This window comes from Rhinopithecus roxellana, chromosome 12 (assembly GCF_007565055.1).
Source record: "Rhinopithecus roxellana isolate Shanxi Qingling chromosome 12, ASM756505v1, whole genome shotgun sequence".
Lineage (NCBI taxonomy): Eukaryota > Metazoa > Chordata > Mammalia > Primates > Cercopithecidae > Rhinopithecus > Rhinopithecus roxellana.
Window position 1 is genome coordinate 117,242,110 of NC_044560.1, and position 60,948 is coordinate 117,303,057.

The window sequence follows — 60,948 nt, forward strand, 5'->3', positions numbered from 1 at the left end:
TTCCTGTGACAAAACTCACACAGGGGAGACCTAACCCGGGAGAAAGATGGTCCTCTGCTGCCCACTGCACCAGAGATCATGCAGAGATAAGAAAGTGGCACAGGAGGACATACAAGGGTAATTTTGACCCATTTCCAGATCTTGCTCCCTCTTGGAAAAGTCCACTCACACGCTGAAGCAGGGCACAGATCTTCAGGGCACAGATCTGGCCCTAACCAAACTCCATGCAGACCACAGCCCCCTCACCTCCCTGTGGATCACAGGCTGATCTCAGCTCTCAACATGGAGGAAACTGCCTTGACATTCAATGCTGGAGACAGATGAGAATCACCTGTGTCATTGTAGGTATTGTTGAGGGTGGATGCCATACTGTGAAAATAGCAATCTCTGATAAAACAGCATAAAAGATGTATTTGCAAAACGTCTGAGAACCCTAATGTGAAGCCAAGTTTGAGCTCCACTCAGAGGGCACCAGCCCAGCACAGCCCCACCTTCTGGCTCTGCTCTGTGCTTAGAGACTTGTTCCCACCAGGATCCAGTGAACAGCGAAGGAGCAAAAAGAATCACACAGAACAGGCAACATGGACCAGAGGTGGGGGTGAAGGTGGAGCTGTCATGACAAACGGGGGACTGTGGGAGACCACAAAGTTTTCCATAGTAAAAGTGATGTCAGAACAAAGACTTGGGAAAGAAACGCTGCTTGTCACTTACAGCTGAGTGCCCAGAGAGTCCTAGGCAGAGGAACAGCACAGGTGAAGGCCCTGAGGTGGGAGAAACCTCAGCCCCAGAAAAAGGAAAGAGGCCTGCATGGCTGGAGCAGAGAAAGCGAGGAGGACGCAGGCAGGAGATAAGGTCAGAGGGGTCCTGGGAGCATAGATCCATAGGGATGAGGTCTTGAAACATTTTTCCCCCACACCTCAAAAGAATTTTGGAAATGATGTATTTTCTCACTCCTTTTATGTATACATGCAAATTTCTCTTTACAGTATAAATTACAACACTTACAAATAATGTAATTTATCTCCCATACTTAAAATACATGCTGTCAAGTTTGGCTAAACTTCCAGAAGTACACTGTCACCCTCATCTGAAACACATAGGACTGTAAGGGAATTTGTCTGGGGGTTTAGGAAGTCACTTATGGACATGTGAAGGTGGAGATGCCTGTTTGATGTCCCTACAGAGAGCTCAGTAGACAACTGGACACAGGATTTTAGAGCTCAGGGGAGAGGCCTGCAGGGGACATGGGTAGGTGGGTTAAAGCTGTGAGATGAGATAAGGAAAAGCAGTGGTGTGGACAGTGTGGACAGAGACAAGAGTAAGTTCAAGATGATTTGAGTCTAATCCCCTGTTTTATCCACTCTGGTATTTGTGATTTTTACATTTTTGGAGGACAGGAATCTATTTAAAATTCAAATTATAGCTGAGCATGACCCTCTCCTACAGGAAAAACCACACACTATTTGGCAAAGTATTTCAGGGGTCAGTGTCACTCTGAGCTTTTCTGGTCTTATTCATCATCTGAACATTACGGGTTGAGTCACTGTTGTTCTGAGCAGAAAATACTTCAAGTGATCCTGAGAAGCTCTGAGTTGAGTTGGAAAGAGGTGCAGCTGATTCCCATGTGATGGCCTGGAAGCACCAATAGGCTGTGTTAGTCTTCCTTCTCTAGAAAATTCCAGGATGGGCTGGGCATGGTGGCTCACCCCTGTAATCCCAGCACTTTGAAAGGCTGAAGTGGCTAGATCACTTGAGGCCAGGAGTTTGAAATCAACCTGGGAAGCATGGTGAAACCCTGTCTCTACCAAAAGCACAAAAAAATTAGCCATGTTTTGTGGTGTGCATCTGTGGGTCTCAGCTATTTGGGAGGCTGAGTGGGGTGGATCACTGCACCTGGGAGGTGGATGTTGCAATGAGGCAAGATAGTATCACTGCACTCAAGCATGGGTGACAGAGTGACACTCTTGTCTCGAAAAAAGGAGAAAAAAAAATTCCAGGACCATGTTATACACCTGAGCAAATGAAATGTCTCTTTCCATGTCTAAAGTTCTGATGGCAAGAATCTAAACATGTAATTATTTTCCTAGAAAAATGATGGTAATACGTTGAAACTAAACACAATTGTGAACACATAGCTACAGGGTTTAAAACAGTGAAAGAGAGGCAGCGGTACAAATCAGATCTGAGCAAACGTTTTCTTCATGAACACATGGGCTCTGCTGGAAAAAGTTCCAAGTCAATCCAGCCCATCCTTCAACATCTGCAAAGAATATTATGGACCAGAGGAACTTGAGGGGAACATTTACTTAGAAGCTCACAGCTCACTCTTTAATCAGATGACATAAAGAAAGAAAATGGAATAATAGGTTACCTGAACTAAACTTTGATGTTAGCATAAAGAAAAAGTTCCTTGATATCTTTATCAAGTACATATTAAAACAACCTAAAATCATTTATCAGGTACTAGAAAATGTTTCCAGTATATGATACAGACTAGAAAGCATGCAGTCCTCAATGCAAACGGAACACAATAAATTTCAGAGAAAAACTATTATAATAGGTTAAAAAAAAAAAAAAAAATATATATATATATATATATATATATATATATATATAAATAAATGTGGGGTCAAAGTAGAAAATTTTGAGCACATGTTATATTTGGAAAACAATGATGTGAGCTCTTAAGATTCTACCAAAGCTTATTTGAGAAGCAGTTTTTCAGGCCGGGCGCAGTGGCTCAAGCCTGTAATCCCAGCACTTTGGGAGGCCGAGACGGGTGGATCACGAGGTCAGGAGATCGAGACCATCCTGGGTAACACGGTGAAACCCCGTCTCTACTAAAAATACAAAAAAACTAGCCGGGCGAGGTGGCGGGCGCCTGTAGTCCCAGCTACTCGGGAGGCTGAGGCAGGAGAATGGCGGGAACCCGGGAGGCGGAGCTTGCAGTGAGCTGAGATCCGGCCACTGCACTCCAGCCTGGGCGACAGAGCGAGACTCCGTCTCAAAAAAAAAAAAAAAAAAAAAAAAAGAGAAGCAGTTTTTCATTTTAGATGGAATCTCACTCTGTTGCCCAGTTGGAGTGCGGTTGCATGCTCTTGGCTCACTGCAACCTCCCCCTCCCGAATTCAAGCCATTCTCCTGCCTCAGCTTCCAGAGTAGCGGGATTACACTCACTCACCAACAAACCAAGCTAATTTCTATATTTTAGTCGAGACGAGGATTCACCATGTTAGCCAGGCTGTTCTCAAATACCTGACCTCAGGTGACCCGCCCGCCATGGCCTCCCAAAGTGCTGGGATTACAGGCGTGAGCCACAGCACCTGGCCTATATTTCTTTTTTTTTTTTTTTTTTTTTTTTTTTTTGAGACGGAGTCTTGCTCTGCCGCCCAGGCTGGAGTGCAGTGGCCGGCTCTCAGCTCACTGCAAGCTCCGCCTCCCGGGTTCACGCCATTCTCCTGTCTCAGCCTCCCGAGTAGCTGGGACTACAGGCGCCCGCCTCGTCGCCCGGCTAGTTTTTTGTATTTTTTAGTAGAGACGGGGTTTCACCGTATTAGCCAGGATTGTCTCGATCTCCTGACCTCGTGATCCGCCCGTCTCGGCCTCCCAAAGTGCTGGGATTACAGGCTTGAGCCACCGCGCCCGGCCTTATTTCTTTTTTTTAATTAAGAAACAAGCCGGGCGTGGTGGCTCATGCCTGCAATCCCAACACTTTGGGAGGCCGATGCGGCTGGATCGCTTCGGCCCTGGAGTTCGAGACCATCTTGGGCAACATGGTGAAAACCCATTTCTACCAGGAACACAAAATTTTGCCTGGTGCAGTGGCATGCGACTGCGGTCCCAGCAACTTTGAAGGCTGAGGTGGAAGGATCCCTTGAACCCAGGAGGTTGAAGCTGCAGTGAGCTCTGATCCTGTCACTGCTCTCCTTCCTGGGCAACAGAATGAGACCCATCTTTAATAGAAGTGAAGAAAAAGGAAATACATGCGTCCTGGGTCTGGGGACAGGGGGAATCTAAGGCCAAATAACACGAACCTAGGAGGTCCTGACGATGTGTACCTGTGGTGTTGAGGCTGCAGTTTGGTTTCACACATTTTACAGACACACGAGACAGCAATCAGTACATATAACACATACATTGGTCCGTCTGGAAAGGTGTAATAACTGGAATTGGCGAGTTTCTGGGTCACAGGTAGACAACAAATGATCACATTCCTTGAGTCTTTGATCAGCAGCCTTTCACTAAATACACAATTTATATTTCAGAGGGGGAGGAGGAACAGTCACTTAGGCCTCAGCTGACTCAGTGACTGGCATTTTTACATAAACAATAGGACAGGGGAAGCAATCAGATAGACATTTGTCGCAGGTGTGCAGAGGGATGGGTTCTGTCCCATACCTGTGGATATAAGGTATCAGTTTATATTGCCAGAGTGAAATTCAACAGAACTATTTTAGGGTGGAGATCTTGAGGCTCCCAGTTTGTGAGGGGCATATGTAGCTTTAAAAAAAAATCTTTGTAACTATCTTGTTTAGGAATAAAACAGAAGGCAGGTTTGTCTGACGCAGTTCTCAGGCTGACTTTTCTCTTTGGCTTAGTAATTTTGAATTTCCTTTCACAAGCTTGTGACAGCCATAACGCTGTGACTTGCTGATACTGTTTTATATACTCTTATATGAAAGGTTTCACATATTTATTACTGAACCCAGCCAACCAAGGTGTTCATAACAGATCCAGGGAGAAAAAATACATTCTCAATAAAACATGTCCAACTTTCTAGGGGTGATATTTTCAGCTTGATATGGTAACGTGATAGTGATCTTCAGACAGCATAAATACGTGTGCCATCTCACATGCAATTCCTTATACACACAGCTTGGCTCTTCTAAAATGTCTCATTTTACAGTAGTACCTGATTTTACTACCAGTTTTCATCTGAATCCATTGGGGAATAAGAGGATTTTGCTTTTGTTTCTTAGCCATGAATCATGTAATCCTGAAAGTCTTGTGAGAAGACATGCCAAGAAGTGGAGTCAAGCACACACCATAATGGTGGAGAGAAGAAAGGGGCCAAACCTTTTTTTTTCTTAGTTTCACTGTTGTTGCTCAGTCTAGAGTCCAATGGCACCATCTCAGTTCACTGCAACCTCAGCCTCCCAGGTTCAAATGATTCTCCTGTCTCAGACCCCGAGTAGCTGGGATAACAGGTGACAGCCACCATGCCCAGCTAATTGTTGTATTTTCAGTAGAGACAGGGATTCACCATGTTATCCAGGCTGGTCTCAAACTCCTAACTACTGTTTCTGCTGCTAGCTGTCAGTCCTTTTCATTGCAACATGAACATTTATTTTTGTCTGTAAAACTAATGTGGATGGTCTGCCTGCTGCTCCATGCATCACTTTCTACATTGTCTTCTCCCGACTTAAAATGAGTTATCTATTTACAAACTAGTGATTTATTTTGAGCATCATCCCCATACTTTTCACAAAGCATCAATGATTTCATTGTCAGTCTACCTGAACCTCACTGTATTCATTTTTTGAGACACTATCTCTCTCAGTTACCCACACTGGAGTACAGTAGCATGATCATCACTCCCTGTAACTTCAACCTCCCAGACTCAAGCCATCCTCCCACTGCAGACTCCACAGAAGCTGAACCAGCAGGCATGTGCCAACATGCTCAGCTAATCTTTGTATTTTTGTAGAGAAGGGGGTTCATCATTATTCCCAGGCTGTTCTTGAATACCAGGGCTCACATGACCCAACTATCTCGGCCTCTGAAAGTGCTGGGATTACAGGCCTGAACAACTGCATCTGGTCTCATCATAAATTTGATGTTTCTTCTTGTTTCAATTTTGCAGAATTTATGTTGCTTTAAGTTTCTTTTCAAACTCATGTCTTACCCTTCTGAGTGCCTCAAACTAGACCCTGTTCAGACGTTATAACAGATTTGTATCAGTTTATATTGGTGCAAAAAATGTGACATTCATGCACAATTTTCTTATGTTTTTCCCACAATTTTCTTATGTTTTTTCCCCTGAACTTCATGGAGACCCCTTGTACTAGCAAACTGTATTCAAGAGGATATAAAAAGGATTGTAGATATTCAAGTGCCACTTATTTCTGAGATGCAAGGATGGTTCAACATATTTAAGGAAATCAATGTGATATACCACTTGAACAGAACGAAAGATGAAAACCACATCATCTCAATAGATGGAGAAAAAGCAATTCACAAAATCCAACATCCAGTCATCATGGAAATCCTAAACAAAATAGATACAGAAGGAAATTTACTTCAACAATACAAAGACCATCCATGAAATGACCGCAGTGGAAATAACCAATCAAGGGAAAAGGAATACTTTTCCTGTAGGATCTCAGATGATGCAAGAATGCTCTCACCCCTTCTATTCAGTAAATACTGGTTGTCCTAGCCAGAGCAATGAAATAGTAAAAGAAATCAAACAAATCCAAAACAGAAAGAAAGAAGCAAAGTTCTATTTGTTTGTAGAAGACATGATCTTCTGTGAAGAAAATCACAAAGTTTCAAGCAAAATACAACTGGAACTAATACATTCAGTGTATTTGCAGAATAAAATAACAGCACCAAAAATTAGGTGAATTTCCATACATTAACAATAAACAATTTAAAAAAAATCAAAACACTTCCATTTGCTAGAGAATTTAAAGTCAGAAATACTTAGGAATAAACATAAAATTTGAGAAGTTTGTACCTTAAAATCTACAAACATTGATCAGAATGATTAAAAACATGTATAGATATACAACCCTTATTGATTGGAAAAATTAATATTCCTGAATGGTTATATAACTGAATGTTATTTAGATTCAACACAATATCCATTAAAATCCCTATAACTTTTTGTTAAAGAAACCAAAAACAGGCCAGGAACGGTGGCTCACGCTTGTAATCTCAGCAATTTGGGAGGTGGAGGCGGGTGGATCATCAGGTTAGATGATCAAGACCATCCTAGCTAACACGGTGAAACCCAGTCTCTAGTAAAAATAAAAAAAATTACCCAGGTATGGTGGCACACAACTTTAGTCCTAGCTACTCTGGAGACTGAGGCAGGAGAATCACTTGAACCTGGGAGGTGGAAGTTCCAGTGAGCTGAGATCATGCCAATGCACTCCAGCCAGGGTGACAGAGCAAGACTCCATCAAAAAAAAAAAAAAAGGAAAAGAAAAGACAGGCTGAAAAAAGTGGTGCACGTCTCTTGGCCAGGCTGTTCTCAAACGCCTGACCTCCAGTGAGTTACCTGTCTTGGCCTCTCAAAGTGCTGGGATTACAGGCAAAAGGTTTCTCTTCAGCATGAGTTTGCTGATGAACCACAATATATGAACGATGTCTGAAAAATCTGCCACATTTATTACACTTGTAAGATCTGTCTTCATTACAGATTCTCCAAAGATTTGCAATGATTATAGCATTACTGAAAACTTTGTGACAATCATTACATTGGTCAAGTTTCCCTATACCATGGATTACTTGATGGTGAATAAGTGGTGACTGCCCACTAAAGGCTCTGCCACATTCATTGCACTTGTAAGGTTTCTCTCCAGTGTGAATTCTAGTGTGTTTTGCCAGGTGTGAATCACTCCCAAAAGTCTTGTCCCAAACCTTACATTTCTATGGTTTCTTTCCAGTATGAATTCTCCTATGTCTTTCAAGCTGTGATTTGCAACTGAAAACTTTGTCACATTCTTCACATTTGTAAAATTTCTCTGCAATATGAAGTCTATGATGACTTGCAAGGTGTGATTGTTGATTAAAATCCATGCCACATTCATTACACTTGTAAGGTTTCTCTCCAGTATGCAGTCTATGACGGTGTAGAAGAAATGACATCTGATTGAAGGTCTTGTCACACTCATTACACTTGTAAAATTTCTTTCCAGTATGAACTCTCTGATGTTGTGCAAGATGTCCTTGTTGATTAAAACCCTTGCCACATTCATTACACTTGTAAGGTTTCTCTCCAGTATGAATTGCCTTATGAATTACAAGGCCTGAATTTCTAGTGAAGGTCTTGCCACACTCATTACACTTGTAAGGTTTCTCTCCAGTATGAATTGCCTTATGAATTACAAGGCCTGAATTTCTAGTGAAGGTCTTGCCACACTCATTACACTTGTAAGGTTTCTCTCCAGTATGATATCTACGATGGCTTACAAGGGATGATATCCGATGGAAGGTCTTGCCACACTCATTACACTTGTAAGGTTTCTCTCCAGTATGAACTCTCTGATGTTGTGCCAGGTGTGAATCACTCCAGAAAGCCTTGTCACAAACCTTACAATAGTATGGTTTCTCTCCAGTATGAATCCTCCTATGTCTTTCCAGGTGTGATTTGCGACTGAAAACTTTCTCACATTCTTCACATTTGTAACATTTATGAGGTTTCTCTCCAGTATGACGTTTATGGTGACATGCAAGGTTTGCTTTTATACTGAAAACCTTGCCACATTCATTACATGTGTAAGGTTTCTCTCCAGTGTGAACTCTCTGATGTTGTGCCAGGTGTGAATCCCTTTGGAAAGCCTTGTCACAAACCTTACATTTATATGGTTTCTCTCCAGTATGAATCTTCCTATGTCTTTCGAGGTGTGATTTGCGACTGAAATCTTTGTCACATTCTTCACATTTGTAAGGTTTCTCTCCAGTATGAACTCTACGATGTCCTGCAAGGGTTGATCGTTGATTAAAAAACTTGCCACATTCATTACACTTGTAAGGTTTCTCTCCAGTGTGAATTATACTATGTATTGCCAAGTATGAATTACACGCAAAAGCCTTGTCACAAACCTTACATTTGTATGGTTTCTCTCCAGTATGAATTCTCCTATGTCTTTCAAGGTGTGATTTGCGACTGAAAACTTTATTGCATTCTTCACATTTGTAAGGTTTCTCTCCAGTATGAAGTCTATGATGGTAGGCAAGGGTTGAGCGTTGATTGAAAAACTTGCCACATTCAATACACTTGTAAGGTTTCTCTCCAGTGTGAATTGTAGTATGTATTGCCAGGTATGAATTACACACGAAAGCCTTGTCACAAACCTTACATTTATATGGTTTTTCTCCAGTATGCATCTTCCTATGTCTTTCAAGATATGATTTGTGACTGAAAAGTTTGTCACATTCTTCACATTTGTAAGATTTATCTCCAGTATGAATTCTCCTATGTCTTTCAAGGTGTGATTTGCGACTGAAAACTTTGTCACATTCTTCACATTCATAAGGTTTCTCTCCAGTATGAAGTGCTTTGTGAATGAAGAGGGATGAATTGTGACTGAAGGTCTTGCTGCACTCATTACACTTGTAAGGTTTCTCACCAATGTGACATCTACTATGGCATGCAAGGTATCGCTTCTGATTAAAGAGCTTGCCACATACATCACATTTATATTGTTTCTCTCCTAAATGGATGATCTGATGTTTTTTAAAGGGTGAGCTACAATTGAAGGCTTTGCTGCTCTCAACATATTGGAAAGATTTTTCTCTCATGTTTACATTCCGTTTTTTTCTGAGTAATGAAGAATGAAGGGAATTATTCCCATACTTATTAGAAATGTGGGTTCTGGGCCTAAAAGAAATTCTTTGGGATGTTGAAACTGAGGAAGCATTGTTGATAGACTTCTCCACTTGATTATCAATTTTCCCTTTGGGCTGAAATATACACAGTTCAGGCAGATGCGAATGAAAGCTTGATCCAAGCTGATCTTTAATAGGCTTGTTTCCAGCAAGCATTTGATCACATCGGTCTGTACTACCTGTCAACTTTTTCATTTCTGTCATGGGTGCTTCATGGTCATTTGTTTCATCTTCTGGCCACTGAAAAACAAAGTCATGAATATCTGTTGCAATTTCCTGGAAGCAACATTCTCCAATGTGATGACTTGCTTGTCTTTGCAATGTCCCTTTGTGGATCACTTCTGTATTGCGTTGCCCTGTTGATGACAATGTCTTCATCACGCATCTGGAAGAGATATCTGCAAAATATAAACACCAATAGGTTTCCAATTAAGCACAGATGGTATATAGTACTGAAATATGTAACTATGACACAAAAAACAATACTTATTTTAAACTTCCCGAACTTGAGCTTCAAAGTTTAGGAACACAAAAGGAGTAAGATTCTTTAATAAATAAAGGGTGATTCCATGTACTTCAAATCATTTCTGTGGAAGCCATTTCCAATATTATTGACAAAACACTGACAGGCCACAAACATGCATAAGCCTAAAGTAAGGAGTGTTTTTCCACTGACACTCTAAAGTGTATCACACTGTGCAAAAAGGGTATCAGTGTCACATCAAAAAAGAAAAATATATATTCTTGATATTTACAGCATATTTAGTATATACAAATAACTGCTAAAAAACCAGACAATATACTATATTGGTAAATAATTCACAACCAGTTGTTGTAAGGATAGTCAAGATCAATGGAAATTCTATGTTGTCAAACAATCATGGCATTGACAAAATAACAAAAGATTACAAAAATTAGCCAGGTATGGTGGCCCACACCTGTATTCCCAGCTTCTCCAGAGGCTGAGGTACAAGAATCGTGTTAAGCCAAGATGCAAAGGTTGCAGTGAACCAACATCACACACTGCACTCCAGCCTGGGTGTCAAAGTGAGACTCCATCCCAAAAAGCAAAAAAAGGCAGGGGGTGGTGCCTCACACCTGTAATCCCAGTACTTTGGGAGGCCTAGGCAGGCGGATCACCTCAAGTCAGGAGTTCGACCAGCCTGGCCAACATGACAAAACCCCGTCTCTACTAAAAATACAAAAACTAGCTGGTCATAGTCCCAGGTGCCTGTAATCCTAGGTACTTGGGAGGCTGAGACAGGATAATCACTTGAACTCAAGAGACAAAGATTGTGGTAAGCTGAGATCATGCCACTGCACTCTATCCTGGGCAACAGAGTAAGACTCTGTCTCAAAAAAAAAATAAAATGTTAATACCATATTTTTCTGAATAACTGTTACAAAATTAACTATATCCATGAGTAACAGGCATGTTGTGACTTTTTTTTCAGTTTTTAGTATTTTTATTTTTTTGAGATGGAGTCTCACTGTCACCCAGGCTGTAGATCTTGGCTTACTGCAACCTCTGCCTCCTGGATTCAAGTGAGTCTCTTGCCTCAGCCTCCTGAGCACCTGGGATTACAGGCACTTGCCACCATGCCCCTCACCTAATTTTTTTTTTTTTTTTTTTTTTGAGGCAGAGTCTTGCTCTGTCACCCAGACTGGAGTGCAGTGGCGTGATCTTGGCTCACTGCAAGCTCCGCCCCCCAGGTTCATGCCATTCTCCCACCTCAGCCTCCCAAGCAGCCAGGACTACAGGTGCCTGCCACCATACCTGGCTAATTTTTTGTATTTTTAATAGAGATGGGGTTTCACCATGTAAGTGAGGATGGTCTCGATCTCTTGACCCTGTGATCCACCCACCCTGGCATCCCAAAGTGTTGGGATTACAGGTGTGAGCTACCATGCCCAGCCCACTAATTTTTGTATTTTTAGTAGAGATGGGGTTTCACCATGTTGGCCAGGCTGGTCTCAAACTCCTGACCTCAGGTGATCCACATGTCTTGGCTTCCCAAAGTCCTGGGATTAGAGGCATGAGCCACTGCACCTAGCGCCAGTTGGTGACATTAACAAGTAGAGTGTGCCAGTTATATTGCATGCCACATACTGAAAAGTCACTTGTAAAATCATAAAAATCAATTAATCAAATATTGCAACCCATTATAAAACAAGCAAGAAAATAATAAGTAGATTTATAAGGCTGAAGAATTCTAAACAATTCCCTCTTAAGAAAAAAGCCAAAACTTGTACTTACCAGCAGTACACAACGTAAGACCTGAAATACATGTTAAGATCACTACCTTCTGATATATGAGGTCAAGAAAATACACAGCATTATAAAGAATAAGAATTGACTAACGACCAGGTGCTGTGACACATACCAGTAATCCCAGAACTTTGGCAGGCTGAGGCGGGTGAATCATGAGGTCAGGAGTTAAGACCAGCCTGGACAACAAGGTGAAAGCCCATCTCTACTAAAAATACGAAAAAATTAGCTGGGCATGGTGGCAGGTGCCTGTAATCCCAGCTACTTGGGAGTCTGAGGCAGGAATCGTTTGAACCCGGGAGGTGGAGGTTGCAGTGAGCCAAGATCATGCCACTGTACTCCAGCCTGGATGACAGGATGATATTCCTTCACAAAAAAATAAAATAAGATAAATACTTTTCAAATAAGCTTCGGTAGATTTGGTATTCTCTAATAGGATGTTCCTGCAGATGCGGACCTTGAGAGAACTGAGTCATGGGTGTTGACTACTTGTGAATAGGACTAGTGCATTTATAAAGAGATATTAAAGAGCTCATTGCCTGTTCCTCTTTCCACCGTATTAAAACACAGGAGGGCCGGGCGCGGTGGCTCAAGCCTGTAATCCCAGCACTTTGGGAGGCCGAGACGGGCGGATCACGAGGTCAGGAGATCGAGACCATCCTGGCTAATATGGTGAAACCCCGTCTCTACTAAATAATACAAAAAAAAACTAGCCGGGCAACGAGGCGGGCGCCTGTAGTCCCAGCTACTCGGGAGGCTGAGACAGGAGAATGGCTTGAACCTGGGAGGCAGAGCTTGCAGTGAGCTGAGAGCCGGCCACTGCACTCCAGCCTGGGTGGCAGAGCAAGACTCCATCTCAAAAAAAAAAAAAAAAAACACAGGAGGAAGATGGCCGGGCTAAACCATGAAGAAGGCTCTCACTAGGAACCAATTTGGCTGGCATCTTGCTCTTGGGTTTCCCACTTTCCAAATTCATGAGAAATAAATGTCTGTGTCTGAAGCCTCCCAGTTTAAGCTATTTCCCTTTTTGTTTGTTTTTCAGATCGAGTCATGCTCTATCACCCAGGCTGGAGTGTAGTGGCACGATTCTGCTACCTCAAGTGATTCTTCCTCTTTAGTCTAGAGTTTCCCTTTGTCACCCAGGTGACACTGAGGTGTGATCTCAGCTCATTGTAACCTGCATCTCCCAGGTTCAAGTGATTCTCCTGCCTCAGCTGCCCAAGTAGCTGGGATTACAGGTGCACACCACTATGCACAGCTGATTTTTGTAGTTTTAATAGAGATGGGGTTTCACCATGTTGGCCAGGCTTGATTTGAACTCCTGACCTCAAGTGATCAACCTATCTTGGCCTCCCAAATTGCTGGGATTACAGGTGTGAGCCACTGTGTCTGGCCCATTTTTGGCATTTAGTACATTCAAGGTTTCACCATGCTGGCCAGACTGTTCTCAAACTCCTGACCTCAAGGAATCTACTGTTTCTGACAGGACAGTGAAATGACAGAGACAGGAAGAGGGACATCTCATCATCGACATCACTGAAGGTGACAAATCTTATTAAACAAAGGTAATTAAGAGTACTGTAAAACTTGCAATACTTGAAGCCATCTACTAGCACTAACATGTTTTAAAAACGTTGAGACAGGCCGGGTGCCATGACTCATGCCAGTGATCCCAGCATTTTGGGAGGCTAAGGCTGGAGATCACAAGGTCAGATCTAGACCATCCTGGCTAACAAGGTAAAACCCTGTCTCTACTAAAAAAACACAAAAAAATTATCCCAGGATGTTGGCATTCGCCTATAGTCCCAGCTACTTGGGAGGCTGAGGCAGGAGAATCGCTTGAACCTGGGAAGTGGAGGTTGCAGTGAGCCTAGATGATACCACCGCACTTTAGCCTGGGTGACAGACTAAGACTCCACCTCAAAGATTAAAAAAAAAAAAAAAAAAAAAAGAAGGCCGGGCGCGGTGGCTCAAGCCTGTAATCCCAGCACTTTGGGAGGCCGAGACGGGCGGATCACGAGGTCAGGAGATTGAGACCATCCTGGCTAACACGGTGAAACCCCGTCTCTACTAAAAATACAAAAAAACTAGCCGGGTGAGGTGGCGGGCGCCTGTAGTCCCAGCTACTCCAGAGGCTGAGACAGGAGAATGGCGTGAACCCGGGAGGCGGAGCTTGCAGTGAGCCGAGATCCGGCCACTGCACTCCAGCCCCGGCGACAGAGCGAGACTCCGTCTCAAACAAACAAACAAACAAACAAAAAAAGAAATGAAAGAAGGCCAAAGAGTAACTCCAACCCACAAACATATATAAAGTTCTCCAGTAAAGGTAAATTAAAAAAAAAAAAAAAAGGCAGGACAAGCATGGTGGTTCACACCTGTAATCCCAGCATTTTGGGAGGACAAGTCAAGTGGATCACCTGAGGTCAGTTCAAGACAAGCCTGGTGAACAAGCAGAAACCCTGTCTCTACTAAAAGTACAAAATTAGCTGGGTGTGGTGGCACATGCCTGTAATTCCAGCTACTCAGGAGGCTGAGGCAGGAGAATGGGTTGAACCCAGGAGTCAGAGGTTGTGGTGAGCCAAGATCACAGCACTGCACTTCAGCCTGAGTGACAAGAGCAAAACTCTGTCTCATAAATATGTAATTGATTAATAAAAGGACAGATACAGAAACTGGCATAAGTGTCCCTTTTCTTCATAACTAAACTTTTTGCATATCCTTTAAAATAAAAAGGTATGAAAAAATACTGTACATATATGTTAACGGATATGCAACATACACAGAAATAACTGACAAAAATTTTTAAAAAAAGGCCTGGCATGGTGGTTCATGTCTGTAATCCCAGCACTTTGGGAAGCAGAGGCGGGTGGATCACAAGGTCAGGAGATTGAGACCATCCTGGCTAACACAGTGAAACTCCATCTCTACTAAAAATACAAAAACTTAGCCGGGCGTGGTGGCGGGCACCTGTAGTCCCAGCTACTTGGGAGGCTGAGGCAGAAGAATGGCATGAACCTGGGAGGTGGAGCTTGTAGTGAGCCAAGATCGCACCACAGCACTCCAGTCTGGGCAACAGAGCGAGACTCCATCTCAAAAAAAATAATAAAACTAAATAATAATAATAATAATAAAAAGTTCTACTAGAGAAGTAGTTTTTGCAGGGTATAGATTTATTTATTTATTTGTTTATTTTGAGGTGGAGTCTCACTCTGAATCCCACGATGGAGTATAATGGTGCAATCGTGGCTCACTGCAACCTCCGCCTCACGGGTTCAAGAAACTATCCTGCCTCAAGCAACTCTCCTGTCTCCGCCTCCTGAGTAGTTGGGATTACAACCACCCACCACTGTACCTGGCTAATTTTTGTAATTTTGGTAGAGATGAAGTTTTGACATATTAGCCAGGATGGTTTTGAACTCCTGACCTTAGGTGATCTGCCCACTTCGTCCTCCCAAAGTGCTGGGAAAATAGGCGTGAGCCACTGTACATGTCCAGGTTATGGAAATTTTAAGTTTCATCATTATGCTATATTTTAAGATGTTTAAGATACCTGCAACAACAACCTCTGCCCAAATATCTATACAACACACTTCACTTCTGCATACTGAAAGGGATGGACACTAACGTGGTTGTTATATTCACCCTGGAATCATGCTTCAGCCACTTACATGTTTACTAAGAACTAAAAGACAAAACTATGTAAAATAATAATGATTGGGCATGACGGCTCATGCCTGTAATCCCAGCACTTTGGGAAGCTGAGGCAGGTGGATCACTCGAGATGAGGAGTTTGAGACCAGCCTGGCCAACACGGTGAAACCCCATCTCTACTAAAAACACAAAAATTAGCTGGGCATGGTGATAAGCGCCTGCAGTTCCAGCTACTCAGGAAGCTGGGCCACAAGAAACATTTGAGCCCAGAAGGTGGAGGCTGCATTTAGACAGGATTCCACCACTGCACTGTAGCTTGGGTGACAAAGTAAGATTCTGTCATCAAAAAAAAAAAAAGAGGCCAGGTGCGGTGGCTCACGCCTGTAATCCCAGCACTTTGGGAGGCCCAGGTGGAAGGATCACCAGGTCAGCAGACTGAGAGCACACGGCTAACATGATGAAACCCCGTCTCTACTAAAAATACAAAAACTTAGCCAGGTCTATTGGCGGGCGCCTGTAATCCCAGTTACTCAGGAGGCTGGGGCAGGAGAATGGCGTGAACCTGGGAGGAGGAGCTTGCAGTGAGCAGAGATCGGGCCACTGCACTCCAGCCTGGAAGATGGAGCGAGACTCCTTCTAAGAAAGAAAGAGAGGAAAGGGAAGAAAAGGGACGGGAAGGGAAGGGAAGAAAAGGGACGGGCAGGGCAGGGCAGGGCAGGGCAACAGCAGAAGGGCAAGTGAGGGCAAAGAAAGATGTCCTTTCAGAGATGTAAGGATTTAAACTTTCCTTTTCCCACAGAATTTTTCCATTTGCAGAGCGTTTCCCCACACACTATTGGAAGGTGGAGCTTCCACTCTGCCCATCTGAGCTCTTACCTGCCTTTACACCTGTAATACATTCCCACCCAGCTGGAATTTCTTGCTATTTTCACTTCACTCTCCATGGTCCAGGGCTCTTTCCCTTGCTCTGATGTGGAGAATCCTGTTTAACAGGCTTAACAGGTCAGAGATTCCTGCTTATAAAAAGAAATGACCATGATGTGCTGGAGCTTTTCTGGAGTCCCAGCCCTATGTTTCTGTAGGAAAGAAGACACTGCAGATGATCTAGGAAAAGGTTTTACAAATTCCTCCTCTGACTCCTTCTGAATGCTTGGGGAGTATTGTAATATGTAATATGTGGACATGGAGCTCTCCTCCAAAAACTACTGAATCAAAAGCACAGGAGAAGCAGACAGGAAACTGGAGATGTTTAAAGTCTACTGTAAGGTTTTATTTTTGTTTTTGTTTCTTTAAGAGAGTCTTGCTCTGTTGCCCAGGCTGGAGTGCAGTGGTGTGTTCTCTGCTCACTGCAACCTTGACCTCCTGGCTTCAAGTGATTTTCTTTCCTCAGCCTTTCTAGGAGCTGGGATGACATGCATGTGCCACGATGACTGGCTAATTTTTGTATTTTTAATAGAGACGGGGTTTCTCCATCTTGGCCAGGCTGGTCTCGAACTCCTGACCTGTAGTGATCCACGTGCCTCAGCCTCCCAAAGTGCCAGCCTTCCCTAAGCTTTTATGCCTACTTTAGTCCTGGAAACCTCACTGAGGTATCATGAAGAATGCAGAAGATCTAAACAAATGGGACAGTGAAAGTCCAGATGCTACATCATGAAGCTTTTCATTCCAAAATCAATACGGCTTCCATTTTAGTCAAGCAAGGATGTGACTCCCAAGAGGCAACAAGAGAAAATGCAAAGACACACAAGGGCACATCCCCACTTCTGGAGGGAAGTTATCCTCACCCAGGGAGACCAGGTTCCTATAATTCTCCAACATCACATCTCTGTACAGAGTCCTCTGAGCAGGGTCCAGGCATTTCCACTCCTCCTGAGAGAATTCTATGGCCACATCCCTGAATGTCAGTAGACCCTGAAATGAAAACACATTTTAAGGAAATGGCTATGGGAGGAGTTCTTATCTTTACAGAAAATGAGAAGAGAAGGGAAAGCATGGATTTAGTTGTAGTGAAGGTTCTGACAAATTCAAGTAAGGGATTTTTCACCACATGATGTCTTTATTACACTTTGAGAAGACGTCAAGACACACTCTCAGTATGAATTTCTTATGTTTGTGAAAAACACAAGAAATAAATAAAAAATCAACATAGGGTTCCTTTTAGAGAAATGTTTGAAACTTTTATTGACACACCAAGTAACATTCATTATGTAGATGAGAGAGCACGACTGATGTCTTCGAAGATGACAACATCCACAGTAAAATTTAGGGCGGGTGCAATGACACATGCCTGTAATCCCAGCACAAAACTGACAATAGGGCTCCCCAGTGAGGTTGGAAAGAGGGTGGAGGATGTCATAGGGAAAGGAGATGCTGTATGGACAAGGACCTAAGCTGCAGCTTTGCTTGGGGTGTTACCAAAAAACAAATATATACATCATGTGATGTTTAAATATAACAATATATATTTAATAATAATTGGTGGGGCTGGGCATGGTGGCTCATGCCTGTAACCCCAGCACTCTGTGAGGCTGAAGCAGGCGGATCACCTGAGGTCAGGAGTTCAAGACCAGCATGGCCAAAATGGTGAAACACTGTCTCTCCTAAACATACAAAAAAATTACCCAGGGCCGGGCGCGGTGGCTCAAGCCTGTAATCCCAGCACTTTGGGAGGCCGAGGCGGGCGGATCACGAGGTCAGGAGATCGAGACCATCCTGGCTAACACGGTGAAACCCCGTCTCTACTAAAATAAATACAAAAAACTAGCCGGGCGAGGTGGCGGGCGCCTGTAGTCCCAGCTACTCGGGAGGCTGAGGCAGGAGAATGGCGTAAACCCGGGAGGCGGAGTTTGTAGTGAGCTGAGATCTGGCCACTGCACTCCAGCCTGGGTGACAGAGCGAGACTCCTTCTCAAAAAAAAAAAAAAAAAAAAAAAAAAAAAAAAAAAAAAAAAAAATTACCCAGGGGTGATGGCACTTGACTATAATCCCAGCTACTCGGGAGGCCAAAACAGAAGAATCGCTTGAACATGGGAGGCAGAGGTTGCAGTGATCCAAGTTCGTGCCACTGCACTCCAGCCTGGGAAACTAATAATTTGCCTCAAAAAAAAAAAAAAAAAAAAAAAAAGGAGGGGCGAGGTGGCTCATGCCTGTAATTTCAACACTGTGGGAGGGTGAAGTGGGTAGATCATGAGGTTAGGAAATTGAGACCATCGTGGCTAACAAGGTGAAACCACATCTCTACTGAAAATACCAAAAAATTATCCTGGCAAGGTGGAACTTGCCTGTATTCCCAGCTACTCAGGAGGCTGAGGCAGGAGAATTGCTTGAACCAGGAAAGCAGAGGTTGCAGTGAGCTGAGATCACAACACTGCACTCCAGTAAGACACCGTCTCAAAAAAAAAAAAAAAAAAAAAAAATTAACCAGGCATGGTGGTACCCACATGTGGTACCAAGCTACCTCAGAGGCAGAGGTTGGGGGATGGCTTGAGCTTGAGGGTAGAGGTTGCAGCGAGCTAAGATCATGTCACTGCACTCCAGCCTGGACAACAGAGTGAGACCTTATCTCAAAAGAAAATAAAATAGACGAAAACATACTTACTCAAAGTATGAAAATCTACTTTGTGTATATATGTCCAAAAAATAATAAAACCTACAAAGACTCACAAGAAATTAGATGTTAATAAAAAGGGTTGTCATTTTCCCCAGATTTTCAAAATATATATGTGTCAGTTTATATGTATTATATATATATATATAGATAGATGTGTGTGTATGTGTATATATATATTTATACATGTAAAGGTTTTAAAAATATAAAAAGTAGCAATATTTGGCCAAGCAAAAAAAATTAGCCAGGTATGGTGGCCCACACCTATAAACCCAGCTACTAGGTGGGCTGAGGCAGGAGAATCGCTTCAATCTGCGAGGCAGAGGTTGCAGTAAGTTGAGATCATGCCACTGCACTGCAGCCTGGGCAACAGAGCAAGACTGTTTCAGAAGAAATAATAATAATAATAGATGGAATGAGAATACGGCTTTATCCTCTAGGATAAAAAAGAAATACTCTACTCCCATATTTGAGAAAAATTGTAACCATTTTTACAAAAAACACCTGTTTCGCAAGCCTCTCCACAGTAACACCACAGTCTTCATGAGCTAAATGTGCTAAGAATGGTTTAATGAATCTCCTGCTGTTATTTATGTTGATTTCATATTCTTAAAATAATGAAGGAATCATTCATGTACTATTCATGTCTATGTATGAACCTTCCATTGTAATTAATAAGATTTTTGGAGTCAGAAACACAGTCACTCAATTATCTAAAAATGTAGTATAAAATCAGGGAGAAAAGATTTTCCCTTATTGGTCTTCTTTTCTAGAATTTACCACGTTCTTTGTGCACATTAATAGGTGACTTCCATTGGCAGCTGCTCTAATCCTGGTCCACAGAGAGCTGCCAGTGCATCCAGATGTGGCCCCTGAACAATCCCTGCTGCCCAACAGCACTGACACCATGGGACCCTCACCCCGTCTCCATCCATGTCTGGTGTGAGCCCTTCCCAGGCCCATGCCCAGTGCAGCCTCTTCCCAAATTCATGTCACTGGGTCACAAGAGACAGAATCTAAGCGAGATGAGAGGGACTGAGGGAAGGCATGGGTGAGTGTGAGCAAACCTGTCAGGCAGGACTCTTCAGACTCAGAGAAGATTCCCAACTCCAAGGCCCAGCGTTTCTGAAAGGAAGGAGACAGAACAATCCACCGAGAATATCATCTCACCTGAGGAGGAGCCATCCCTGACTCCTCTGCTTTCCTCTTCCTCTTCTGGGTTTCTTCCTCATGGACCAAGAGTCTTTAGAAGTCAATCCTGAATGTTAAAAATATGTTGTTTATTGCTTACAACCAACACACCCACTCCCTGAAACACAACACCACATACAAAGGACACCTCACTCTGAGGAAATACGGTCCCCTCTGCTGTCCACTACACCAGGAACAAAAAATTCCTACAGGAAAACTCCCCTCCTGGAGAAGCCCCCCCACACACACTGCAGCAGTGGGGAGCTGGGCTGGGATGAGCTCCTCTTCAGGAAAACTCTACCAAAAATACAAAAGCTTAGCCATGTATGGTGGTGCACGTCTGTGTGTCTGTGGTCCCAGCTACTTAGGAAGCTGAGGTGGAAAAATAACTTGAGCTCAGGTGTTTGAGACAAGCCTGGCCAGCATGGTGAACCCCTGTCTCTACTAAAAATACAAAAATTGGGTTGGGGGCCATGGCTCATGTCTGTAATACTAGCACTCTGAAAGGCTGAGGTGGGTGGATTACTTGAGGTCAGGAGTTTGAGACAAGCCTGGCCAACATGATGAAACCACATCTCTACTAAAAATACAAAAAGTAGCCAGGCTTGGTGGGCATCTGTAATCCCAGTTACATGGGAGGCTGAGGTAGGAAAATCACTTGAACCTGAGGAATGGAGTTCGTAGTGAACCGAGAATGCGCCATTGCACTCCTGCCTGGGTGACAGAGTAAGACTCAAAAATAAAATAAAATAAAATACAAATACAATAATTAGCTGGGTGTGGAGGCACACACCTGCAATCTCAGCTACTTGGGAGGCTGAGGCACAAGAATCACTTGAACCCAGGAGACAGAGGTTGCAGTGAGCCAAGATCACAAGACTGCACTCACAGCCTGGAGGACGGAGTGAGACTCTGTTTGAAAAATAAAAAAATAAAATAAAAACAAAATAAAAAGGCGCATTTCTGATGAGATTGACACAGAGATAAGAAAACCTCAGTAATGTGATAGAGACTGACAGGCAGAGGGAACTTCAGATGTGGGTGGGAGGCCATGGGAGGCATCTCTGAGCCTAGACCTGAAGGAGAAAGGGACAGTGCCATCTTCATTTAGAAACATAGAATAAGAGCAGGGACAGTGACCTGGGACACGAAGGGTTTTGGAGTTTGGGAAAAGAGAAAAGCAAATGTGACGGAGCAGAGGGAGTCAGGAGATGAGGGCAAGCTCCCAGGAGGAGGCTGGACACTGGCAGGGGCCCTGGACACATGGCTGTGGAGCCACAGTGAGGAGTTGGGCTTTTGTCCTAGGGAACCCGGGAAGCCGGTAGAGGGTTCCCTGCCAGGGACTGACATGACCTGCTTTAGATGTAGCTGTGATATCCTCGTACAGAAAAAGGCCTCCGAATATGCTCTCTGTTTCTGAGGGTATAACTCTGTTTCTTCCATTCTTCTGCTTTTTTTTTTTTTTTTTCCTTTTTGGGGCACTGCATCTTATTGAAAATTCTAATTACAAGTGGGCACTCCTCTATCCCAGAAGAAAAGCCACACCCAGACCCGCACTCTATTTTGCCAATGATTTCAGGGGTCAGGATCACTCCTGGTCAACCTCCCGTTGAGCTTTTCTAGTCTAGCCCTTCATCATCAAGCTGCAGGGAGGCTCACTGGGGCTCAGAGTGGGAACCATTTTCACCATGTTACCCTGAGAAGGTCTGAGATGAGTGAGAAGGTGCCTGAATTCTTACATGGGGGCCTGGAAGGGCTAATGGGAAGGTTTGGTCTTATCATCCCATCCTTAAAATTGGAGAAACATCTTTCACATACCTGGGCTAAAGATTCTTTTGAAATGTTCTGATGAAACTGACTCCCAACATTGAATTCTTTCTTACAAGGAAATCTCAGTAACATTTATAAAATGCAGAAGTGTTCATCCTGGCTGACGCAGTGAAATTCCGTCTCTACTAAAAATAGAAAAAATTAGCCAGGTGTGGTGGTGGGCGCCTGTAGTCCCAGCTACTCGGGGGGGCTGAGGCAGGAGAATGGTGTGAACCCGGGAGGCAGAGCTTGCAGTGAGCAGAGATTGCTCCACTGCACTCCAGCCTGGGCGACAGAGCAAGACTACATCTCAAAAAAATTTACAAAATTAGAAAAAAGAACTAAGACATAAGCAAATTTCTTCAATCAAGAATATGTGGGTGGACAGCTGCCATCACCTGTAATTCCAGCACTCTGGGAGGTCAAGGTGGGTGGATCACCTGAGGTCAGGAGTTCGAGACCAGCTTGGCCAACATGGTGAAACCCTGTCTCTACTAAAATACAAAAATTACCCGGACTCCATCCTCGCAACTTATTTAACCTCTGTTGCTCCTTTGCTCCTTCTCCCCAATCTTTCGATCATCCTCAAATAGATTTCCGCCTCTTCTCCCATCTCTGTGCCTCCTCTGCTCTCTGTTAAATTCTCTCTTCCCTGTTGTAACCCCGTGGCCCCTCTCTGGCACCCCAGATCCCCAGGTGTCCTCCCTACTGTGGTTCTCCTGTTGTTCTTTCTGCCACCAGCACCACTCTGCTCTGTTTGCCCTGGCTCCAAATCCCTCCTCCTCTTCCTCACGCTGATGAGCCTACACATTTCTGCCCCTCTCCGTACCTTGCTGTCTGTCCTTCATTTCTCTGTACATCTAGCTTTTCTCTACATTTCTCCAGCTGCTTTTCTCCTCCTGCTTTCTTATATTTTCTTTTTCAATTTTGCTGTCTCTTGGCAAATCCCTCACCATCCTCTACTTTGCCATCTGTTTTGTGTCTTTCTCATTCTTCTTTTCTGTCTCAGGTTTTCTACTGCTCTCTCAGTCCCTCTCTGTCTCCTGATCCCTTTGGCCCACACAATGACATGAGGGTTTGGAGTAAAACGCCTGCATCCCGGAGAAGCGCATTTTCCAAGGGCTGGAGCTGGGCAGGCAAGAACACCCCGTGTCACAGTACAGGCACCGGGCACGTCCCCAATGCGGGCTCAGAGAAAGCGGTGACTGTGGAGGCGACACCTGGGGAGCAGCAGGGCCCAGCATGAGGAGGGAGGTGGGGGGCGACGACACCTTCGGACAAGGCTGGGATCCGCAGGATCAGGCAGAGAACGCGGCCTCCCAGGGACTGGGGTCGCGGCGCTGTGCTCCAGGGACCGATGAGGGTGAGTCTGGGAGGCACGCAGGGTGGGAATTTACCTCTCGGGGTGAGGACTTTAAAAAGCGCAGTGCAAAAGGTGTCAAAAAACGGTTTTGAGCAGGAAAACTACGCGACAGGAAGTGTATACATTGCCCTATAGCAGAAAGACCGGTAAGGGGACCACCCTTAGGGCGACTTTAAACCAAAAACAAGCGGCTTCTGGATTCCCAGGAGAACGTCTGCGTTTGCTCTAGGTGAAGGAAGAAGGGGTAGAACTTCCAGGTCTACGGGGACCCCACGTTCCAGGTGCCGGGACCCGGGGAGAGCTGACTTAATACAACACAGAACAAAACTCACCGCGGCGGCGTGACTTTCACTCCACATGATCTGCTTCCTGGTCTGCGTGAATTTGCGCGCGCAGGACAGAAACCAGGCCTGGGTGGAGCCAACGAGGAGGTGGGCGGGGCCTGAGCGAGGTAGGGGCGGGGCGTAAGGCGGAGAGACCTTGCCCTTTACTACCCGCAGAGTACGGGGTCGAAGAGGGACCCGTGCTTCTCTCAGCCTCTCTCCCAGCGCCTGTTTTGGAGGTGAGAGCGGCCAGGAAGGCTGAAGCGTGATTCCAAAGCCCTGGAATTGTCTGGAAAAAGGATGCAAACTAGAACGTAAAATTCAAAGCCCTGCCTGGTCGAAACGTACATTTTCATGCTGACGGCCCACAGAACAGAATAGAAGTCCTCTCCCTTTCTATTCTCCATTCACCCGGGAGGCAGAGTCCACCCTGTGCTCAGTTTCAGATACTTCCCTAGGGCCTTTGCCTGGGGTGCGGGACGGAGTGCTTAGGCCATGGAGGAGTGAGGTCACCACCTGCTGCTTAAACACAGCAAGAATGTGGGAGCAGAGGTGGGAACCTGAGGTCCCAGCTACTCAGGAAGCAGCGGCGGGAGGATTGCTCAGCCTAGGGGTCCAGGCCAGCCTGGGAGACAAAGTAATACCCCCTCCCGCGGGGCTCCATTCCTCGTCTTTTTTTTTTTTTTTTTGAGACGGAGTTTCGCTCTTTTTGCCCAGGCTGGAGTGCAATGGCGCGATCTCAGCTCACTGCAACCTCCACCTCCCGGGTTCGAGCAATTCTCCTGCCTCAGCCTCCCTAGTAATTGGGATTACAGGCGCCTGTCACCATGCCCGGCTAATTTTTTGTATTTTTAGTAGATACGGGGTTTCACCATATTGGCCAGGATTGTTTCGATCTCTTGACCTCGTGATCCACCCGCCTCAACCTGCCAAAGTGCTGGGATTACAGGCATAAGCCACCACACCCGGCCTTTTTTTTTTTTTTTTTTAACTTTTAAAATAAAATTTTGCTTTTGTGAGATAGGGATACATTACTCTTTTCCCTGTGAACATCCAGTTAGTTGTGCCAGCACATTTGTAATACAGATCTATTACTAAGGAGGGCAGGTGACCTGAAGTTGTAAGTTCGAGACCAACCTGACCAATATGGAGAAACCCCGTCTCTCCTATAAATACAAAAATTAGCCTGGCGTGGTGGTGTGCGCCTATATTCCCAGCTATTCGGGAGTCTGAGGGAAAAGAATCGCTTGAGCCCAGGAAATGGAGGTTGCAGTGAGCCAAGATTGCACCATTACACTCCAGCCTGGGCAACAAGAGTGAAACTCCGTCTCAAAAAGAAACAATAAATAATAATAATAATAAATACAGCTGGACACAGTGGCTCATACCTGAGCAAGACTCTGTCTCAAAAAACAAAACAAACAAACAAAAAACAAGCTACCAGTTACACAGTAGGGCATCCTCAAAAACGAAGGGAACACCTACTCTTTAAGTTTTTCTTACATAGGCGCTTAGGTAAAAACTAAGGTATGCCTACCTGCCAGTGGACTGACAGTGTTACAAAAACTTATTACTTTGTCAATTTAAGGCTATCCTTGGTCGGTCGCGGTGACTCACACCTGTAATCCTGGCACTTTGGAGGGCCGAGGCAGAGGGATCACTTGAGGTCAAGAGTTCGAGACCAGTTTTGCCAACATGGTGAAACCCCATCTTTACTGAAAATGCAACAGTTAGCCGGGCGTGGTGGCACATGATTGTAATCCTAGCTTCTCAGGATGCTGAGGCAGGAGACTCGCTTGAACCCGGAAGGCGGAGGTTGCAGTGAGCTGAGACTGTGCCACTGCATTCCAGCCTGGATGACAAGAGTGAAACTACATTAAAAAGGAAAAAAAGAAAAGAAAAGCTATCCTTGGTATTTTAGCGTGGGGGTACTTGAAAGCATGACTGTAATTATCTTAGAAGCATACATTGTCATGGGATATTGGGTCATGTGGACATTGTGTTTCTTTAGAAGTTTGTCCCTGCAGGTACTACTAAGCTGCTTTCCTTAACTGTAAACATCTTACAGTCATGATTCATGTGTGAGCAGTAAGGAATACATCTTGCTAGTTTTAATGGACTTGAGCTTTGTCATTGTAGCTCTCCTAGGTTCCTGTTCAACAGTTTATCCACTCATGCACCACAGAGTTCTAAGCACAATTATGGAGACACTACTTTCTTGTAATGCACTGAGATCATGCCACTGTACTTTAGCCTGGGAGACAGAATGAGATTCCGTCTCATGGCGGGAGCAGAGAAAGCGAGGAGGACGCAGGCAGGAGATGAGGTCAGAGGGGTCCTGGGAGCACAGATCCATAGGGATGAGGTCTTAAAACATTTTTCCCCCACACCTCAAAAGAATTTTGGAAATGATGTATTTTCTCACTCCTTTTATGTATACATGCAAATTTCTCTTTACGGTATAAACTACAACACTTACAAATAATGTAATTTATCCCCCATACTTAAAATACATGCTGTCAAGTTTGGCTAAACTTCCAGAAGTAAATTGTCACCCTCATCTGAGACACGTACGATAGTATGGGAATGTGTTTAGGGGTTTAGGAAGTCACTTATGGACACAGGAAGGTGGAGATGCCTGTTTGATGTCCCAGCAGGGAGCTGAGCAGACAACTGGACACAGGATTGTAGAGCTCAGAGGAGAGGCCTGCAGGGGACATGGAGCCGTGTAGGTGAGTTAAAGCTGTGAGATGATAATGTTCAAGGTGATTTGAGTCTAATCCACTGTCTTTGCTCTTCTTTTGCTTTTTTTTTTTTTTTTTTAATTTTGGGAGGACTGGAATCCATTTAAATTTCTAATTAAGGCCAGGTGCAGTGGCTCATGCTTGTCATCCCAGCACTTTGGGAGGCTAAGGCAGGTGGATCACAAGATCAGGAGATGAAGACCATCCTGGCCAACATGGTGAAACCCCATCTCTATTAAAAATACAAAAATTGGCCGGGCATGGTGGCTCATGCCTGTAATCCCATCACTTCGGGAGGCTGAGGTGGGTGGATCATGAGGTTAGGAGATGGAGACCATCCTGGCTAACACGGTGAAACCCTGTCTCTACTAAAAATACAAACAATTAGCTGGGCGTGGTGGAACATGCCTGTAGTCCCAGCTACTCGGGAGGCTGAGGCAGGAGAATTGCTTGAACCCGGGAGGCAGAGGTTGCAGTGAGCCAAGATCACACCACTGCACTCCAGCCTGGGCGACAGAGCAAGACTCCATCTCAAAAAAAAAAAAGCAAAAATTAGCTCGGTATGGCAGCACACGCCTGTTGGAGTCCCAGCTACTGGGGAAGCTGAGGCAGGAGAATTGCTTGAACCCGGGAGAGAGAGGCTACAGTGAGCTGAGATCGCACCACTGCACTCCAGCCTGGGCGGCAGAGCATGACTCTGTTTAAAAAAGGAAAGAAGGCCGGGCACGGTGGCTCAAGCCTGTAATCCCAGCACTTTGGGAGGCCGAGACGGGCGGATCACGAGGTCAGGAGATTGAGACCATCCTGGCTAACATGGTGAAACCCCGTCTCTACTAAAAAAATACAAAAAAACTAGCCGGGTGAGGTGGCGGGCGCCTGTAGTCCCAGCTACTCGGGAGGCTGAGGCAGGAGAATGGCGTAAACCCGGGAGGCGGAGCTTGCAGTGAGTTGAGATCCGGCCACTGCACTCCAGCCTGGGCGACAGAGCGAGACTCCGTCTCAAAAAAAAAAAAAAAAAAAAAAAAAAAAGGAAAGAAAAGAAAAAAAAAGAAAAGAAAGAAAAGAAAGGAAGTCTGGAGACACTATCCACTTCCATTCGCAGTGCAGACCCTGCTGGAGCTGCCGCCACTATGGGTGATCAAGAGGATCTGGTGCACTAGGCGAAGTGGACCAAGCAGGCTGAGTGATACCATGGAAAAAGCAGCAAAGATGGATGTGGAGCTGACTGTTGGAGAAAGAAACCTTCTCTCTATTGCATGTAAGAATGTGATTGGAGCTATAAGGGCCTCCTGGAGAATAAGCAGCTGCATTGAACAGGAAGAAGAAAGCAAGGGAGGAGAAGACAGCCTAGGAATGATTTGGGGGTATTCGCAAATATTTGAGACTGAGCTAACATTAATCTGTTGTGACATTCTGGATGTGCTGGACAAACCCCTTATTCCAGCAGCTAATACTGGCGAGTCCAAGGTTTTCTATTATAAAATGAAAGGGGACTACACAGGTATCTGGCAGAATTTGCCACAGGAAATGACAGGAAGGAGGCTGCGGAGAATAGTCTAGTGGCTGATAAAGCTGCTAGTGATACTGCATTGACAGAACTTCCACCAACGCGTCCTATCTGCTTAGGTCTTGCTCTCGATTGTTTTATATTCTACTAGGAAATTCTTAATTCCCCCGACCGTGCCTCAGGTTGGCAAAGGCAGCTTTGGATGATGCATTGCAGAACTGGATATGCTGGGTGGAGAAAGCTATAAGGACTCTACACTTAACACGCAGTTGTTTTGTGATAATCTGACACTATAGACTTTGCACACGCAGGGTAATAGAGAACAGCAGAATAAAAAGTAAAGAAGCTCTGCAGCATGTGCCTGTAGTCCCAGCTACTAGGGAGGTTGAGGCAGGAGAATTGCTAGAACCCAGGAGGTGGAGGTTACAGTGAGCCACGATCATGCCATTGCACTCTAGCCTCAGCAACAAAAGCAAAACTCAGTCTCAAACCAAAATGAAACAAAAAAAGAAAAATTTGCCTGGTGAGGTGGTGCACACCTATAATCCCAGATACTCAAGTGGGTAAGGCAGGAGAATTACTTGATCACAGGATGCAGAGGTTGCAGTGAGCCGAGATCGCACCACTGCACTCCAGCCTGGATGACAGCAAGAATCGGTCTCAAAAAAAATTCTACCAAAACTTAATTCAGTTTTTTTTTTTTTTAAATAAAAAACAGGCTGCATGTTGTGGCTTATGTCTGTAATCCCATCAGTTTGAGAGTCTGATACAGGTGGATCGCTTGAGCTTAGGAGTTCAAAACCAGCCTGGACAACGTGGCAAAATCCGGCATCTAGAAAAAACACAATTATCTGGCCACGCTAAGTGGCTCATGCCTGTAATCTCAGTACTTTGTAAGGCTAAGGGGGGCAGAATGCTTGAGATCACGAGTTCGAGACCAGCCTGGCAAACATGGAGAAACACCATCTCTACTAAAAATACAAAAATTAAGGCCGGGTGCGGTGGCTCAAGCCTGTAATCCCAGCACTTTGGGAGGCTGAGATGGGTGGATCACGAAGTCAGGAGATTGAGACCATCCTGGCTAACACGGTGAAACCCCGTCTCTACTAAAAAATACAAAAAACTAGCTGGGCGAGGTGGCGGCGCCTGTAGTCCCAGCTACTTGGGAAGCTGAGGCAGGAGAATGGCATGAACCTGGGAGGCGGAGCTTGCAGTGAGCTGAGATCCAGCCACTGCACTCCAGCCCGGGCGACAGAGGGAGACTCCGTCTCAAAAAAAAAAAAAAAAAAAATTAGCCTAGTGTGTTGATGCATGCCTGTAATTCCAGGTACTCGGGAGGCTGAGGCAGGAGAATGGCTCGGCCCTGGGAGGCAGAGATTGCAGTGAGTCAGGATCGTTCCACTGCACTCCAGCCAGGGTGACAAAGAGACCATAATAATAATATTAATATTAATAATACAAACGTTAAGCGGGCCTGCTTGGGTGCGCCTGTGGTCCCAACTACTCCAGAGACTGAGGTGGGAAAATCACTTGAGCCCAGGAGATTGCAGCTGCAGTGAGCTGTGATCTGGCCACTGCACTCCAGCCTGGGCAACAATAAGAATGACTCAAAAAAAAAAAAATTAAAATTACAAAATAAAAAGCAACTAATGAAATGAGAGGAACTAGAAAAAAAGAAACTTATTTTAAAAAAGAGGACAAATGCACTTTTAATATTCCTTTTATGCAGGTTTGATGTAGTAACAGAGACTCAGTCGCATCTTACCCTACTTCACTCCCCCACTCCCCACCCCATCCATGAAAAGGGAAGGGGGGATCCACAACTAATGAGTCAAGTCACTGTCCTCTGGCTGAAGAGGGGTTGCAAAGGGAAGCTCGCCTCTGCCGCCATAATTATAAAATGCACCACACTTAGACACAGGAGCTTTGCAACTCTCATTCTCACCTGTATAATTTAAACAAATTTTTAATTTGTTATCTTCTAAACAGAGAAAGCAACATGTCATCACTTCATCATCACATCCAATCAACTCACCGCACATCTGCACCCAGGGTCCCCTTTCATCTTCATTACTGTTTCCCTCCCTCATTCTGTACATAGCTCTCATTCTCACCTTCTCTGAAATTAGAATTAGCCTGGCGTGATGGCACACATCTGTCTGTCATTCTACCTCGTTGGCAGGCTAATGTGAAGATCACTTGAGCCCACGAATCTGAGGCTGCTGTAAACTAGAATTGTTCCACTGCACTCCGGACTGGGTCCAGAGTGACACCTGTCTCTTAAAAAAGAAAGTTTGGAGTCAGAGACATATTGACTCACTAGTGTAGATTCAACTGAATTACAAAATCAGACACAAAATATATACCTTAGTTTGCCTCCTTTTCCAGAATTTACCAGATACCAGTGTACATTAATGTATGACTTTCATATATAGATTCTCTGATATGGTCCACAAAGTACTGAACGTGCATCCAGATGTGGCCCCTGAACAATCGCTGCTGCCCAACATCACTGACAGCACGGGGCCCTCACCCCATCTCCATCCATGTCTGGTGTGAGCCCTTCCCAGGCCCATGCCCAGTGCCACCTCTTCCCAAGCTTATTCACTAGGTTATAGGAGATGGAATTTAAGTGAAGATGACAAGGACTGAGAAAAGTCTTGGGTGAGTGGGAGCAAATGTGTGAGGCAGGACGCTTCAGACTCACAGAAGACTGGCTACTACAATACCTGGCATTTCAGAAAGAAAAGAGACAGCGGAATCCACCGAGGAATATCACTCACCTGAGGAAAAGCCATCCCTGGATCCTTTTCTTTGCTCTTCTTGGTGGCTTCCTCATGTAACGTGAGTCTTTGAAAATCAATCCTGTATGTGAAAAAAAAAAAAAAAAAATCAGAGATTTAATGTTTAGAAATCACTCCCTCCTTTCCTGTGACAAAACACACACAAAGGGGAGACATCACCCGGGAGAAAGATGGTCCTCTGCTGCCCACTGCACCAGAGATCATGCAGAGATAAGAACGTCCCACAGGAAGATCTACAAGGGTAACCTTGACCCGTTTTCAGATCTTGCTCCACTCCTGGAAAAGTCCACATACATGCTGCAGCAGGAGAGAGACCTTCAGGGCACAGATCTGGCCCTAACCAAACCCCATGCAGAGCGCAGCCCCCTCACCTCCCTGTGGATCACAGGCTGATCTCAGCTCTCAACATGAAGGAAACTGCCTTGACATTCAATGCTGAAGACAGATGAGAATCACCTGTGCCATTGTAGGTATTGTTGAGGGTGGGTCGCATACTGTGAAAATAGCAGTCTCTGATAAAACAGCATAAAAGATGTATTTGCCAAATGCCTGAGAACCCCATTGTAAAGTCATGGTTGAACTCCACTCAGAGGGCACCAGCCCAGCACAGCCCCAACTTCTGGCTCTGCTCTCTGCTTAGAGACTTGTTCTCACCAGGATCCAGTGAACAGCAAAGGAACAAAAAGAATCACACAGAACAGGCAACATGGACCAGAGGTGGAGGTGAAGGTGGAGCTGTCATGACAAATGGGGGGGCTGTGGGAGAACATAAAGTTCTCCATAGTAAAAGTGATGTCAGAACAAAGACTTGGGGAAGAAACTCTGCTTGTCACTTGCAGCTCAGTGGCCACAGAGTCCTAGGCAGAGGCACAGCACAGGTGAAGGCTCTGAGATGGGAGAAACCTCAGCCCCAGAAAAAGGAAAAAGGCCTGCATGGCTGGAGCAGAGAAAGCGAGGAGGACGCAGGCAAGAGATGAGGTTAGAGGGGTCCTGGGAGCACAGATCCATAGGGATGAGGTCTTGAAACATTTTTCCCCCACACCTCAAAAGAATTTTGGAAATGATGTATTTTCTCACTCCTTCTATGTGTACACACAACTTTCTCTTTACATTATAAATTACAACACTTACAAATAATGTAGTTTATCTCCCATACTTAAAATACATGCTGTCAAGTTTGCCTAAGTCCCCGGAACTACACAGTCACCCTCATCTGAGATCTGTAGGACTGTAAGGGAATGTGTTTGGGAGTTTAGGAAGTCACTTATGGGCACGTGAATGTGGAGATGCCAGTTTGATGTCCCAGCAGAGAGCTGAGGAGACAACAGGACACAGGATTGTAGAGCTCAGGGGAGAAACCTGCAGGGGACATGGAGCCGTGTAGGTAGGTTAAAGCTGTGAGATGAGATTAGGAAAAGCAGTGGGTGTGGACAGAGACAAGAATAGATTCAAGACGATTTGAGTCTAATCCCCTGGTTTTTCCATTCTGGTGTTTTGTGTTTTTTACATTTTGGGAGGACAGGAATCCATTTAAAATTCAAATTACACCTGAGCATGACTCTCTCCTACAGGAAAAGCCACACACTATTTGGTGAAGGATTTCAGGGGTCAGTGTCACTCTGACCGAGCTTTTCTGGTCTTATTCCCCACCTGTACATTACAGGTTGAGTTAGTTTTTCCGAGCAGGAGACATTTCACCAAGGTATCCTGAGAAGCTCTGAGTTGAGTCAGGAAGTGTGGCTGATTCCCATGTGATGGTCTGGAAACACCAGTAGGCTGTGTTGGTTTTCCTTCTCTAGAAAATTCAGGATGGGCCAGGCATGGTGGCTAACCCTGTAATCCCAGCATTTTGGGAGGCTGGAGTGGGTAGACCATTGAGCCCAGGAGTTTGAAACCAACCTGGGAGTAGCGATGGGTGAAACCCCATCGTTACCAAAAGTACAAAAAGTTGGCCTGGTGTGGTGGTGTGCATCTGTGGTCTCAGCTATCTGGGAGGCTGACTAAGGTGGATCACTGGGCCTGGGAGGTGGAGGGTGCAGTGAGCCAAGATCATGTCCCTGCACTCAAGTATGGGTGACAGAGTGATATTCTTGTCTCAAAAAGAAGGAAAAAATTTCAGTACCATTTTATATACCTGAGCAAATGAAATGTCTCTTTCAATGTCTAAAGCTCTGATGGCACGAATCCTAAACATGTAATTATTTTCCCAGAAAAATGATTGTGAAACGTTCAAAATAAACACAATTGTGAACACATAGCTATAAGTGTTTAAAACACTGAAAAAGAAGCAGCGGTACAAAGGAGATCTGAGCAAATGTTTTCTTCATGAACATATGGGCTCCAGTGGAACAAGGTTCCAGGTCAATCCAGCCCATCCTTCAACATCTGCAAATATTATGGACCAGAGGAACATGAGGCGAACGATGACTTAGAAGCTCACAGCTCACCATTTAATCAGATGACATAAAGAAAATGGAATAATGGCCACTTGAACTAAATTTTGATGTTGGCATAAAGAAAAAAGTTCCTTGATATCTTTATCAAGTACACATTGAAACAAACTAGAATCATTTATCAGGTACCAGAAAATGTTGCCAATATATGATACAGACTAGAAAGCATGCAGTCCTCAATGTAAACTGAATACAATAGATTTCAGAGAAAAACCATTTATAATGGTTAAAAAAAAAATCTAATAAAATGTGCGGTGAAAGAAGAAATTTTTCAACACATATCATAGTTGGAAAACAATGATGTGACCCCTTAAGATTCTACCAAAGCTTATTTGAGAAGCAGTTTTATTTTATTTTATTTTATTCTGAGACAGAGTTTTGCTCTGTTGCCCAGCTGGAGTGCAGGTGCACGATCTCGGCTCATTGCAACGTCCGCCTCCTGGATTCAAGCGATTCTCATGTCTCAGCCCCCCGAGTAGCTAAGATTACAGGTGGCCACCACCATGCCCAGCTAATTGTTGTATTTTTAGTAGGGATGGGGATTCAGCATGTTATCCAGGCTGGTCTCAAACTCCTGACTATTCTTTCTGCTGTTAGCTGTCAGTCCTCTTCATCGCAGCACAAACAAGATCTATTTTTGTCTGTAAAACTGATGTGAATGGTCTACCTGCCACTCCATGCATCACTTTCAACATTGTCTTGTCCCAACTTAAAATGAATTATCCACTTACAAACTAGTGATTTCTTTTGGGCATCGTCCCCATAACCTTTTCATAAAGCATCAATGATTTCATTGTCCCTCTACCCAAACTTCTCCATATTCATTTCTTGAGACACTATCTCACTCTGTCACCCAAGCTGGAGTGCAGTGGCATGGTCATGGCTCCCTGCAGCCTCTACCTCCTGGGCTCAAGCCATCCTCCCACTACAAACTCCAGAGAAGCTGAACCAGCAGGCATGTGCCACCATGCCCAGCTAATTTTTGTATTTTCTGTAAAGAAGGGGTTTCACCGTTCTGTCCAGGCTGGTCTTGAATACCAGGGCTCACGTGACCTACCTGTCTTGACCTCTGAAAGTGCTGGGATTACAGGCCCGAGCCACTGCATCTGGTCTCACTGTACATTTGATGTTTGTTCTTCTTTCAATTTTAGCAGAATTTACATTGCTTCAATTGAGTCTGTTTTCAAACTCATCTTACCCTTCTGAGTGCCTAAAACTAGACCCTTTTACACATAAATTTGTATCATTTTATTTTGGTGCAAAAAAATGTGATGTCATGCACAATTTTCTTATAATATGTATTTTTCATGAACTTCTTGAAGACCCCTTGTACTAGCAAACTGTATTCAAGATGATATAAAAAGGATTGTAGATATTCAAGTGCCACTTATTTCTGAGATGTAAGGATGGTTCGACATATTCAAGCAATTCAATGTGATATTCCACTTGAACAGAATGAAAGATGGAAACCACATCATCTCAATACATGGAGAAAAAGCATTTCACAAAATTCAACATCCAGTCATCATGGAAATCCTAAACAAAATAGATAGAGAAGGAAATTTACCTCAACAATACAAAGACAATCCATGAAATGACCACAGTGGAAATAAACAATCAGGGAAAAATGGAATGCTTTTCCTGTAGGATCTCACATGATGCAAGAATGCTCTCAGCCCTTCTATTCAATCAATACTGGCTGTCCTAGCCAGGGCAATGAAATAGCAAAAGAAATCAAACTCATCCAAATCAGAAAGAAAGAAGTCAAATTCTATTTGTTTGTAGACGGCATGATCTTCTGTGAAGAAAATCACAGTCAACCAAAGTACAACTGGAACACATTCAGTGTATTTGCAGAATAGAATAACAGCACCAAAAATTAGTTGGATTTCCATACATTAACAACAAATAATTTTAAAAGAAAATTAAAAACCACTTCCATTTGCTAAAGAGCTTAAAGTAAGAAATACTTAGGAATAAACATAAAGGTGAGAAGCTTGTACCTTGAAATCTACAAACATTGATCAAAATGATTAAAAATGTATAAATACATACACAACCCATATTGATTGGAAAAATTAGTATTGCTCAATGATTACATAACCAAATGTGATTTAGATTCAATACAACACTCATAGAAATCCATATAACTTTCTGTTAAACAAAAAACAGGCCAGTCACGGTGGCTCACACTCATAATCTCGGCACTTTGGGAGGTGGAGGCAGGTGGATCATAAGGTCAGAAAATCAAGATCATCCAGGCGAACACGCTGAAACCCAGTCTCTACTAAAAATACAAAGAATTACCCAGGCATGGTGGCACGCACCTGTAGTCCCAGTTACTCGGGAGACTGAGGCAGGAGAATCACTTGAACCTGGGAGGCAGAGGCTGCAGTGAGCCGAGATCATGCCACTGCACTCCAACCTGGGTGACAGAGCAAGACTCCATCTCAAAAAAAAAAAAAAAGAAAAAAAAAAAGAAATGAAAACACAGGCTGGGAAAAGTGGCTCCCGTCTGTTGGCCAGGCTGTTCTCAAACTTTTAACCTCCAGTGACCTACCTGTCTTGGCCTCTCAAAGTGCTGGCATTACAGGCATGAGCCACAGCACCCAGTCCAATCCTCTTAACATAAACAGTTTAATGTCAATTAATGCTTGAACTCAATGTTAAGTCAACTCAAACTCAGGTCAATGCTTGTTTGACTGTAATGTCAACTCATGCTTGATGGTTTGCTATACTTATCACATTTGAAATAACTGTCTCCAAAATGAATTTTCTGATGTTCTGTGAGGAGCGACCTCAGACTGAAGACCTTACCACACTGATGACATTTGTAAGATTTCTGTCCAGTATGGATTTTCTGATGCCAATTGAGATGTGAACGTAAAGGCTTTGCCACAATCATCAAACTTGTGAGGTTTCTCTCCTGTATGAATTCTCCTGTTTTGCGTAGGATGAAACTTGACTGAGGACCTTGCCACAATCATGACATTTATAAGGTTTCTCTCCAGCATGAGTTGGACAAAGAACTGCAAGATATGAACGATGTCTGAAAAATTTGCCACATTTATTACACTTGTAAGATCTCTCTTCATTATGCATTCTCCAATTATTTGCAATGATTGTAGCATTGCTGAAAACTTTGTGACAATCATTACATTAGTTAACTTTCTGTATACTATGGATTGCTTGATGGTGAATAAGTGGTGACTGCCCACTAAAGACTTTGCCACACTCATTGCACTTGTAAGGTTTCTCTCCACTATGAAGTCTATGATGGTATACAAGGGATGACATCTGACTGAAGGTCTTGCCACACTCGTTACACTTGTAAGGTTTCTCTCCAGTATGAAGCCTATGATGGATTATAAGGGATGATGTCTGACGGAAGGTTTTGCCACACTCATTACACTTGTAAGGTTTCTCTCCAGTGTTAATTCTAGTATGTTTTGCCAGGTGTGAATCACTCCCAAAAGCCTTGTTACAAACCTTACATTTGTATGGTTTTCCTCCAGTATGAATTATCCTTTCAAGCTGTGATTTGCAACTGAAAACCTTGTCACAGTCTTCACATTTTTAAGATTTCTCTGCAGAATGAAATCTATGATGACTTGCAAGATGTGATGGTTGATTAAAAACCATGCCACATTCACTCCACTTGTAAGGTTTCTCTCCAGTATGAATTGTCTTTTGAATTACAAGGCGTGCATTTTGACCAAAGGTGTTGCCACATTCATTACACTTCTAAGGTTTCTCTCCAGTGTGAATTCTAGGATGTTTTGCCAGGTATGAATTATATGCGAAAATCTTCTCACAAACCTTACATCTATATGGTTTCTCTTCAGTATGAATTTTCTTATGTGTTTCAAGGTTTGATTTGCGACTGAAAACTCTGTCACATTCTTCCCATCTGTAAGGTTTCTCTCCAGTATGAAGTCTATGATGACGTGCAAGGGTTGCTTTTTGATTAAAAACCTTGCCACATTCATTACACTTGTAAGGTTTCTCTCCAGTACGAATGGCTTTATGACTTATAAGGGTTGAATTGTGATGGAAGGCATTGCCACTCTCATTATACTTTTAAGGTTTCTCTCCACTATGAAGTCTACGATGGTATACAAGGTTTGACATCTGACTGAAAGTCTTGCCGCACTCATTACACTTGTAAGGTTTCTCTCCAGTATGAACTCTCTGATGCTGTGCAAGGTGTGCTTGTTGATTAAAAACTTTGCCACATTCATTACACTTGTAAGGTTTCTCTCCACTATGAAGTCTATGATGGTATACAAGGGATGACATCTGACTGAAGGTCTTGCCACACTCGTTACACTTGTAAGGTTTCTCTCCAGTATGAAGCCTACGATGGATTATAAGGGATGATGTCTGACGGAAGGTTTTGCCACACTCATTACACTTGTAAGGTTTCTCTCCAGTGTGAACTCTCTGATGTTGTGCCAGGTGTGAATCCCTCCGGAAAGCCTTGTCACAATCCTTACATTTGTATGGTTTCTCTCCAGTATGAATCCTCCTATGTCTTTCCAGGTGTGATTTGCGACTGAAAACTTTCTCACATTCTTCACATTTGTAAGGTTTCTCTGCAGTATGAAGTTTATGATGACATGCAAGGTTTGCTTTTGTACTAAAAACCTTGCCACATTCATTACATGTGTAAGGTTTCTCTCCAGTATGAACTCTCTGATGTTCTGTAATGCACGAATCACTCTGGAAAGCCTTGTCACAAACCTTACATTTGTATGGTTTCTCTCCAGTATGAATCCTCCTATGTCTTTCAAGGTGTGATTTGCACCTGAAAACTTTGTCACAGTCTTCACATTTGTATGGTTTTTCTGCACTGTGAAGTCTATGATGGCGTGCAAGAGTTGACTGTTGATTAAAAACCTTGCCACATTCATTACACTTGTAAGGTTTCTCTCCAGTGTGAATTATACTATGTTTTCCCAGATATGAATTATATGCGAAAGCCTTGTCACAAACTTTACATTTGTATGGTTTCTCTCCAGTATGAATCCTTTTATGTCTTTCAAGGTGTGATTTACGGCTGAAAACTTTGTCACATTCTTCACATTCAAAAGGTTTCTCTCCAGTATGAAGTCTACGATGGCGTGCAAGGGTTGATAGTCGATTAAAAACCTTGCCACATTCATCACATTTATAAAGTTTCTCTCCAGTATGAATTATAGTATGTTTTGCCAGGTATGAATTACATGTGAAAGCTTTGTCACAAACCTTACATTTGTATGTTTTCTCTCCAGTACAAATTATCTTCTGTGTTTCAAGATGTGATTTGCGACTGAAAACTTTGTCACATTCTTCACATTTATAAGGTTTATCACCTGTATGAAGTGCCTTGTTAATGAAGAGGGATGAATTGTGACCAAAGGTCTTACCACACTCATTACACTTGTAAGGTTTCTCACCAATGTGACATCTATGATGGCATGTAAGGTATCGCTTCTGATTAAAGACCTTGCCACATACATCACATTTACATTGTTTCTCTTCTAAGTGGATTATCTGATATTTTTTTAAAAGTGAGCTACAATTAAAGGATTTGCCACTCTCTATACAATGGAAAGATTTTTCTCTCATGTGTACTTCCCATTTTTGTGTGAGTAATGAAGAATGGAGGGAATTATTTCCATACTTATTAGAAATACGGGTTTTGGGCCTACAAGAAATTCTTTGGGATGTTGAAACTGAGGAAGCATCGTTGAGAGATTTCACAACTTGATTATCAATTTTCCCTTCAAGCTGAAATATGTGCAGTTCAGGCAGATGTGAATGAAAGCTTGATCCAGGCTGATCTTTAATAGACTTGTTTCCAGCATGCCTTTGATCATGTCGGTCTGTACTGTCAGTCAACACTTTGATTTCTGTCATGGGTGCTGCATGACCATTTGTTTCATCTTCTTTCCACTGCAACTCGAAGCCATGAATGTCTTTCTCAATTTTCTGGAAGCAAAAATCTCCAGTGTGATGATTTGCTTGTCTTTGCAATGTCCTGGTGAGGATCACTTCTCTATTGCCTTCCCCTGTTGATGACAATGTCTTCAACATGCATTTGGAAGAGATATCTACAAAATTTAAACACCAATAGTTTTCCAATTAAGTACAGATGGTAAATAATACTGAAATGTGTAAAAATAACACAAAAAGTAATACTTATTTTAAACTTCCCAAACATGATCTTCAACGCTTATGAACACTAAAGCAGTAAGATTCTTTAATAAATAAAGGGCAATTACATGTACTTCAAATCATTTCTACAGAAGCCTATTCCCAATATCATGACAAGACACTGACAGGGCACATGTGTGAGTCTAAAGAAAGGAGTGTTTTTCCACTGTGCCCCTAAAGTGTATCAGTTTGCAAAAAAACACATCACTGTCACATCAAAATATAAAATATATATTCTTCATATTTACAGCATATTTAGTGTATACAAATAAATGCTAAAGAATCACACAATATACCATACTGGTAAATAATCCACAACACACTGTTGTAAGGATAACTAAAATCAATGGAAATTCTGTATTGTCAAACAATCATAGCACTGACAAGATAACAAAAGATTACAAAAATTAGCCAGGTATGGTGGCCTGCACCTGTACTCCCAGCTATTCCGAAGGCTGTGTCACAAAAATTGCATTAAGCCAAAAGGTTAAGGTTTCAGTGAGCCAATATTACACCACTACACTCCAGCCCAGGTGACAAAATGAGCCTCCATCTCAACAAAAAAAAAAAAAAAAAAAAAAAAAAAAAGAAAGAAAGAAAAGAAAAAAGGCAGGGCATGGTGGCTCATGCCTGTAATCCCAGTACTTCCAGAGGCCGAGGCAGGCAGATCACCTCAGGTCGAGTTTGACCAGCCTGGCCAATGTGGAGAAACCCCGTCTGTATTAAAAATACAAAAACTAGCCAAGTGTGGTCGCAGGTGCCTGTAATTCCAGCTACTTTGGAGGCTGAGGCAGGATAATCGCTTCAACTCGGGAGCCAAAGATTGTGGTGAGTTGAGATCACACCATTGCACTCCACCCTGGGTGACAGAGTGAGACTCCATCTCAAAAAAAAGAAAATGTTAATACAGTATTTTTCTGAATAACTGTTACAAAATTACCTATATCCACGTGGAACAGGCATGCTGGGACATTTTTTTAAATTTTATGTATTTTTATTTTTTTGAGATAGAGTCTCGCTCTGTCATCCAGGGTGGAGTAAAATGGCATGATCTTGGCTTAATGCAACCTCCGCACCGGGGTTCATATGAGTCTCTTGCCTTAGGTCCTGAGCAACTGGGATTACAGGCATGTGCCACCATGCCAGGCTAATTTTTGCATTTTTTAGTAGAGATGGGGTTTCACCATGTTGGCTAGGCTGCAACCTCCACCTCCCGGGTTCAAGGGATTCTCCTGCCTCAACCTCCCAAGTAGCTGGGATTACAGGTGCATGCCACCATACACAGCTAATTTTTGCATTTTTAGTAGAGACGGGGGTTTCACCATATTGGCCAGCTTGTCTCGAACTCCTGACCTCAAGTGATCAACCCATCGCAGCCTCCCAAAGTACTGGGATTACAGGTGTGAGCCACTGCACCTGGCCCATTTTTGGCATTTAGTACATTCAATGTTTCAACATGTTGGCCAGACTGGTCTCAAACTCCTGACCTCAAGCGATCTACCCACCTTGGTCTCTAAAAGTGCTGGGATTAGAAAAGTGAGACACTGCGGCTGGCCAGTCTAAGCTATTTCTAACAGTTCAGTGAAATGACAGAGACAGGAAAAAGTGCATCTCATCATTAACATCACTGAAGGTGACAAATCTAATTAAAAAAAGGAAGTTAAGAGTCTGTACTATAAAACTTGCAATACTTGAAGCCATGTACTAGCACTAAACATGTTTTAAAAACCTTGAGACAGGTCATGTGCAGAGGCTCATGCCAGTAATCCCAGCATTTTGGGAGGCTGAGGAGGGAGAATCACTAAGTCAGGAGATTGAGACCATCCTGGCTAACAAGCTGAAACTCCATCTCTACTCAAAAAACACAAAAAACTAGCCTGGCATGTTGGCATTCACCTGTAGTCCCAGCTACTTGGAAGGCTGAGGCAGGAGAATTGCTTGAACCTGGGAATTGGAGGTTGCAGTGAGCCGAGATGACACCACTGCACTTTAGCCTGGTAACAGACCGAAACTCTGTCTCAAAGAAACAAAAAAAAAAAAAAAGAAATGAAAGAAGGCTAAAGAGTAACTCCAGGCCGGGTGCGGTGGCTCATGCCTGTAATCCCAGCATGTTGGGAGGCCGAGGTGGGCAGATCACAAGATCAGGAGATTGAGACCATCCTGGCTTACACGGTGAAACCCTGTCTCTATAAAAATACAAAAAAATTAGCCGGGTGTGGTGGCAGGCACTTGTAGTCCCAGCTACTCGGGAGGCTGAGGCAGGTGTGAACCCAGGAGGTGGAGCTTGCAGTGAGCCGAGAACACACCATTTGAACTCCAGCCTGGGCAACGAGAGAGACTCCGTCTCAAAACAAACAAACAAACAAACAAACAAACAAACAAACAAACAAACCAAGAGTAACTCCAACCCACAAGTCTATATAAAGTTCTCCAGGCTGGGTGTGGTGGTTCACACCAGTAATCCCAGCATTTTGGGAGGTTGAGGGGGGCAGATCACGAGGTCGGGAGATCGAGACCATCCTGCCCAACCAACATGGTGAAACTCCGTCTCTACTAAAAATACAAAAATTAGCTGGGTGTAGTGGCGCGCACCTGTAGTCACAGCTACTCAGGAGGTGGAGGAAAGAGAATTGCTTGAACCCGGAAGGCAGAGGTTGCAGTGAGTTGAGATCACACCACTGTACTCCAGCCTGGGTGACAGAGTGAGACTCCGTCTCAATAATAATAATAATAATATAAATAAATAAAGTTCTCCAGTAAATGTGAAAAAAACGACAGATAGTCCAGGTGTGGTGGTTCATGCCTGTAATCCCAGCACTTTGGGAGGATGAGCCAGGCAGATCACCTGAGGTGGGGAGTTTGAGACCAGCCCGGGCAAAAAAAAAGAAACCCTGTCTCTACTAAAAATACAAAAGTACATGGACATGGTGGTGTATGCCTGTAATCCCAGCTACTCAGGAGGCTGAGGCAGGAGAATTGGTTGTACCTGAGAGGCACAGGTTCCAGTGAGCTGAGATTGCAGTATTGTACTTTAGCCTGGGTGACAAGAGCAAAACTCTGTCTCACAAATACATAAAGTAATTAATAAAAGGACAGATACAGAAACTGGCATATGTATACCTTTTCTTCATAACTAAACTTTTTTTACATTATTTAAAATAAAAGGCAGAAAAACACCGTACATATGTTAACGAAAATGCAACATACACAGAAATAATTCTGACATAAATTAAAAAAAAATGTTCCAGTGGAGAAGTAGTTTTTGCAGGTTATGGAATGTTTTTTTTCTCTTTTTGAAACAGAGTTTCGCTCTGTCTCCCATGCTGGAGTGCAATGGTGCAATCTCAGCTCACTGCAACTGCTGCCTTCCAGATTCAACAGGCTCTCCTTCCTCAGCCTCCTGAGTAGCTGGCATTACAGTCACCCACAACCACGCCTGGCTAATTTTTGTAATTTTAGTAGAGACGAAGTTTCAACGTTAGCCAGGCTGGTTTTGAACTCCTCACCTCAGGTGATCTGCCCACCATGGCCTCCCAATAGTGCTGGGATTACAGGTGTGAGCCCCTGCACACATCCAGGTTATGGAAATTTTAAGTTTCTTTATTATGCTATAACTTTAAGATGTTTAACATACCTGCAACAATAACCTCTGCCAAAATATCTAAAGAACTAAAAGACAAAACTATTTAAAATAATAACAATGGTCAGGCATGGCAGCTCGCACCTGTAATCCCAGTGCTTTGGGATTCTGAGGCAGGTGGATCACTTGAAATCACAAGTTTGAAACCAGCCTAGCCAACATGGTGAAACACTATCTCTACTAAAAACACAAAAATTAGCTGGGCATGGTGGTGAGAGCCTGCAGTTCCAGCTACTCAGGAATCTGGGGCACAAGAATGCTTTGAGTCCAGGAGCCAGAGGCTGCAGTTAGCCAAGATCATGCCACTGCACTGTAGCCTGGGCCACAGAGTGAGATTGTGTCATAAAAAAAGAAAGAAAGAATAGAAAGAAAGAAAGAGCAGAGAGATAAGCAGGTGCAAAGAAAGATGCCCTTTCAGAGATCTCAGGATTGAAACTTTTCCCACAGAATTCTCCCGCTTGCAGAGAGTTTCCCCACACACTATTGGAAGGTGGAGCTTCCACTCTGCCCATCTGAGCTCTTACCTGCCTTTACACCTGTAATACATTCCCACCCAACTAGATTTTTTTGCTATTTTCACTTTACTCTCCATGGTCCAGGGCTCTTTCCCTTGCTCCAACATGGAGACAGCAGGTCAGAAAGAGACTCCTGCTTATAAAAAGAAAGGACCATGACATGCTGGAGCTTTTCTAGAGTCCCAGTCCTATGTTTCAGTAGGAAAGAAGACATTACAGATGGATCTAGGAAAATATTTCACAAATTCCTCTACTGACTCCTTCCTTCTGAATGCTGAGGGAGCCTTGTAATACGTAATATGTGGACATTGAGCTCTCTTCCAAGAACTACCAAATTGAAGGCACAAGAAAAGCAAACAGGAAACTGGATATGTTTAAAGTCTGCCATAAGATTTGTTTTTGTTTTTGTTTTTTGAGACAGAGTCTTGCTCTGTCACCCGGGCTGGAGTGCAGTGGTGTGTTCTCAGCATCGTGAAGCTTTTCATGTCAAAATCAATAAGGCTTCCATTTTAGTCAAGTAAGTACGTGGCTTCCAAGAGGCAACAAGAGAAAATGCAAAGATACACAAGGGCACATCCCCAGGAGGGAAGTTATCCTCACCCAGGGAGACCAGGTTCCTATAATTCTCCAACATCACGTCTCTGTATAGAGTCCTCTGAGCAGGGTCCAGGCATTTCCACTCCTCCTGAGAGAATTCTATGGCCACATCCCTGAATGTCAACAGACCCTGAAATGAAAACACATTTTAAGCAAATGGTTCTGGGAGGAGTTCTTATCTTTACTGAAAATGAGAAGAGGAGAGGGGAAAGCTTGAATGTTCTGACAAATCCGAGGAAGGGATTTTTCACCACATGATGTCTTTATTATAGTTTTTGAAGAAGTCAAGACACACTTTCAGTATGAAATTCTTATGTTTGTGAGAAATACAAGAAATAAACAAATGAAAAATCAATGTTAGGTTCCTGTTATAAAAATGTTTGCAACTTATATTGACACACCAAGTGACATTCATTATCTAGATGAGAGAGAGCATGACTGATGTCTTAAAAGATGACAACGTCCACAGTAAAAGGCTGGGCACAGTGACACATGCCTGTAATCCCAGCTACACAGGAGGCTGAGGCAGGACACACACTTTAACCTGGGAGGCAGAGGTTGCAGTGAGCCGAGATCATGCCATTATACTCCAGTCTGGGCAACAAGAGCAAAGCTCAATCTCAAAAAAATAAATTAAAAAAAAATTATTGGGTACCGGCCTTGATACTGGTGTGATGAAATAATTGGCACAATAAACTCCAATGACGCGAGTTGACCTCTGTAACATACCTTCACATGTAGCCCCAAATGTAAAGTAAAAAAAAAATATGAAAAATTTTCTTTAATTTACAACAGAATTTTTAAAGTCTCATAAAGATGTAGAAATACACGTGTACAAGACTTGCTTTGACACTTGGCACAGAACTGACAGTAGCAATTCCCAGTGAGGTTGGAAGGAGGGTGGAGGATGTGACAGGGAAAGGAGACGTCTTGTGCCCAAGGGTCTAAGCTGCAGCTTTGCTTGGAGGTTTACCACAAAACAAATGTATACATCATGTGATGTTTAAATATAACCATTTATATTTAATAATAACTGGTGGGGATGGGCATGGTGACTTGTGCCTGTAATCCCAGCAGTTTAGGGGGTTGAGATGGACAGATCACCTGAGGTTAAGAGATCGAGGCCAGCCTAGCCAACGTGGTGAAACCCCGTTTCTATTAAAAATAAAAAAAAATTAGCCAGGCGTGGTGACTCGCACTTATAATCCCAGCTACTAGGTGGGCTAACACAGGAAAATCGCTTCAACCTAGGAGGCAGAGGTTGTAGTAAGCTTAGATTATGCCATTGCACTCCAGCCTCGGCAACAAAGCAAGACTCCATTTCAGAAAAATAATAATAATAACAATAGGTGGAATGAAAATACAGCTTTATCCTCTTGGATAAAATAGTACTGCTTCCATATTTGAGAAAAATTGCAACCATTTTTACCAAAAACACTTGTTTCACAAGCCTCTCCACAGTAACACCACTGTCTTCATGAACTTAATGTGCTAAGAATGGTTTAATGAACCTCCTGCTATTATTTACATTGATTTCATATTCTTACAATAATGAAGGAATAGGCCAAGCACAGTGGCTCACATTTGTAATCTCAGCATTTTGGGAGGCCAAGGTGGACAGATCACCTGAGGTCGGGAGTTGAGACCAGCCTGACCAACATGGAGAAACCCCGTCTCTATTAAAAATACAAAATTAGCTAGGTGTGGTGACACATGCCTGTAATCCCAGCTACTCGGGAGGCTGAGGCAGCAGAATCGCCTGAACCCAGGAGGTGGAGGTTGCGGTGAGCTGAGATCATGCCATTGCACTCCAGCCTGGGCAATAAGAGCAAAATACCGCCTCAAATAATAATAATAATAATAATAATAATAATAATAATAATAATAATAAAGGAATCATTCATTATTCATGCCTATGTATGAACTTTCCATTATAATTAGTAAGATTTTTGGAATCAGAAACACAGTAACTCACTCAATTACCTAAAAATATAGTATAAAATCAGGGAGAAAAGATTTTCTCTTATTGGTCTCCTTTTCTAGAATTTACGACGTACTCTGGACACATTAAAGTGACTTCCATTGGCAGCTGCTCTAATCATGGTTCACAGAGAGCTAAACGTGCACCCACATGTGACCCCTGAACAATCCCTGCTGCCCAACAGCACTGACACCACGGGACCCTCACCCCGTCTCCATCCACGTCTGGTGTGAGCCCTTCCCAGGACCTTGCCCGGTGCAGCCTCCTTCCAAGTTCATGCCACTGGGTCACAAGAGACAGAATCTAAACGAGATGAGAGGGACTGAGGGAAGGCATGGGTGAGTGTGAGCAAACCTGTCAGGCAGGACGCTTCAGACTCAGAGAAGATTCCCAACTCCAAGGCCCAGCGTTTCTGAAAGGAAGGAGAGAGAACAATCCACCGAGAATATCATCTCACCTGAGGAGGAGCCATCCCTGACTCCTTTGCTTTCCTCTTCCTCTTCCAGGTTTCTTCCTCATGTACCAAGAGTCTTTAGAAGTCAATCCTGAATGTTAAAAATATGATATTTATTGCACAGAATCAACACATCCTCTCCCGGTAACACAACACATACACAGGATACATCACCCTGAGGAAATACGGTCCCTTCTGCTGCCCACTGCACCAGGAACAAAAAATTCCTACAGGAAAACTCCCGCTCCACTCCTGGAAAAGCCCACACACACACTGCAGCAGTGGGGAGCTGGGCTGGGATGAGCTCCCATTCAGGAGATCTCTACCAAAAATACAAAAACTTAGCCAGGTATGGTGGTGCACGTCTGTGTGTCTGTGGTCCCAGCTACTTAGGAAGCTGAGGTGGAAGGATCATTTGAGCTCAGAAGTTTGAGACAAGCCTGGCCAACATGGAGAAACCCTGTCTCTACTAAAAATACAAAAATTGGGCTGCACACGGTGGCTCATGCCTGTAATACTAGCACTCTGAAAGGCTGAGGTGGGTGGATTACTTGAGGCCAGGAGTTCAAGACCAGCCTGGCCAACATGGTGAAACCCTGTCTCTACTAAAAATACAAAAAGTAGCCGAGCTTCATGGGCATCTGTAATCCCAGCTACTCAGGAGGCTGAGGTAGGCTAATTGCTTGAACCTGGAAGGTGGAGGTTGCAGTGACCTGATATCGCACCACTGCACTCCTGCCTGGGCGACAGAGTAAGACTCAAAAATAAAATAAAATACAAATACAAAAATTAGCCGGGTGTGGAGGCACACATCTATAATTTCAGCTACTTGGGAGGCTGAGGCACAAGAATCACTTGAACCCAGGAGACAGAGGTTGCAGGGAGCCAAGATCACAAGACTGCACTCACAGCCTGGAGGACAGAGTGAGACTCTGTTTGGGGAAAAAAAAAAAAAAAAAAAGTGCATTTCTGATGAGATTGACACAGAGATAAGAAAACTTGAGTAATGTGATAGACACTGACGGGCAGAGGGAACTTCAGATGGGGGTGGGAGGCCACGGGAGGCATCTCTGCACCTAGACCTGAAGGAGAAAGGGACAGTGCCATCTTCACTTAGAAACATAGAATAAAAGCGGAGACAATGACCTGAGACAGGAAGGATTTTGATGTTTGAAAAAAGAGACAAGCAACTGTGACTGGGGCAGAGGGAGACATGAGATGAGGGCAAGCTCCCAGGAGGAGGCTGGACACTGGCAGGGGCCCTGGACACAGGGCTGTAGAGCCACAGTGAAGAGCTGGACTCTTGTCCCGGGGAACACGGGAACCCGGTGGGACTGCCAGGGACTGACACGACCTGCTTTAGACGTAGCTGTGATATCCTCATACAGACAAAGGCCCTGAAGATTGTCTCTGTTTCTGAGTCTACTGCTCTGTTTCTTCCATTCTTCTGCCTTTTTTTATTTTTATTTTTTTCATTTTTAGGTTACTGCATCCCATGGAAAATTCTAATTACAACTGGGCACTCCCCTCTCCCAGAGAAAAAGCCACACCCAGACACGGCCTCTATTTTGCCAATCATTTCAGGGTCAGGATCACTCAGGTTGAGCTTTTCTGGTCTAGCCCTTCATCATCAAGCTGCAGGGAGGCTCACTGGGCCTCAGAGTGGGAAACATTTTCAGCAAGTTACCCTGAGAAGGTCTGAGATGAGTGAGAAGGTGCCTGAATTCTTACATGGGGGCCTGGAAGGGCTAATGGGATGGGTTGGTCTTATCATCCCATCCTTAAAATTAAGACAAGCATCTATCACATACCTCGGTTAAAGAAAATTCGTTGGAAAGGTTCTGATGAAAACTGACTCCCAACATTGAATTCTTCCTTACAAGGAAATCTCAGTAACATTTATAAAATGCAGAAGTGTAAACACACAGCTATTGACCTTGGAAACAGGGAAACAGGGTCAGCTGTAGAACTAAGACATAAGCAAAAATTTTCAATCAAGAATACACGGGTGGACAGCTGCGGTGGCTCACACCTGTAATCCCAGCACTTTGGGAGGTCGAGGTGGGTGGATCACCTGAGGTCAGGGGTTTGAGACCAGCCTGGCCAACATGGTGAAATCCTGTCTCTACTAAAAATACGAAAATTACCCGGGCTCCATCCTCACAACTTATTTAACCTCTTGTTGCTCCTTCTCCTGAATCTTTAGATCGTCCTCAATCTCCATAGATTTCTGCCTCTTCTCCCATCTCTGCGCCTCCTCTGCTCTCACTATTAAATTCTCTCTTCCCTGTTATAAACCCCTGGACCTACCTAATCTGGCACCCCAGATCCCCAGGTGTCCTCCCTGCTGTGGTTCTCCCTCTGTTCTCCTTGCCACCAGCACCACTCTGCTCTGTTTGTCCTGGCTCTAAATCCCTCCTCCTCTTCCTCACTCTGATGAGCCTCCACGTTTCTGTCCCTCTCCGTACCTTGCTGTCTGTCCTTCATTTCTCTGTACATTTAGCTTTTCTCTACATTTCTGAAGTTGCTTTTCTCCTCCTGCTTTCTTATCTTTTTTTTCACTTTTGCTGTCTCTTGGCAAATCCCTCACCTATCCTCTACTTTGCCATCTGTTATGGGTCTTCCTCATTCTTCTTTTCTCTGTCTCTGGTTTTCTACTGCGCTCTCAGTCCCTCTCTCTGTCTCCTGATCCCGTTGGCCCACACAATCACACGAGGGTTTGGAGTAGACGCCGGCATCTCGGAGGAGCGCATTTTCCAAGAGCTGGATCTGGGCAGGCAAGAACACCCCGTGTCACAGGACAGGCACCGGGCACCTCTACAGTGCAGGCTCAAGGGAAGCGGTGACTGCGGAGGGAAGACCTGGGGAGCAGCAGGGCCCAGTATGAGGAGGAGGGAGGTGGGGAGCAACGACGCCGTTGGACAAGGGGGGGATCTGCAGGATCCCAGGACCAAACAGAGAACGCGGCCTCCCCGGGACTGGGGTCAGGGTGCTGTGCTCAAGGAATTGACGAGGGTGAGGCGGGGAGGCGCGGAGGGAGGGAATACACCTCTCGGGTGAGGATTTTAAAAGGCGCAGTGCGGGGCCGGGCGCGGTGGCTCACGCCTATAATCCCAGCACTTTGGGAGGCCGAGGGGGGCGGATCACGAGGTCAGGAGATCGAGACCATCCTGGCTAACACGGTGAAACCCCGTCTCTACTAAAAAATACAAAAAGTCGGCTGGGCGTGAGGGCGGGCGCCTGTAGTCCCAGCTACTCGGGAGGCTGAGGCAGGAGAATGGCGGGAACCCGGGAGGCGGAGCTTGCAGTGAGTAGAGACCGCGCCACTGCATTCCAGCCTGGGCGACAGAGCGAGACTCTGTCTCAAAAAAAAAAAAAAAAAAAAAAAGCGCGCAGTGCGGAAGGAGTCAAAACACGGTTTTGAGCAGGAAAACTACGCCATAGGAAGTGTATACATTGCCCTGTAGCAGAAAGACTGAGGACGGGACCAGCCTCAGGGCGACTTTAAACCTAAAAAGAAGGGACTTCCGGACTCCCAGGAGAACATCTCCATTTGCTCTGAGTGAAGGAAGAAAGACGAGAACTTCCAGGTCTACGGGGGCCCCACATCCCATGTACAAAAGTGCCGGGGACCTGGAGAGCGCACTTAATACAACACAGAGCAAAACTCACCTCCGCGGTGTGACCCTCACTCCACGTATCCGCTTCCTGGTCTGCGCGAATCTGCGCGCGCAAGACAGAAACCAAGCCTGGGTGGAGCCAACGAGGAGGTGGGCTGGGCCTGGATGAGGTGTGGGCGGGGGCCTGGGTGAGGTAGGGGCGGGGCCTGCGTGAGGTAGGGGCGGGGCGCAAAGCGGAGACACCTTACCCTTTAGTACCGGCAGAGAGCGGGCCGCAGCGGGACCTGTGTGTCTGTCAGGGTCCTTCCAGCCCTGTTCTGCGGCTTTTAGCGGCGAGAGTAGCCAGGAAGGCAGAAGGATGATTCAAAAGCCCTGGAATAGTCTGGAAGGAGGATGCAAACTAGAATGTAAAATGCAAAGCCCTGCCTGAGCGGAACGTAGGATTTCATGCTGACGGCCCACAGGACAGAATAGAAATCTTCTCCCTTTCTATTCTCCATTCACTCTGGAGGGAGAGCCAACCAGTGCTCAGCTTCAGAGACTTCCCTAGGGCTACCGCCTGGGATGCGGGACGGAGTGCTCAGGCCAGGGAGGAGTGAGGTCATCACCTGCTGCTTAAACACAGCAGGGATGCGGGCGCGGGCGTGGGAGCCTGAGGTCCCAGCTACTCAGGAAGCAGTGGCGGTAGGATCGCTGAGCCTGGGGGTCCTGGCCAGCCTGGGCGATAAAGTAACATTCCCTCCCGCAGTCTCTTTCTTTTTTCTTTTAATTTTTAAATAATTTATACAATTTTGATTAGGCTGGACACGGTGGCTCACGCCTGTAATTCCAGAACTTTGGGAGACTGAGGCGGGCGGATCGCGAGGTCAGGAGATCGAGACCATCCTGGCTGACACGGTGAAACCCCGTCTCCACTAAAAATACAAAAATTAGCCTGGCGCGGTGGCGGACGCCCGTAGTCCCAGGTACTCAGAAGGCTGAAGTAGGAGAATGCCTTGAACTTGGGAGGCGGAGCTTTCAGTGGGCCGAGATGGAGCCACTGCACCCCAGCCTGGGCGACAGCGCAAGACTCCGTCTCAAAAAAAAAAAAGAAGAAGAAATAAATATTTTCTTGCTTGTACGAAATAGCCACCGCGCCCGGCAACCAGGCTGGTTTCTAATTCCTGACCTCAAGTGATCCGCCGGCCTCAGCCTCCCAAAGTGCTGGGATTACAGGCGTGAGCCACCGCACCTGGTCAGCAAAATTCTTAGAAGTTGCGCCTGCATGCCATTGGACTCAGGTTGCATGACCACGTTCCTCTCAAGGCTGAGAATTATTTAAATGTCCGTAGCTTTAAATTTGAAATATTTGATGTTTGAATTACGTAACTTCCTACTGAGATATAGGTACTATCTCCCTTGCAGTTTGCCTTACAAGGAGCGCTCCCAAGACCTTCAGAAATACATCCCTGGGTCATTAAGCTGAAAAAAGGTTTAGTTATTCTCTAAAAAATACCACTTCAGGCCGGGCGCGGTGGCTCAAACCTGTAATTCTAGCGTTTTGGGAGGCCAAGGAGGACAGATGGCCTGAGGTTGGAAGTTGGAGACCAGCCTGACCAATATGGAGAAACCCCGTATCTCCTATAATTACAAAAATTACCCTGGCGTGTTGGCGTGTGCCTGTAGTCCCAGCTACTTGGGAGGCTGAGGCAAGAGAATGGCGTGAACCCAGGAGGTGGAGCATGCAGTGAGCCGAGATCGCACCACTGCATGCCAGCCTGGGTGACAGAGGGAGACTCCCTCTCAAAAATAAAAAATAATTTTTTTGTATTTTTAGTAGAGATGAGATTTCACCGTGTTAGCCAAGATGATCTCGATCTCCTGACCTCGTGATCCACCCAGCTCGACCTCCCAAAGTGCTGCAATTACAGGTGTGAGCCACTGCATCCGGCCTAGAAGATGGAATTTAAGCGAAGATGAGAGGGACTGACAGAAGGCATGGGTGAGTGCAAGCAAATGAGTCAGGCAGGATGCTTCAGACTCAGAAAAGACTGGCTACTGTAATACCTGCCTTTTCAGAAAGAAAAGAGACAGGATAATTCACCGAGGAATATCACTTATATCCATGCAAAACAGGCACTTTGTGACTTTTTAAAAAAAATTTGCCAGGCGCGGTGGCTCATGCCTGCAATCCCAGCTCTCAGGGAGGCAGAGGCGGGAGGATAGCTTGAGCCCAGAAGTTCGAGACCTGCCTGGGTAATACAGCGAGACCCCGTTCTCCGCAAAAAGAAAAGGAAAAAAAAAAAAAGACAAAAAAAACAAAAATTTATGGCCGGGCGCGGTGGCTCAAGTCTGTAATCCCAGCACTTTGGGAGGCCGAGATGGGCGGATCACAAGGTCAGGAGATCGAGACCATCCTGGCTAACATGGTGAAACCCTGTCTCTACTAAAAAACATACAAAAAATTAGTCGAGCGTGGTGGCGGGCGCCTGTAGTCCCAGCTACTCGGGAGGCTGAGGCAGGAGAATGGCGTAAACCCGGGAGGCAGAGCTTGCAGTGAGCTGGGATCCGGTCACTGCACTCCAGCCCGGGCGACAGAGCGAGACTCCATCTCAAAAAAAAAAAAAAAAAAAGTATTTTAATTTTTTTGAGACAGGGCCTACCTCTGTCACCCAGGCTGGAGTGCAATGGCACGATGTCAGATAAATGTAACCTCCACTTCCTGAGTTCAAGCGATTCTCCTGTCTCAGCCTCCTGAGTATCTGGGATTACAGGCATGCTGCACCATGCACGGTTAATTATTGCATTTTTAGTAGAGATAAGGTTTCACCATGTAGGCCATGCTGGTCTCGAACTCCTGACCTCAAGTGATCCACCCGACTCAGCCTCCCAAAGTCCTAGGATTACAGGCATGAGGCACTGCACCCGGCAGCACTTTGTGACATTAACGAGTGGAGTGTGTCATTTGAACCCAGGAGGCAGAGTTGCACTGAGCCGAGATCATGCAATTGCACTCCAGCCTGGGTAACAGGGAGAGGCTTTGTCTCAAAAAAGAAAAAAAGAACTAACAGTGTCAAAGGGTTCAATTATGATGTCACAACTACAGTTAAAGAACAGCCAGGCAACACAGCAATTCTATATACACCCATTTCCCTTAGTTATCTAGTTCACTATGCATAAGATATGAAACATAGAATGTGTACTGGGAAAATTGTTAAACTGGGATCAGAGAAAACATAGTATAAAACAAATTGTACAATAAAAACATTAAAAAAAAGATCCAGGCTCCCTGGTCTTGTTGTGCCCGAAGTCGCGAGACCCCAGTAAGTGACCAACAGAGACCAGAGTCAAAGCCAAATAGCCGGGGTTGCTTTATTACGAGTTCGAACCCGGACCTCTCCGCTTTATACAATGGCAGGTAAAGAGAGAGGCCCCGGCTGCTGTTTTAGGGTTTCTTTTATAGCGAGGTACAAACAAGTCACAGAGAAACAGTAGTTACAAGCTTATTATTGGTTAACATTTAAAGTTGAACATTCCGCTGTTTCTGGCTGGTTCCCGCCTTTTTCGCAATCTCAAACAGCTGGGGGTTTTCCAGATAAGTTGTTTGTGTAAGCCCGGGGGATGGTCACATGCATGTATGTTGCAACCTCAAACGGCTAGGGGTTTTCTAGATAAGTTGTTTGTGTAAGCCCGGGGTGTGGTCACATGCATGTATGTTTAGAATTTTTCCCTTAGGGGCTTTCTATCTCATTCCCCCCTTTTAGTTGTGTCTTCAAGAGCCAATCTTGGGTCTTATATGTCTGTTTCAATTGTTTTATTGATGATGGGTTGATATTGTGTTCTAAGGACCATTAACTGGACAGTGTTGATTCTATCTTTGACAAAGTTTATTATTCTGTTTAGTATGCATGGCCCTATGGTGAGGAGGAGGAGTAGGCTTAGCAATGGTCCTGCTAGGGGCATTAAGAGGGAGTACATGGAGGAGCTCCACCAACTATCAGCTGCAGAATTGAATTTTTGTTTTTGTAGTTCTAGGCTGAGTTTGTGTAGCTGTTGGACCCGCGTCTCTACTAACCCAGATTCATTTATGTAAAAACAGCAGTCTTCTTTGAGAAAAAGGCAAGTTCCCCCTTTTTTGGCAGTAAGCAGGTCTAGGGCGCGCCGATTTTGCAAAGTAACTTGGGCGAGGGAGGTCAGTTGCCTTTGTAATGAGGCTAGGGATTCGGCTGAAGCTTCCATTGCTATGGAGAATTGTTGGGAGAGCTTAGCGGTAGTAACGAGAGCGTGGCCTAGGGCTCCTCCTGCTAACCCTGCCGCTATTACGGATGTGGTGAGTGAGACACCGGCTACTAAGGGAAGAAATACAGCCCTTTTTGTCCTGAAGGAAGGCATGTAGTCTCCTTCTAGATATTCAGCAGGGGTTCGCAGGGTTAGTTGGGGAACTATTGTAACAGGGAGACATAGGAGGCTCTTAGTGGCCTGAACAGTGAGATTTTTATATAGAGTTCCATTACACCAGAAGAATGAGCCATGAGGGGCGTACAGAGTGGAGTTGGGAGGAGAGGTTATGTTGCAAAGGGAGGTGCTAGCGTTTGAATAGCAAAATAAAACCTGTGTTTGTTCAGGGTTTAAGAACAAAGGGGCCGGGCGCGGTGGCTCAAGCCTGTAATCCCAGCACTTTGGGAGGCCAAGACGGGCGGATCACGAGGTCAGGAGATAGAGACCATCCTGGCTAATACGGTGAAACCCTGTCTCTACTTAAAAATACAAAAAACTAGCTGGGCGACGAGGCGGGCGCCTGTAGTCCCAGCTACTCGGTAGGCTGAGGCAGGAGAATGGCATAAACCCGGGAGGCGGAGCTTGCAGTGAGCTGAGATCCGACCACTGCACTCCAGCCTGGGTGTCAGAGCAAGACTCCATCTCAAAAAAAAAAAAAAAGAACAAAGGAACATCTGAGATGGGGGAGGATCCTTGGCTGGAAGTTGTTAGGGAATTATTGAAGGGGGCTGGGAGCAGGACGGCCATCAGGGGTGGCTGTCCTAGGGTAGCGCAAAAGAAACATGCAGAGAGGTTTCCCAGACCAGTGGCGTTCGCGAGAAGTAACCCCTTCCTCAGCAGAGATAACCAGGAGAAAGGGCGGGAGGAGGTTAAAGTGGAGAGTTGTTTGTTTAGTTCTGTTTCCTGTTTCTGAATGTTAGCGTGGAGGGTGGTTTGGATCTGAACAAGTGAGTGCCATAGATAGAGGTGGCTGCTAGGCCACTTTGTCCCAGATGTCATGTACATGGCCCCCTTCTGTTGGGAGGTCCAACAGGAGTCCCAGGGATCCCAGATAACCCATGTGTAGCCTGTGGCAGTTTTAAAAAAATTATGGGAATTCCATACTTGGCTGGAGACGGTTTCTGAGGCTGTGAGAGTCTTGACAGTGTGGATTTTACATGAGCTATAGGGGCAACCGATGCTTTGTTCAACCCATGTGTTTTTACAATAGGGGATTTGTTGGTCAAAGAGAAAGCAAATAGCTGGGGTGACTTTTCCCGCTTGTGCCTGGAAATCAGTAAAATTAACATAGATAGGAGAGCTACAACCTTGAGGGGGGCAATCAGCTGTGGCCAGAAGATGGCCTTGTACCTGTGTCTGAGCGTAGTTGGTCCAATTCTCTGTCAGGAAAAAACGCCAGGCAAACGGGGATGAAGCCTGCTGTGCTTGGATTTTCCAGCTGAAGGCCCGCAAAAGCAAGAGCGTCACAAAGGAGATGGACACCATAATTACGGTTGTTGACGGCGCAGGGTGAATTTTAAAGGATTGTCTTTAGTCCGGTCAATTGTCCAGGCTGCGGTTTTCTCTGTGGAGGGCCCGACGAAGTCTGAGAGGAGGTCCACTGGCTTGGCGTGGGTGTAGTGGATCCAGGCAGCGATTCCTTCTACCTTGAGTGCTGTTGGCGTGGTTAGGATCACCTGGAACGGCCCTTTCCACCTTGGTTCTAAGGTTTCTTGTCGGTGTCGCTTGACGAGAACCCAGTCTCCTGGCCGGATCTGGTGTGGAACGGGTGGAGGTCCTGTTTTGTATAGTTCTCTTAGTCTAGGCCAGGTTTCTTCATGAATTTTCTGTATGGCTTGTAGGGAAAATAAGAGTTCAACACCATCATCGACAGCAGATTTGATGAGATTGTCTTTTAGGTTAGGGACAATAGCGGGAGGTCTGCCATACATTATTTCATAAGGGGTGAGACCTAATCTGTAAGGGGAGTTTCTTGCCCTGAACAGGGAGCAGGGGAGAAGGACTACCCAGTTAGCGCCAGTCTCCATGTTCAATTTAGTTAGGGTCTCCTTTAATGTTCTGTTCATTCTTTCTACCTGTCCTGAGCTTTGGGGGCGATATGCACAATGTAATTTCCAATTTACCCCGAGAATGGAAGCCAGACCCTGACTTACCTTGGCGATGAAGGCCGGCCCGTTGTCCGACCCTATCATAGCTGGGAAGCCATACCTGGGCAAGATTTTTTCTAGGATTTTCTTGGCTACGACTTGGGCAGTTTCCTTTTTGGTTGGGAAGGCTTCTGTCCATCCTGAAAAAGTATCTACAAAAACTAGTAGGTATTTGTATCCCTATTTTCCTGGTTTTATTTCAGTGAAGTCAATTTCCCAATAAAGCCCCAGGTCTATTTCCTCTTTGTCTTTTTCCAGTGGTTTGGGGTTGGTTTCCTGCATTATTGAGTTGGCATAATACACAATTTTTAGTCACTTGTTCAACTTTTTTAGAAGCATCTCTGATTTTCAGTTTTGAGTGTCTTATTAAGTCCAATATTCGCCTTGAGCCTAAATGGGTACTATGATGGATTCGTTCTAGTATCCGTTGTCCTAATTTGTCTGTGAGAATAATGTTGTTTTTATAGTCTTTCCACCACTTGTCGTGGATCTGAGCCATAGGGAGCTCGCTTATCCACTGGAGGTCGCTCTCTGAGTACTCCGGGTTAGAGGGTAGCTCTGGGGGCCCTGAGTCAGGCAGCTGAAGGGCTAGGAGCTGTGAAGGGGTTTGAGCCACATTTTTAGCAGTCTGATCAGCCAGGTTATTTCCCCGGGAGACCATGTCAGTTATTCTTTGGTGTCCTGGACAGTGGACAATCGCCAATTTTCTGGGTTCCCAGAGGGCAGCTAATAAGGCCAGGATTTCTTTTTTGTTTTTAATGTGTTTTCCTTCTGCCGTGAGGAGCCCTCTTTCCCTATATATTGCTCCATGTATGTGAGCGGTGGCAAAGGCATATCGGCTGTCAGCATATACCGTTAGTTTTTGGTCTTTCCCCAATTTTAAGGCCTGAGTCAATGCCACCAGTTCAGCCTTTTGGGCCGACGTTCCTGGGGGCAAGGGTTCTGCCCAAATGACTTCGGTTTCTGAGGTTACCGCCGCTCCCGCGTACCTTTGTCCTTGGTGGACGAAACTGCTTCCATCGGTGAACCAGACGAGGTCAGCGTCTGGCAGTGGCCGGTCCTGTAGGTCTTCTCTGACTCCGTGTACCTGGGCCAATATCTCAGAGCAGTTGTGGAGTGGGCTCTCCAAGTCCGGATTTGGCAGTAGGGACGCGGGGTTTAGGGCCGTTGGGGGCATGAAAGTTATTCTGAGGGGGTTTAGTAGCAGTCCCTGGTAGTGGGTGAGCCGGGCATTGCTAAGCCACCGATCAGGTGGCTGTCTGAGTACACCTTCAATGGCATGTGGGGTAGTGACCTGCAATTCTTGGCCCATGGTCAGTTTATCAGCGTCTTTGACCATTAAGGCAGTGGCCGCGATTACCCGGAGACAAGGAGGCCACCCAGCAGCCACTGAGTCCAGTTTCTTCGACAAATATGCAACCGGTCTCCGCCAAGGACCTAAATACTGAGTCAATACTGCTTTGGCTACACCCCGGCTTTCATCCATGTATAGGTGGAATGGCTTGGAGACATCAGGGAGTCCCAACGCAGGGGCTGATAGCAGAGCAGTTTTGATTTGTTGGAAAGCCAGCTCAGCCTCTTCTGTCCAATTAAAGGGCTGCTGCTCTTTTGTTGCCTGGTATAGTGGTTTAGCCAATTCAGCAAAGCCCGGTATCCAGAGTCTACAGAACCCTGCCGACCCCAAGAACTCTCTTACTTGTCGTGTTGATTGGGGTCCAGGGATACGTAGAACAGTCTCTTTTCGGGCATCCGTCAACCAGCGTTGCCCCCCTTTTACCAGGTATCCTAGGTAGGTTACCTCTGATTTGCAGATCTGAGCCTTCTTTGCCGAGGCTCGGTAGCCTAGATCTCCCAGAGCCTTTAGGAGGCTTTCGGTTCCTTGTAGGCAGGCCTCTGGGGATTCAGCTGCTATTAAAAGATCATCAACATACTGTAAAAGAGTGATCTCAGGGTGCTGTCGCCGGTACTCACCCAGATCTTCGTGGAGGGCCTCGTCGAACAGAGTTGGGGAGTTTTTGAATCCCTGTGGTAGCCTGGTCCACGTTAGCTGGCCATTTATGCCCCTCTCGGGATCTGTCCATTCGAATGCAAAAAGTTCCTGACTCTTAGGGGCTAAAGGCAGGCTGAAAAAGGTATCTTTTAAATCCAGGACAGTGTACCACTGTTTTTCAGGGCTTAAGGTGCTTAAGAGGGTGCCTCCGGGTCCATGGGGGTAAACTGTCTAAAGGCTTCCATCAATCTTTCTAGATAGGTAGCTGGGCTTTCTGTTTTTCCCTGTAACATGGAATATACCTTGGCCAAATTGGTGGGCTTGCGAGCAGCAGCCCGGAGACCCACCATTAGAGTCTGGCGATAAACGAGTAGCCTTCCCCTACCTTCTGCCATGTTGTAGTCCCATGCAGGTCTGGTCAAGGGAAAGGCAGCATTAATGAGGTCAGAGTTGGCGGTAGGTTGGCCGTCATCTCCCGGAACCAGTTTTCTGGCCTCTACCTGTATTCTTTCTCGTTCCTCTGTTGTGAACAAAATTCTGAGGAGTTGTTGACAATCATCCCAGGTTGGTTGATGGGTAAACATAACACTGTCTAAAAGAGCTGTTAAATCTTTAGGGTTATCAGAAAACCGAGCATTCTGGGTTTTCCAGTTGTACAGGTCACTAGTGGAGAATGGCCAGTACTGGAGTCTAGGGTTGCCCGTGTCATCGGGGGTCCTATTTCCCTCAGGGGGAGAGCCACAGTGGAATCAGGGGGGCGCGAGCTTATTTCCCGTTGAGCGCGTCCGCCCCACCGGCCCACCAGAGTTACTTTCACTTTCGACGGCCCCGGCTGCAGCAGCAGCTGCTGCTTCCCGCTCTTCGAGGTCCCCTGGGGGGGCTGGGGGCTGAGGGCCAGGAGGGGCATGATAAGGCGGGGGTTCTAAAAGCAGGGGATCCTGACCGTCTTCTAACACAGGGGCTGGGGGAGCGGACGGTGTTTTTGCCCTACGGGGGTGTTCTGTCGACTGTACGACCAGAGCCCTACATGGCTCTGGCGTCAGCACAAAAGGAGTTAGCCAAAGGGGTGGGTTTTCCACAAGGTCTTGCCACACCATGATGTAAGGGATCTGATCAGGATGTCCTGACCGCCCCGGCAGGAAAATTTTTGATTTTACCTTAATGATAATGGGGAGACAGAAGGTCCCCTCAGCTGGCCACCCTACACCGAAGGTGGGCCATTCCGAGCGGCAGAAAGTTACCAATTTCCCTTTTCTGAGTTCTATGCTAAGGTCATGGCCCCTTGCCTTAACATCTTTAAAGTTATTTATAAGAATGGAGAGTGGAGTACTCTGGCTATTACCCATGGTAGTAGAATCCTAGAGATAGAGAAAAGAGAGATATAGAAAAGAGAGATAGAGAAAAGAGTAAAACCAGAAGTATTGTACTCTTTTTTTTTTTTTCCTTGCCAAGTAGGTCCTGAAAAATGAAAGTAAGTTAAGTAATTAACATAACAATAGTCACCAGCGCATCTCGGGTTTAGCTCCCGATCAGAACCAGATGGGCTAATAAATACAGAGCCCCAGACGGGTGCCGGGGGACGTCTCCCACCGGCCCCTGGTGGCTGTCTTATAGCGTGTCCGCCAAGACTATGCCGGCCACCGATACAGACCCCGCGGGATTTTTCCAGATGACACAGAGACTACAGACAACACAGAGACTCAAGCCGGCCGACTTACCGAATCTGCTCACAGCGACGACCCGTTGATCTGGGGTCTGGTGGGCTTAGGGGAATCCCGGACGAGCCCCCAAATGTTGTGCCCAAAGTCGCGAAACCCCAGTAAGTGACCAACAGAGACCAGAGTCAAAGCCAAATAGCCGGGGTCGCTTTATTACGAGTTCGAACCCGGACCTCTCCGCTTTATACAATGGCAGGTAAAGAGAGAGGCCCCGGCTGCTGTTTTAGGGTTTCTTTTATAGCGAGGTACAAACAAGTCACAGAGAAACAGTAGTTACAAGCTTATTAATGGTTAACATTTAAAGTTGAACATTCCGCAGTTTCTGGCTGGTTCCCACCTTTTTCGCAACCTCAAACGGCTGGGGGTTTTCCAGATAAGTTGTTTGTGTAAGCCCGGGGGGTGGTCACATGCATGTATGTTTAGAATTTTTCCCTTAGGGGCTTTCTATCTCAGTCTGAATGTTCATATTGGCCAAAAGCCATGTTCGGATTTC

At 45.0% G+C, this 60,948-nt stretch overlaps 3 protein-coding genes and 1 pseudogene across 3 annotated transcripts; 1 reads left to right on the top strand and 3 right to left on the bottom strand.

Moving 5' to 3' along the window:
• Positions 1-7,211: 7,211 nt before the first annotated feature.
• On the bottom strand, positions 7,212-44,410 carry LOC104672666 (zinc finger protein 28-like). Its single transcript, XM_010376507.2, has 7 exons — positions 44,292-44,410; positions 30,196-30,946; positions 23,840-24,119; positions 22,154-22,287; positions 20,315-20,402; positions 17,323-17,449; positions 7,212-10,016 (listed from the first exon to the last, which is right to left on the bottom strand). The coding sequence occupies exons 5-7, from the start codon at positions 20,327-20,329 to the stop codon at positions 7,657-7,659; spliced, it is 2,502 nt and encodes an 833-aa protein (XP_010374809.2). The 5' UTR covers positions 20,330-20,402; positions 22,154-22,287; positions 23,840-24,119; positions 30,196-30,946; positions 44,292-44,410; the 3' UTR covers positions 7,212-7,656.
• On the top strand, positions 27,705-28,397 carry LOC115900697 (annotated as a pseudogene).
• Positions 35,090-50,468, bottom strand: LOC104672665 (zinc finger protein 28). Its single transcript, XM_010376505.2, has 4 exons — positions 50,396-50,468; positions 46,727-46,814; positions 44,292-44,418; positions 35,090-39,433 (listed from the first exon to the last, which is right to left on the bottom strand). The coding sequence occupies exons 2-4, from the start codon at positions 46,739-46,741 to the stop codon at positions 37,419-37,421; spliced, it is 2,157 nt and encodes a 718-aa protein (XP_010374807.2). The 5' UTR covers positions 46,742-46,814; positions 50,396-50,468; the 3' UTR covers positions 35,090-37,418.
• A 4,787-nt stretch (positions 50,469-55,255) lies between these two features.
• On the bottom strand, positions 55,256-60,676 carry LOC115900695. The gene is made up of 2 exons (XM_030942099.1): positions 59,123-60,676; positions 55,256-59,039 (listed from the first exon to the last, which is right to left on the bottom strand). The coding sequence occupies exon 2, from the start codon at positions 58,231-58,233 to the stop codon at positions 56,956-56,958; it is 1,278 nt and encodes a 425-aa protein (XP_030797959.1). The 5' UTR covers positions 58,234-59,039; positions 59,123-60,676; the 3' UTR covers positions 55,256-56,955.
• Between the last annotated feature and the right edge of the window lie 272 nt (positions 60,677-60,948).

Coding starts and splice junctions, on each gene's coding strand:
- LOC104672665 (XM_010376505.2), bottom strand. Junction 39,434..44,291: donor TAGGAACCTGGTCTCCCTGG/GTGAGGATAACT, acceptor TAAATTTTGTAG/ATATCTCTTCCAAATGCATG.
- LOC104672666 (XM_010376507.2), bottom strand. Junction 10,017..17,322: donor TAGGAACCTGGTCTCCCTGG/GTGAGGATAACT, acceptor TATATTTTGCAG/ATATCTCTTCCAGATGCGTG.
- LOC115900695 (XM_030942099.1), bottom strand. CDS start 58,233: ATGGATGAAAGCCGGGGTGTAGCCAAAGCAGTATTGACTCAGTATTTA.